The 72,089-nt window shown below is 35.7% G+C and overlaps 3 long non-coding RNA genes across 4 annotated transcripts; 1 reads left to right on the top strand and 2 right to left on the bottom strand.

Annotated features, from left to right (window-relative positions):
- The first annotated feature begins 29,578 nt into the window (after nucleotides 1-29,578).
- Nucleotides 29,579-36,908, top strand: LOC130461028 (uncharacterized). 2 transcript variants are annotated; one of them, XR_008921320.1, is made up of 5 exons: nucleotides 29,579-29,736; nucleotides 29,985-30,135; nucleotides 30,245-30,384; nucleotides 31,293-31,385; nucleotides 36,594-36,908. It is a non-coding gene; the product is annotated as an uncharacterized lncRNA (long non-coding RNA). The 2 variants fall into 2 exon arrangements; XR_008921319.1 differs by lacking the exon at nucleotides 36,594-36,908 and having other exon boundaries at nucleotides 31,293-31,678.
- Nucleotides 36,909-52,286: 15,378 nt separating this feature from the next.
- On the bottom strand, nucleotides 52,287-70,321 carry LOC130461220 (uncharacterized). The gene is made up of 2 exons (XR_008921623.1): nucleotides 69,831-70,321; nucleotides 52,287-52,613 (listed from the first exon to the last, which is right to left on the bottom strand). It is a non-coding gene; the product is annotated as an uncharacterized lncRNA (long non-coding RNA).
- On the bottom strand, nucleotides 54,908-69,807 carry LOC130461219 (uncharacterized). The gene is made up of 2 exons (XR_008921622.1): nucleotides 57,284-69,807; nucleotides 54,908-56,883 (listed from the first exon to the last, which is right to left on the bottom strand). It is a non-coding gene; the product is annotated as an uncharacterized lncRNA (long non-coding RNA).
- Nucleotides 70,322-72,089: the final 1,768 nt, after the last annotated feature.

Below are 72,089 nucleotides of genomic sequence, written 5' to 3'. Positions count from 1 at the left end.
AATTTATGGCTTGTTTATTTTATCAAACTCGATTTCAGCTCGCTCGTTCATAATCAGTGTTAAAACTCGAAATGCAAACAAGGTTGATCCTGAACAAATCTCGACCAACCCAAATTTTTAACAAGCAAAAATCAAATAAGGATTTTTCAAATTAAGCTCGTTCGATCAACCTCTAGTTAGCCCGACCAATAAGAAAAAATTTCTAGCTTAATTCAAACATACTAAAATTCGGCTCAACTGTAGTCGTTTGCAGCCTGCATAATAGACAACTGATTGTGAACATAAATTGAACCAACATAATCACTCAATCACAGTGTTCAACACGACTTCTTACCTTAATGCTTCTCCCTAAAACTCGTCTCATATCACTACAAAATTATGCATCAATTTGAGATGGGTTTTGAGACGGGTACAATAAACGTCTCAAATTTGAGACGGATTACTAAAATTTCGTCTCTAAATTAAAATTGAGATGGAATCGTATATGGAGTTTCAAAAATTTCGTCTCAAATTTGTAATGGATTTGCAAGAATTCCGTCTCGAATTTTTTTTGAGACGTCCTCGATCTATAGAGACGCCCTACTTTCGTCTCAAATCCGTCTCTAAACATCATTTTGAGACGGATTTGGACCATATAGAGACGAAATTTCTCGTCTCTATAAAACAATTATTTTGTAGTGTATCAGGTTCGTGACTGCAAGAGCGTGGTGAAATATACAAATCGGCCCAATTGTTAAGTACTTAAGTAATTAACCAGAGCTCAAACGAAAAACTTAACCGTAAAACTTTCTACTAAAATGAATACTAATAAAAATACTAAGAGGGAAAAAAAACAAGAGCAAAACTTGAAATATATATCTTGTTACAGAACTCAAATGGAATAAGGTGAGACGAGACTTTGAACAAAATTGATCACCCAGTCAACATTAACACCGGTTTTATAAGGTGCACAATATTCATTACTATTTACTAAAATGAATGTGTAAATTTTTACCTTTACCTAGACGTCCATCAACGATAAGCATATATATGCTCCATTTTTCCGCAAGTTTTTTTGCAATTCCAACCATATCTACGTAATTCTTTCTCAAAGATTAAAACTTTTCCATAACCAGTAATTCTTAGCAATTTATGATCATTTCCAACATTGCTCCATTTCACATCAAATTAATCTATATTTCTTCACAGAATTATTACTTTGATTCAACAACCACATTTCGAAAAAATCCAGCTCTAATGATGATTCCTTCCAAAATGAATATTCATGTTTAAAGTTGTATTGCTGATAAACACACACATTATTGTTTCCCATCACCCCAATTTGAGCACTTATCAAACGCCTTTCCCTATTTTCATCACTAGGGTAGGTTTGTCAAACACTTCCTTAACCAAATCAAATTTAAGTAGTATATAATATCCCTCCTTAATATAATGCATCATTCACTAAAACTGCCTCCATTTTATCTCCCTCACAAAAGAAATCTTTGTTTTCGACTCCATTGATTTTTTTGGAATGAGTAAACATGAACTCTTTTGCAAACACATTTTTCTTTGAGTTCGTAATAAGATACGAATACGATTTAATTTGTAGTCATTAATGGTGGAAGCAAAACCGAACCCCGTTACAGAATGTTGAAAAAAATCAAAATTTATAATCGAATCAGCAGAAGGAGATTCGTTAATGGTGGGATTCCATAGATATACTTTCTTCGTGCTGCAAACATAAACGCATAGTATCCCATTACACGAACCGACAATACGAATATCATACAGTTCCGTACAATTGATGAATTCAGGAGTTTTCATTCGTACGAATTTGCCTTTAAAATCTTGAGTAGGGTTATTTTGGATATCATTAAAATCGAGATGAAGCGAAAACATAGCATCATCGTCTTTTCGAAATTGAGATTTGGTAAAGCTAGGGATTTGTATTAGAGAATACCAATTTTTGGAGACGGATTTGAATCGGACAAGTGATTTTACGGGTAATCGGATTAGTATTTCAAGAGTCAAATCTTCAGGTAAGCAACCTTCGTCACCCGCCACCATCACCGAAGACATTGTTTGCTTATCCTCCTTGGTAACCACCAAGTACGGCTGCCGCTTTGGTTAGGTTTCTCTAGGGTTTTGATTTTTCTTTTTTTTTTGATAATTTCGATCTCTAGGGGTTTGATCATATAGGTTTATTGTGGGATGTGGATGGATGAAGTATTTTTCCCGAAATGGTTTTATATGAATTAATATTATATACTAGAATTAATTTTATAATCTTGCTCCCCGAGAGAATAAAGAAAGCTACAAATCCGGAAGTCTTCGTGTTTTTTTTTAATAAAAAAGCTAGAAATCCGAAAGAATTTGCGGCAAATCCTTGCTGCCCACCTATTATGAAGACAAATTCTTAAACAAAATTAAATATTGTAAGGCAAATTCCGTCTTTGACCCGTCGTAATTAGGTTGTCATTAAATATACAAAGTCTTGTAGTGACATGTAAAAAGTTATCAAAATCTGGATAAAAGTCACCCTAATGTACTATAAATTTATTGTACCAATTGTTTGTTAATTCAGTGGTGATTGAGGCTGAATTTGGTAAGGAGGACCTGTGTTCGATCTCCCGCAACAACGATTGAAAGGGGACTGAAAACTATCCACCCAGAACTCCCCCGAATTCGATTTAACCCTAAGGGTGAACCAGGTGTTAACACGAAAAAAAAAAATATTGTCACCAGGTACGTACAAGACTTATTGATTAATGATTCATTCAGAATTTCCATAACCTCGAACTTTCATTCACTATCGTTTTTTATTCATTCAGAATTTCCATAATTCTATTAATACTTCACTATCGTTTATATTGAATCTAAACCCCGGATATCAGGGGTTTAGATTCAATATAATGATCAGTTGTTCCAAAAAAAATAAAGAAAAGTATTAAGAGAATCACAAATAAGGGATCTCTTAATCCCCATATGTATGTTTATATGCATAATAGACTACTGTTTGTAACCAATTGAGGTTAACCAAGGTCTCGGGTTTGAGCCATGAGTATGGAAATTAAAAATCTCAATGGGGAGGGATGCTGCCAATCGAGGTATCCATACAAACTCCCACATGAGATTAGTCCACTCGCCGAAGACGGTGGGAACTCCTCGTAGTAGAACAAAAAAAAAAAGACTAATGGGGAAGGGCGCCCTGTACAGTGAACATTAAGGACTTGCGTGCAATAGGTCATAAGTTCGAATCCCCCTCCCTATTTATAATTTGTATTTCTATTATGGTTTACTCGCACTAATAAAAACAGTTTCCCACATGCTAATCAAAATACTAAAGCGGATGTAATTGCATATCAACCCAATTGTTAAATCTAATATATATATATAAAGGGGAGTTTTTTGGAGAGATTTTGGAGTGCCACATAGGATTGCCATGTCATTAAGTGTAATTTAAAATAAATATTAGATACAAATAAAAATGAAAAAATAACTTTTGAAATAGTTTATTATCCGTTTACAAATCTGAGTCCAACAAACAAAAAGATAAATTTTGTAAAAAGATAATATTTAAAAAATAAACAAAAGATAAAAATTTGCAAATTAAAAAAAGATAACTATAATTATCAGCTTTCAATATACGGTATTTTTTTGTTGATGATCTATATATATCTAAACCAATAAAGATTAATCAAACATGCCTTGGGAAAGAAGATGATCTGTGATTATCTCAATTGTGGAACCACACCACGCCATAAAACCACCATCACATTATGTAACTTGCTTGCTTATTATATGTACAATGATATGGCAAAACTTTTGTTGATTGATATTCTTCTTTTCGTTCCAGGTTGTTCAATACAGTACACTCCGTATCACATACAAAATACAAAGTATATATATTAGATTAGATTCGGACGATCGAGGATTATGCGAGAACTTCATAGAAAACTACAGAAGATGAGCGTGAAATTGAGATAATTGTACATAATCTGGTAAATATTTGGTATGTTTGGATATTCACTTAAAATATAATTGTATATCGACTTATTGAGTTTTTGTTTTGGAATTACAATTTTTTGAATTACCGGTTACAATCATATATGCATGTGCTATTTGCTTTTTTATCCTAATTTATTTAGGTGTGATCTCAAAATTTTCACGATGTATTATTGTCTTTTTTTTGTGGTCAAAATCATTCTTTTACTTTGGATTATTTAACACCTGCAATTAGTGGAATCATCATTTTGATGCACTGGAATTTTTTTTTTGGTTTATATATAAACTTAACTTCTCATGTAATTCGATCAAGAGTATATAGGAAGTTGGTATTGAAGGATAACGTATTTTTCGATTGATGAGAAGGATGACAACACCGAGCAAGTCATTTGCGGTGATTTTAGAGATTCCAAAAAAAAATCAGTGCATCACCACAATGATGATTTTAGAGATTCCAAAAAAATTATCAGTGCATCACAATGATGATTTGCATTTCCTTAAGCGTATTACGGGTGTATAAACACACATGCAATAGGTAACTAAGCTATACGATTGGATAATTGTTAACAATAAAACCAAAATTTACATAAAATAAAATAATATATTCAAATATAATAGACATATATGAACAAACAATTCAATATGCATTATTAAAATTATTTGTATAATAATAATAAAAAAAAAAAGACCCGATAAAAGATAATAATAAGAGAAAAAGATAATGTATCCCGTTTAAAATAATAAAATAGAATTACAAATGTTATCAAATCAATCATATGTTAAGTAGTTATGTATTGTGATAAAAAGACACACGTAATTGATTCTCATATGAATTCATCAAGGTAAAGTTAAAAAATAAATCTCACAAACAAAAATAAATATATTTAACCCGTGCATCGCACGGGCTTTAAATCTAGTTCACAAGTAATACAATGTTAAATTCTCAAATAGAATAAGGCGAGACGAGACTTTGAACAAAATTAACCACGCGGTTAACACGGACACCGGTTTTATAAGGTGCACAATATTCATTATTAACTTGAATGTGTAAATTTTTACCTTTACCTCGGCGTCCATCAACGATAAGCATATTAGCCATCTTCCAGTGTTCTTCCCTACATCGAATGAATTTTTTCTCAAAGACTAGAACTTTTCCATTACCTGTAACTTTTACCAATCTATGATCGTTTCCTATATTGCTCCATTTTCCATCAAATCGAGGAATCTTGTTCAAAGAAATGTCTGGATCCAACACCCACACTTCAAAGAAATCCGGCTTTGCTTTGGAGTATCTCGAACTGTAGCTTCTTTCACCATCGTTGTATTGCTGATAAACACACACGTTATTGTCTCCCATCAACCCGATTCGAGTCCTCAGCAAATACCTTTTTATTTAGAAAATTATGGTCAAAACAAGATAAGTAAATAGTGCCGAAAGTCAAAATGATGCATAATTTTATTTTATTTTTAAAAAGTACTCACTTATATATCCTCCGTTTATTGTCACTTGCAACATTTTGAATTTCATTGGTAAAAAGTTGTTTTAAAAAGGAAAATTTGCCAATGCAATTCTATACAGCTAAACAATCACAACTCCGGATTTCTTTCATTTCTAGAATAATGGTCGTGATGGAGCTCTCGATGGAAAACCAAGAAAATCAACGCAACCCTGAAGAACAAGATCAACTTGCGAGATCAAACAAAAAACACAAACGCAAAATCACAAACTACATCTTCGACAAGTACACGGTCCATGATGATCAAATGGTGGATGCAAGTCCAACAGAAGTAGACCACCAGAAGGATGTCCAACCAGTTATCGATACTCCCCCCATGTCCTTTCGAGATATGGTTCTTGGGACCCAACCCGCCCACCAAGTCATATCACCCTCCTTCATCGATGAGGAGGAAGACGATGACATCTCGGATGATGATGAGGCTCCTGACGAGATCGCTAACGATGAGCGCTGCCCTGCTATCCTTCTGACCAAAGACGAAAAACGAAGAATGCGCCGTCCTTGGAAAAATTCACTCATCATCAAGATGTTTGATGGAAACATCGGTTATATGGGATTAATGAGACGTCTAAAAAAGAAATGGGGGATAAAGGGTGAACTAGCTCTTACTGATATTGGGTGTAGATACTTCATTGCACGATTCACTAACTCTGCGGATTATCAGTATGTCCTCACACAGGGGCCATGGATGATAGACGACAACTACCTAACAATTCGCAAATGGGTGCCGAATTTCGTACCAGATGAATTCCCTATTCGTATCCTCACTGCATGGGTGCGCATTCCTAACATCTCTGTGGAGTATTTTGATATAAACTTCCTCAACAAAATAGGGTCGAAAATTGGTAAGGTCCTACGAGTTGATAAGAATACTGCAATGGCAGAACGAGGACAATTCACTCGACTCAGTGTTGAGATTGACCTGTCTAAACCACTCTTATCCAAATTTTGGCTAAAAGGAAGGATATGGCGTGTCCAATATGAGGGAATACGCATGGTCTGCTACAAATGTGGACGTCTAGGTCATAATGATTCAGAGTGCAATGCATCGAACGAGAATACAGAGCAGGGTGATCTCGAAGTTGGGCTACAAGGCCAACACAACGTCACGAATCCTCCCCCAAAACAGAAACCGGAAGAAATAGAAGATTTCGGCTCATGGATGCTTGTCAAAAAACCAATCCGAAAACGCAGCCCAAGACTGGAGAAGACTAATGGAGCTACTGGAAAAAACACCATTAATGGTGCTTCCAAGGCGGCGGGTTGCGTTCACCAATCGGCTTCGAATATGGCTGCTCCAAACCCTAACGCCAATTCAGGCGAAAAGGGGGGGATAGGGTCAAGATTTTCTGTCTTGATTGACAATAATTTGGAAGGAAATCCTCTAGAGAATAATGAAGCACAAAATAATGTTGAGATCCCTACAAATATGGAGGGAAGTTATTGTGAAACGGTAGAGTTAGGTATAGAATCACAACCAAATCCTAACCTTCCTAAACCACCTCCGTTTAACTTGGGAAAAGATTCTTCCAACAGCCATAATCCTAGTACGACTAAAAGTGCTTGGAAAGCTACGCAAGGAAAAAAGAAGACCATTGACCAAGCCAACAAACAAGCCCTAGCCGAAGTAAACACAAACTCCATCTCGAAGCCCAATTCAATTAGTATTCTTAATGCAAACCAAGGGAAGGAAAACACTTTATTAGGGTTTCAAGCCACGTTCTGTGCAACAAAATTCTCAATGGAAGATCATGGAGGACAATCGAGACTGTCTCATCAGGAAATCGACGTTCCAACTTCCACTCCATCCAGCGAATGTAATCAAGTTGGAAGTACCCCTGGAAAAAACCTTGTGTGTGGGGCAACCAATGGAACTCCCATACCTTATTGTGGCGACCCCCCTGACCCACGTCTTGGAGGTTCGAATGGAAACTTGGATGGCTCCAACCCCGGAGCCGCCGGAGCTGGTGGTAACAATGAAGTTACCCAATGAGATCCAACGTGCTATGCGGTTCATAAGCCAAGCTTACATGTCCTCGTTACCCTCTAATCTAAATTTAATGGTAGACAGACAACCTAATTTGGCTCCCGATCAATTTCCCATCACATGTATGGTATGGAACGTGCAAGGGGCAGGAAGTCGCACCTTTATCTCATCACTTAGGGAAACAATCCGGCATAACAGACCTGATGTTCTTGCCCTGGTTGAGACGCATATGGGGGGAGCGCAAGCAATGAAAATTGCGAATCTTCTTGGCTACTCAGGAGACACTAGGGTGGATGCTATGGGATTCAGTGGAGGTATCTGGATCTATTGGAAACAAGAGTCAGTAACTGTCGAACCCATCCTCAAACACAACCAACATATCACAATGGATATCACAAGGGTTGGAGCCACTCCATGGTATTTTACCGCCGTCTATGCAAGCCCGGCTCCTACAAAGCGGCAAGAATTATGGCAAGAACTAAAATCTTTTGCTTCTACCCATAATAAGCCCTAGCTGATTGCCGGAGATTTTAATGACACTAGATTTAGCTCAGAAAGAAATAGTTCGTGCAATGAGACAAATCGGAGATCTGCAAGATTTAATAACTGGATTGAAGAAATGCATTTGATCGAGGTTGAATTCGCGGGAGCTGCGCATACTTGGGCTAGGGGACTCACTCCGGAAACACGTCAGAGTGGACGTCTAGATAGGGTATTGTGTAATGTAGAGTGGGGATTACGCTTTGAAAACGCAAAAGTAAAGCATCTCCCAGCAATTGGTTCGGACCACTGTCCGATTTTAATCTCCCCAAATGGCTTTGCACCCCTCCAGTCAATTAATCGCCCATTCAAATTCCAAGCGGCTTGGCTCACACATGAACAATTTGATAAATTTGTGAATGATAAATGGGATTCCAATGGCCCACTAATTCCAGCTTTAGCCAAGCTATCTTCTGACTTGCAAGTTTGGAATAGAGAAAATTTTGGGAATATTTTTCACCAAAAAAAGCACCTCATGGCCCGTATAGCTGGTGTGCAACAACGCCTCTCGACGGCTACTGATCGAGGTCTTCTTAAGCTGGAATCGAAATTACGGAGAGAGCTGGATGATATATTGCAACGTGAGGAGACGTTATGGTACCAAAAATCTAGGGTGGATTGGATAAAGGATGGGGACCGAAACACTACGTTCTTTCACCTTAGTACGATAGTACGACGCTGGAAAAATAAGATAGTGGCGATTAGAGGGCCGAATGACGACTGGATCTTCGACAAAGACTTGGTTAAAGCCCACTTCGTAGATTACTTTACAAAGCTGTTCACTGAGGAAGGAGGTGGTAACTTATTTGCAGTCCCCCATGACGTATTCCAAGAACTCCCTCTTCGAGATTGGGAAACCATTCAGCGACCATATAAGACAATGGAAATTGATCAGGTAATTAAGAACATGAAAGCCCTCAAAGCTCCGGGGCCGGATGGGTTCCAAGCTTTGTTCTATAAAAATAATTGGGCCTTAGTGTCGAAGAATGTCTACACACTTGTCCTTGACGTGCTCGAAGGCAGGGGAATTCCGGAAAACTTGAACGATACTCATATTACTCTCATACCAAAGGTGGAGCATCCAGAAGCAGCTTCCCAATTTCTCCCGATCAGTCTTTGTAATGTAATATACAAGATCATCACCAAAGTTATCGTCAACAGGCTTAAACCAGTCTTACCCTTCCTCATCTCGAACACACAATCGAGCTTTGTCCCGGGTCGCCAGATTACAGATAATATAGTCATCATGCAGGAAGTTCTACATACTATGAAGAAAAAGCAAGGTACAAAGGGATATATGGCGATCAAAATTGATTTCGAAAAAGCATATGATAGACTCCGTTGGGCTTTCATTAGGGACACGTTGCTCCAAATGCAACTCCCGTATCTGCTAGTGAACGTCATTATGCAATGCATCTCCACGGCCTCCCTACAAGTCCTATGGAATGGTGAGCCGACACAGCCTTTCTATCCTAGTAGAGGGATACGCCAGGGTGATCCGCTTTCACCCTATTTGTTCGTTATGTGCATGGAAAGGTTATATCAGACTATTGAGGAGGCTATTGTAAATAATAAGTGGAGACCTATTCGAGCTAGTAGAAACGGCTCATTGCTCTCCAACTTGTTCTTTGCGGACGACATCGTTCTTTTTGCGGAGGCCGATATTGATCAAGCCAATGTCATCAATGATTGTCTCACCAGGTTTTGTCTTGCTTCGGGACAGAAAATTAGTTGCTCAAAGTCACGGGTTTATTTCTCCAGTAATGTCAGTAATGAGGAGAAGGCTGCAGTGAGTGAGGCGTTAAACATCGAGTCCACAAATGATCTTGGAATGTATCTTGGCATGCCAACGTTAACAAGTCGAGTGACGAAAGATACATTCCAACATCTCTGCGAAAAGATCGACAGAAGACTCACAGGATGGAAAACCAAGTACTTGTCGCTTGCTAGCAGAATTACGTTGGCAAAGTCCACACTCTCGACGGTATCTTACTTCTTTATGCAAACAGCAAAACTACCACGGGCTATATGTGATGAGGTAGATAAAAAAACGAAGAGATTCATTTGGGGTGGAAACGAGGACAAGCGAGGTACGCATCTGCTCTCGTGGGAGACCTTGCAACGGCCCAAAGAACAGGGTGGCATAGCCATCACTTCGACTAAACAAGCGAATGCGGCTTTCCTCACCAAACTTGGATGGAGAGTGATCACAGAACCGGATGCTCTTTGGTCCCGGGTTTTAAGGCAAAGGTACTGTAAAGGACGGTGTGACGTGGATATGTTCACGCCAAAACCAGGGAGCTCCAATGTATGGAGAGGAATCACCGAAAATGCGAAAGTTTTAGGTGAAGGTATGAGCACAGCAGTGGGCAACGGCACTCGCACCTTGTTTTGGGACCACAAATGGGCCACTTCGGAACCTCTAAGCAGGCTTGTTACAACGCCAATTCCTGTCGAACTTGAGGGAGCAACAGTTGAGGAGATGTGGGAACATTCACAAGGCTGGAAATGGGAGGTTTTTGGTCCTTATTTACCCCAAGAGACCCTCAAACTAATCCAAGCCCATGAGCTGCACAACGACCCCAATATTGGAGACTTAATCTACTGGAAAAAAGGCGCAAAGGGGAAGTTCACTATCCGATCAGCTTTGAGTATTATGAGAAATGAAAGTGACAATCTGGATGATGATTTCTGGGAACTCGTATGGACTGCTCCGGTGCAACAACGCATTCGAGCATTTCTCTGGATCATAAGCCACGACAGGTTAATGGGCAATGCGAATAGATACAAACGTCACATGACAGATGATCCTAAATGTTATATTTGTGGTTGGAATGAGGAAACTACGCTGCACATTATCCGTGACTGCCCCGCTGCGTGTTAGGTTATGATACATATGACTCTACATAGATCATGCGGAAACAACCATTAACCCAGGACAACATATTATTTACACATAATCATATAGCATAATTTAGATGCATACTCTTTGTTGCGTGCCCTCCCTAGCTGCGCCCGAACCGAACAAGAACAAGTCTTTTAGGACTCCAAGTGTCGTCCCTCCGTAGATAGTCCACAGCACGTCCGGATCCGCCTTAAGATTGACCAACTAGAATCGCCCTTAAGGTACTAGAAAATTTCGGCACTTTTGAGCAAGATGTGTGTTTTAATTTTCTCTCAAAAACTCACTTTTGAATACTTTGAAACTTGTGTATAAATTATGACCCCTAGGCCTTTATTTATAGAGTTATGGAAAAGGAATCGTAATCCTAGTAGGATGCGAATTAATTGGAATTAGAATCCTACATGAATTCTATTTAATTAATTTATCCAATTAGGAATAGAAATTTAATCATACACTGACTCTTGTAGATTCAGGAATCACGCATGAGCACAAACTCACACACACACGGCAGCCACAAGGGCTGCCCATGCGCGTGCGAGCAGCAGCCCGCGCAGCACGGCCCACGCAGCCGTGGCCCTTGGCGCGCGCTGGGCCTGCCTTGCGGTAGGCCTGGCCGCTGCCTTGGCTGGGCTTGTGGCGCGCATGCTTGCTGGGCGATTGGCCCCGGCTTCGTGCTGGGCCTTCGTCCGGCAAGCCTCGTCCGATGCTAATTCGTACGATATGCTTCCGATTAAATTTCCATTTCCGGAATCTATTTCCGATACGAACAAATATTTAATATTTCCGTTTCCGGAATTATTTTCCGATTCCGGTAATATTTCCGATTCTGACAATATTTCCGTTTCCGGCAATATTTCCGATTCTGGTAATATTTCCATTTCCAATAATATTTTCCGATACGTACCATGTTTCCGTTTCCGGCAACATCTACGACTTGGATAATATTCATATTTCCGATACGATCCATATTTCCGTTTCCGGCAATATCATCGTTTCCGGAGTATTCATTTCTTGCCTGTGACGATCTTAGCTCCCACTGAAACCAAGATCCGTCGGTTCCGAATATTCATAGATGGAGTATTTAATGCTATTAAATACTTGATCCGTTTACGTACTATTTGTGTGACCCTACGGGTTCAGTCAAGAGTAAGCTGTGGATTAATATCATTAATTCCACTTGAACTGAAGCGGCCTCTAGCTAGGCATTCAGCTCACTTGATCTCACTGAATTATTAACTTGTTAATTAATACTGAACCGCATTTATTAGACTTAACATAGAATGCATACTTGGACCAAGGGCATTATTTCCTTCAGTCTCCCACTTGTCCTTAGGGACAAGTGTGCATTTCCTAATTCCTTTGTCGCTCGATGCTTGCTCTTGAACATAAGGTAAGAGTTGTCATCCTTATTATGTCCAGAGGTGTTCCTCGGTTTCAGAGTTCAACTGATCAAATAAACAGATAATCATAGCCTATGATTCATCCGAGCACGGCCATGCATTTCACAGTTTCTAGCTCTCCGAGTGGCCTTGTACAACTTTTAAGCATCTCATCCCGATTTATGGGAGGACAATCCCAATCTTGCGATCTTGAGATTAGACTTCGTTTGATAGGTGATTACCTGAGCGTTGCCTTTATAGCCTCCTTTTACGGTGCGACGGTTGGTCAACGTCAAAGCAACCAGTTCTCAAACAAGTAATCTCAAATCACTCAGGTATTGAGGATTTAGTGTCTAATAATTTAATGAAATTTACTTATGACAGACTTTCATCTCTTACAGTAAAGTTTCATAGGTCTTGTCCGATACTAGTCTTCCCAAAGTAAGTATCTATGCAAATGATTATGACATTGCCATGTCCACATAGTTCAAGAAACAGAACTACTAGTCATCTTGCACTCTAATCGTCTAACGTTTTCTATGCGTCCAATTTTATAGAAAACTCCAATTAGGGACCATTTTCAACCTTTGACATTCAAGTTCACTTGATAGACATTTCTTAGTCACAGGACTGGTCCTGACAGTCTATCTTGAATATATTGTCAAGTTGAAGGGACTCATCATTTAATAAACCACAAATTAAATGGAAAAATGAATTTCTTTCATTTATTGTGAATGATTAACCAATAATGTTTTACAAAGATTTAAACTCTAAAACTTTAAAACATTAAACAGAGACATCAAAGCCATTCTCCAATATGCTTGATTCCCATAGCTGCAGTGTGCGAGTTGTGCTTCGCTTGCGGCAGAGGTTTAGTTAATGGATCTGATATGTTGTCATCAGTTCCAATTTTGCTTATCTCGACTTCTTTTCTTTCAACGAACTCTCGTAGAAGGTGAAATCTACGAAGTACATGCTTGACTCTCTGGTGGTGTCTAGGCTCTTTTGCCTGTGCAATAGCTCCGTTATTATCACAATACAGGGCTATTGGTCCTTTAATGGAGGGGACTACACCAAGTTCTCCTATGAACTTCCTTAGCCATATAGCTTCCTTTGCTGCTTCATGTGCAGCAATGTACTCCGCTTCAGTTGTAGAATCCGCAATGGTGCTTTGCTTAGCACTTTTCCAGCTTACTGCTCCTCCGTTGAGGCAGAAGACAAACCCAGACTGTGATCTGAAATCATCTTTGTCGGTTTGGAAACTTGCGTCCGTATAGCCTTTAACAATTAATTCATCATCTCCACCATAGACCAGGAAGTCATCTTTGTGCCTTTTCAGGTACTTCAGAATGTTCTTGGCAGCAGTCCAATGCGCCTCTCCTGGGTCTGACTGGTATCTGCTCGTAGCACTGAGTGCGTACGCAACATCCGGGCGTGTACATATCATAGCATACATTATTGAACCAATCAATGATGCATATGGAATCCCATTCATTCGTCTACGCTCATCAAGTGTTTTTGGGCACTGAGTCTTGCTTAGAGTCATTCCATGAGACATGGGTAGGTAGCCTCGCTTGGAGTCCGCCATCTTGAACCTATCAAGCACCTTATTGATATAAGTGCTTTGACTAAGTCCAATCATCTTTTTAGATCTATCTCTGTAAATCTTGATGCCCAATATGTACTGTGCTTCTCCTAGATCCTTCATCGAAAAACATTTCCCAAGCCAAATCTTGACAGAGTTCAACATAGGAATGTCATTTCCGATAAGCAATATGTCGTCGACATATAATACTAGGAAAGCAATTTTGCTCCCACTGACCTTCTTGTATACACAAGATTCGTCTGCGTTCTTGATGAAACCAAAGTCACTGACTGCTTCATCAAAACGTATATTCCAGCTCCTGGATGCCTGCTTCAATCCGTAGATTGACTTCTTTAGCTTGCATACCTTTTTAGCATTCTTTGGATCCTCAAAACCTTCAGGCTGTGTCATAAACACAGTTTCTGTTAAAACGCCGTTTAAGAAAGCAGTTTTGACATCCATCTGCCATATTTCGTAATCGTAATATGCAGCGATTGCTAACATTATTCGAATAGACTTTAGCATTGCAACTGGTGAAAAGGTTTCATCGTAATCCACACCGTGGACTTGCCTGTAACCTTTTGCAACCAATCTAGCTTTGAAAACTTCAAGTTTCCCATCCTTGTCCTTTTTCAGTTTGAAAACCCATTTGCTTCCAATGGCTTGGTAGCCATCTGGCAAATCGACCAAATCCCATACTTGGTTTTCAGACATGGAGTCTAATTCAGATTGCATGGCTTCTTGCCACTGCTTGGAGCTAGGGCTCGTCATAGCTTGCTTGTAAGTCGCAGGTTCATCACTTTCAAGTAATAGAACGTCATAGCTCTCGTTCGTTAAAATACCTAAGTACCTTTCCGGTTGAGATCTATATCTTTGCGATCTACGCGGGGTAACATTTCTAGATTGACCATGATTCTCACCAGATTCTTCTAAAGATCTCTGAGTTTCATCTTGAATGTCATCTTGAGCATTCTCTAGAGTTTGTTGTTCGACTCGAATTTCTTCGAGGTCTACTTTTCTCCCACTTGTCATTTTGGAAATGTGATCCTTCTCCAAAAAGACACCATCTCGAGCAACAAACACTTTGTTCTCAGATGTATTGTAGAAGTAATACCCCTTTGTTTCCTTTGGATAGCCCACAAGGATACATTTGTCAGATTTTGGATGAAGTTTGTCTGAAATTAATCGTTTGACGTATACTTCACATCCCCAAATCTTAAGAAAAGACACATTTGGAGGCTTTCCAAACCATAATTCGTATGGAGTCTTTTCGACAGCTTTAGACGGAGCTCTATTTATAGTGAGTGCAGCTGTATTTAGTGCATGTCCCCAAAATTCTAATGGAAGTTCGGCCTGACCCATCATTGACCTGACCATGTCTAGCAAGGTTCTGTTCCTCCGTTCTGACACACCGTTCCATTGTGGTGTTCCAGGAGGAGTCAATTCTGATAGAATTCCACATTCTTTCAGATGGTCATCAAATTCATAGCTCAGATATTCACCGCCTCTATCAGACCGCAGTGCCTTAATCTTCTTGCCTAATTGATTCTCTACTTCACTCTGAAATTCCTTGAATTTGTCAAAGGATTCAGACTTATGCTTCATTAGGTAGACATAACCATACCTACTGAAGTCATCAGTGAAAGTGATAAAGTAGCTGAAACCACCTCTAGCATTTGTACTCATTGGTCCACATACATCTGTATGGATTAAACCCAATAGTTCATTTGCTCTTTCTCCAACTTTAGAGAAAGGTTGCTTTGTCATTTTGCCAAGTAAACATGATTCGCATTTACCATAATCCTCTAAGTCAAATGGTTCTAGAATTCCTTCCCTTTGAAGTCTTTCTAAGCGTTTCAAGTTTATATGGCCTAATCGACAATGCCACAGATAGGTGAGATCTGAATCATCCTTTTTGGCCTTTTTGGTATTTATGTTATATACTTGTTTGTCGTGATCTAATAAATAAAGTCCATTGACTAATCTAGCAGATCCATAAAACATCTCTTTAAAATAAAACGAACAACTATTGTCTTTTATTATAAAGGAAAATCCCTTAGCATCTAAGCAAGAAACTGAAATGATGTTTTTAGTAAGACTTGGAACATGGAAACATTCTTCCAGTTCCAAAACTAGCCCGGAGGGCAACGACAAATAGTAAGTTCCTACGGCTAATGCAGCAATCCGTGCTCCATTTCCCACTCGTAGGTCGACTTCTCCCTTGCTTAACTTTCTACTTCTTCTTAGTCCCTGTGGATTGGAACATAAGTGTGAGTCACAACCAGTATCTAATACCCAAGAAGTTGAATTAGCAAGTATACAGTCTATAACGAAAATACCTGAAGATGGAACGACTGTTCCGTTCTTCTGATCTTCCTTTAGCTTCAAGCAATCTCTCTTCCAATGCCCCTTCTTCTTGCAGTAGAAGCATTCGGATTCAGAAGTGGGTTGACTGACCTTCCTCTTTGCAGATTTGGCGCCAGTTTGCTTAGTTGGGCTGGCCTTGTTGCCACCTTTCTTAGCATTCCTCTTCTTTCCAGATTTCTTGAACTTGCCCCCACGCACCATAAGCACATCCTGCTTATCACTTTTGAGCGTCTTTTCAGCGGTCTTCAGCATACCGTGAAGCTCAGTGAGCGTTTTGTCCAGACTATTCATACTGTAGTTCAGTTTGAACTGATCATACCCGCTATGAAGAGAATGGAGGATGGTGTCTATAGCCATTTCCTGAGAAAATTGCTGATCCAGCCGACTCATATTCTCAATGAGTCCAATCATTTTGAGAACATGTGGACTTACGGGCTCGCCTTTCTTAAGCTTGGTCTCAAGAATTTGCCTATGAGTCTCGAATCTTTCGACTCGAGCCAGATCTTGGAACATGTTCTTCAACTCACTGATGATTGTGAAAGCATCTGAGTTGATGAACGTTTTCTGCAGATCCGCACTCATGGTGGCGAGCATTAGACATTTCACATCTTTGTTGGCATCAATCCAACGATTGAGGGCAGCCTGAGTGACCCCGTCGCCAGGAGCTTCGGGCATCGCCTCATCTAGGACATACTCCTTTTCTTCCTGCATAAGAACTATTTGCAAGTTCCTTTGCCAGTCAAGGAAGTTTTTCCCGTTCAACTTCTCCTTTTCGAGAATTGATCGAATGTTGAATGAATTGTTGTTTGCCATATTAAAAACTACAATTGAAAAGAATAAACAAATAAATAACCATTCACAGTTTCTCTTAATAAACTTAAATTCTAGCATACATGCATAATTCAATGTTTATTAAGCATTTTATTCAAGTTATGTGTTCCGGCAGGTGTGAATAAAATGATTCCAAGATCCTAAAATCATTGAAGAACTAAGCACAGTTTGTCGACTTAATCCTAGAACATCTTAGGTAAGCAAAAGCCTTTTGCTAATAGTCTAGAAACTATTCTTGGTTGATAGGTACGTCTAAGAACTTATTAGGTAAACCTATCGAATTTGCCACGACATAAAAGGACTCCTTACTTATATCGTTGAGTTTCACCAAAACTAACATGTACTCACAATTATTTGTGTACCTTGCCCCTTTAGGACCAATAAGTAACACCTCGCTGAGCGAAAACTATTACTAGATTGATGTAAAGGATATCCAAGCAAGTGTATATTTTGGCATGGCACCTTTTAACTCAATTTTTAAGTTTGGAACTTAAGGCTCTTACTATGTTGGTTAGATTTTAAGTGAACTAAAATCCTTAATCATGCAACATAATCAAGCTTTTGATCTCATGCATTTTAAGACATATTTAAAGCAATAAATAACTTAAAACATGCATAAGATATTTGTGATCTAGTATGGCCCGACTTCATCTTGAAGCTTTGACTTCAAAGTCCGTCTTGAAAATCTCCGTGGGAGGCACCATTTTCTTCAAATAGGATAAGCTATAACTAATTACAACTATTTGATGGTACGCAGACCATTTTTTTTTTTGAATTGAAAAATAACTTTGGTACTTTAGACCAATTACATTCAAATTAATGGTACGCAGACCATATTTTCTATCCTATTTGGGCCATACTAGTCACTTCATAACCTGCAAAACAGTACATATACAATATATACCATTCACCCATTCATTATCATGAATGGCCCACATAGCTGGTTAGTAAAACACATTATGCATCACGTAAACATTTGCAGCAATTAATCAAGGGCACCAATAATCTACCAATTATTTAGTCCTTATTAATTCTAATCGAGTTGTTTTAACCTTAAGGATTTGTAGACCTAATCAAGAGTTTATGACTAAAAAGCGCTCCCACTCAAACCAATAAATTCATATGCTTTACTAATTTTAAACATAAAATTGTATTTCTAGTCTAACCGGAAACATACAAATTTAATTAAAATTTAAAGCTCATATAAATTTATAATTGAATCCAAAAATTTAATTTAATTTCAGTCGTATTTAAATTAATTCATGATTTTAATTTTAGTAAAATAATTAGAATAAATTCCATTTATTATAATTATAATATTCAAAATTAAAATCCAAGAAATTAATTCAAATTATTAATTTTAAAATTAATTAAAATTACGTGAACTGAAATTTTCAAATTAAACATTCAAAACGATCTAATCGTAACGCAAACACCCTACGCGTTGCACGCCCATGGGCCGCACGCACACAGCCATTGCTGGCCATGTGCGCGCAGCCCATGCGCTTGTCGCATAGCTGCTGCTGTCCTATCGCAAGCCTCCGCACAGCGCCCCATCGCACGCGAGCTATCGCTCGCAGTGCGCGCGCGCGAGATCGCTCGCTGGGCGCGCTGGCTCGCTCGCTGTGCGCGCGAGCCATCGCTCGCTGGGGCGCGACATCGCTCGCTGGGCGAGCGACATCGCGCGCTGCGCGCGCGAGCCATCGCTCGCTGGGCGAGCGACATCGCGCGCTGCGCGCGCGAGCAGTGCTGGGCGCAGCACTCGTGGCACGCGAGCTTGCGCTCGCTGCGCGCGAGGCTGCGCGCACTTGTGCGAGGCAGCGCGCGTTGTGGCGCAGCTCGCTTGCTGCCCACACGCGACTGCCTTGGCTCGCCCTTCGCCCATGCCCATTCGTTCATTGCTCGTGGCACACGACACAAGGCAGGGCTGCTGCCTTGTGCTCGTGCACTACGCCCTTGCTCATTGCATTCGTGCCGCACGGGCGACGAGCTCCCTTGCTCGTCGTCGCATGCCCGCATTATACAACACCCCTTAAGGGTAACACGAAGCGTCCATTGTTTCGTGCGTGCAAGTTATTTGAACGAATCGCATAAAAATTTAAAATTTATATTTAAAATTAATGACAAATTAATAAATATTATTAATTTCATAATTTTAGGGCGAAAAAATCGAAAATTTATTATCCAATTGATTTCCGATTGATATGGATTCAAGTCTAGGTCATAAAAATTTAAAATTTATCGTAAATTTACAATTTTTATGGTGGTTTTTAATCATAGGTTTCTAATTAAATTACAATTAATTATGAAAATCAAATTAATTCTAAATTATTCTAATTTTCAACAAATTAATCATAATTACAAATTAGATTGCATAATTAACAAGACTAGGCATTAAAACTTGTTAAACATATGCAGTAGGTCAATCAAAAATTCAAGATTTATCAACAGGAATCGCAAATATTTAATTTAACATCTTAAATTTACGAAATTTTGCATTCGAAAAACTAAAACCTTCGAAAAGTCATAGTTAGGCTTCGAATTTTAGAATTCTGGGTTCGGCAGAAAAACACTATTTTTGTCAAAATTTTAGAATGCCTTTTACATGCGGAATTGACACAAAAATCACTCAATTCGGATGAGTAATGAAGAAACTGCCGAAAAACTGCGTACATATAATTAAATAAACGCAATTTGCAATTAATTAACAATTACGAAAATTAATCACCCCTTTTAATTCTTGCAAATTTGTAATATTTAACCATGTTCATGCAATTTAGATTATGAAAATAATAAGGGGCTCGTGATACCACTGTTAGGTTATGATACATATGACTCTACATAGATCATGCGGAAACAACCATTAACCCAGGACAACATATTATTTACACATAATCATATAGCATAATTTAGATGCATACTCTTTGTTGCGTGCCCTCCCTAGCTGCGCCCGAACCGAACAAGAACAAGTCTTTTAGGACTCCAAGTGTCGTCCCTCCGTAGATAGTCCACAGCACGTCCGGATCCGCCTTAAGATTGACCAACTAGAATCGCCCTTAAGGTACTAGAAAATTTCGGCACTTTTGAGCAAGATGTGTGTTTTAATTTTCTCTCAAAAACTCACTTTTGAATACTTTGAAACTTGTGTATAAATTATGACCCCTAGGCCTTTATTTATAGAGTTATGGAAAAGGAATCGTAATCCTAGTAGGATGCGAATTAATTGGAATTAGAATCCTACATGAATTCTATTTAATTAATTTATCCAATTAGGAATAGAAATTTAATCATACACTGACTCTTGTAGATTCAGGAATCACGCATGAGCACAAACTCACACACACACGGCAGCCACAAGGGCTGCCCATGCGCGTGCGAGCAGCAGCCCGCGCAGCACGGCCCACGCAGCCGTGGCCCTTGGCGCGCGCTGGGCCTGCCTTGCGGTAGGCCTGGCCGCTGCCTTGGCTGGGCTTGTGGCGCGCATGCTTGCTGGGCGATTGGCCCCGGCTTCGTGCTGGGCCTTCGTCCGGCAAGCCTCGTCCGATGCTAATTCGTACGATATGCTTCCGATTAAATTTCCATTTCCGGAATCTATTTCCGATACGAACAAATATTTAATATTTCCGTTTCCGGAATTATTTTCCGATTCCGGTAATATTTCCGATTCTGACAATATTTCCGTTTCCGGCAATATTTCCGATTCTGGTAATATTTCCATTTCCAATAATATTTTCCGATACGTACCATGTTTCCGTTTCCGGCAACATCTACGACTTGGATAATATTCATATTTCCGATACGATCCATATTTCCGTTTCCGGCAATATCATCGTTTCCGGAGTATTCATTTCTTGCCTGTGACGATCTTAGCTCCCACTGAAACCAAGATCCGTCGGTTCCGAATATTCATAGATGGAGTATTTAATGCTATTAAATACTTGATCCGTTTACGTACTATTTGTGTGACCCTACGGGTTCAGTCAAGAGTAAGCTGTGGATTAATATCATTAATTCCACTTGAACTGAAGCGGCCTCTAGCTAGGCATTCAGCTCACTTGATCTCACTGAATTATTAACTTGTTAATTAATACTGAACCGCATTTATTAGACTTAACATAGAATGCATACTTGGACCAAGGGCATTATTTCCTTCACTGCGAAGCTAATTTGGAGAAGACTAGGGGGACCAGCTCGTAATGATCACTTTTATGATGGACACCTACGCCAGTGGCTGACAAACAATCTAAGCCATGTAAATGCAGGTAACGGACCAATATGGCCAACGTACTTTGGCATCACCCTGTGGTGGATATGGAGATGGAGAAACAATTTCGTTTTTAATCGACGAGACCAAGCTCCAGTTGATGTTGGTGCCTTCTTACAAGTGAGATACAATGAAGCTCAAAGGGGGTTCGAGGAAGGAGTAGATGGAGAAGCTAGCAACAATGCCTCAAATGAAATCCTCATAAACTGGAAGTACCCTCCCCTACATTGGTATGCGCTCAACTCGGATGGAGCTGCTAAAGGCTGCCCTGGCCCGGCTGGAGGTGGGGCAATTATTAGAGATAGTGCGGGTTTGTTCGTGTCTGCCCTTATTGCAAATTTTGGCCATTGCTCTGCTTTCAAAGCTGAGTTATTGGCCTTGTGCCGAGAACTAGAATTGGCTAAAAATCTTAGAATTACAAAGCTACTAGTCCAAATGGACAACAAAGCATGTGTACAAGCCATAACAAGGACAGATACAACAAGAGGTGAATGCACCCACCTTAGTGAGCAATGTAGAAAGCTGATCCTCGAGCAACATTGGGAGGTTGAGGTAATTCATGTCTACAGAGAAGGAAATCGCGCGGCAGATTGGTTCGCCAATGAGGGTGCCGCTCAACCGAGTCAACTAAAGGTGCTAGGCTGCGCACCAAGGGGACTGGCAAGGATTGTGGAAGAGGACAAGTTGGGGGTAGCATGGCCAAGGCTTGTTCCTCCGTAGACCCCCTTCTGGTCCTATGCTTTTATTTTTTAGTATTGGCATTTCTTTTCTCTTAGTTTGATTCCTGTTGCGTATTTTTTCTTTTATTTGGAATTTCTTTCCTCAGTTGAATCCAAAAAAAAAAAAATTCTATACAGCTAAACCATTAGCATATGATGTCATTAATATAAAAATCTAAATCAAATATTTCCAAAAAAATCTCTAAAAAGAAATTAAATAATTCCAAAAAAAAATATTAATTAGATATTATTCGTTTTTAATTTCTTTTTAGGAAAATATTTAATTGTGTTTTAAGAAGATTAGTGACATCATATTCCGATTAATTTCGCTGGAAAATGAACGGGTTGTAATTTAAAACGGAGATATAAGTTTAAGATGTAATTTATAAATTTGAAAATTTGAGTTTGTAATCGACAAAGAGACAACTTTATTGGGTAATTTTATTTGACAATTTTTTCTTTTAAAAGTATAAAAGTGTGCTTTTTAATTTGTACTCTTCCGTCCCAGAATAGTCGTTACACCTCCCTTTGCTTGCACAAAAGTGGTTGTTTGATTATCGATTGTTATTTTATTGAAAAAGTAAATGCGGTAGGAGTTAGTGGAGTACTACCTCCGTTTCAGAAAGTTCTTTACACTTTGGAAAATGTGTCCAAAGTATAAAAACTTTGACCGTAAATTCTCACCATTGTATACATTAAAACGTTACATGTAAGATCTTGTTAGATTAGTCTCGGGATGTATTTTCAGAATATCAAATTTTTATAATTTTTTCAGATACGAATTTGATATATTAGTAATTAAATATTGCATTGGAATCCGTGCAAATAGTAACTGTAAAGATCTTTTTGAAACGGAGGTAGTATTTTGTTCCCGCCATTACTGGGGTGATTTTGCTTTAGTAGCGCGACAGTGTAGAAAGCTTCATTAACCAAGTCAAACTTAAGTATATAATATCCGTCATCATCATCATCACCCCCAACCCAATATAATGCATCATTCACCAACACTGCTTCCTCCTTATCTACCTCACAAAACAGATCGTCTTTATTATATATGTCACCAACTTCCCTCCAACTATTGTTCCGGAACGAAAACACATGAACTAGTTTACATACAAATTGCTTATTGAACCCGTACCGAGTTACAGAGTTTGATCGTTTTTTCGGAATAAGAGATGGGATGATGTGAGATAATTTCTGGATAGGTGAAATTGTGATTTGGTAAAAGTAGGGTTTTTTATTAGAGAATACCAATTTTTGGAGACGGATTTGAATCGGGCAAGTGATTTTACGGGTAATCGAACGAGTATTTCAAGGATCAAATCTTCGGGTAAGCAACCTCCATCACCCGCCACCACCACCGAAGACATTGTTTGCTTATCGTCCTTGGTAACCACCATGGCTGCCGCATAGGTTATGTTTCTCTAGGGTTTTGTTTCTGCGTAGCATATACACCTTGTTTTTGGAATTCTAGTGAGTGGGTTTAGAATACCGTGATAATAAGATAAGAAATACAGAGAAATTGTACTATTAACGACGGGAATAAGTAATAATATGTAAAACTAGTTAGCTCCTACTACCTCCGTTTCACAAAGTTCTTTACAGTTACTATTTGCACGAACTCCAATGCAATATTTAACTACTAATATATCTAATTTCGTAGGTAAAAAAATTATAAAAAGTTGATATTCTGGAAATACATACCAAGACCAATCTAACAAGATCTTACGTGTAACGTTTTGATGTATATAATGGTGATTATTTACGGTCAAAGTTTCCATAATTTGGACACATATTCCAAAGAGTAAAGAACTTTTAGAAACGGAGGTAGTATATTAAAATTGATATGAATAATATATGAAATGTCACTGCAAGAAATTGTACTATTAACGACGGGAAATCCCGTCGCTAAAGGCCAATAATTGTAGATTAACGACGGGATTTTCCGTCGCGAACCCGTCATAAAATGGGGCCTTCGTTAATGGAAAATCCGTCGTTAACCCGTCGTAAAAGACATTTGCGACGGTTGTTCCCGTCTTTGTTGGGTTGTTATCCCCATCGTAAAAGTCCTTTTACGACGGGATTTTTACCCGTCGTTATTAGATTGTCATAAAATATACAAAATTTGTAGTGTGTCTCTGTATGCTATGATTGATATGAAGCTTTTCTATGGCTGTGAGCATAGATTCTTAAGTGGCTCCGATAAAATTCATCCATCTTTTTGGTAAGAAACTAATTTGGTCATTTTTCAAATCTTTTGGGACCTTGTAGCAGGATTCGATACGGGCTTGAACGTCAGACCACCATTGATTATTAACAGAGAGTTTGGGACAGGAGGAATCAAGTTTGAAGAAAGAAATGGGTGGAGAGGTGGGTTAAGACCTGGGAGGTAGAAAGTAATCTAAACTTTTGATAGTTTATGTAGTAAGAGAATTGGGACTAATTATGTGACGTTACTGAATCTTATAAACCATGCATTGCCAGATTTTTAGAACCAGAAAACTATTTGTAATGACACTTAATTTATGAAAGTGATGTTTGCGGGTCCAATATTTTGCTATATATAAATCTATGGCATTACGGGTCTTGTAGCAGAGTTTGGAATGGGTGTGACGGCATGCTACTATATATTGATGAGTAATGAAGAGTTATGGTCTAGGAGGATTGAATTCCAATGAAAGGTTGAAGGGGTAGGAAGGAATCTGAACTTCTTCTAATTGTTTATAACTTTGGAACTGATCATGCGAGATTTGTGGATTGGTTCACTGTTGATGGAGCTTGAAGGTGTGGTGGATTCTTTTGGCAATAGTCATCTTGTATTTTTTGAAATTTTATAGTTGTACATATGAAATTAGTTGTGTATGTGTTTCTTTGATTTGATTTTAACTGGACTATATTGAACTTTTGTTTCAGCAGGACTACCATAAAGATTATGATTATGGTAGATAAGTAAGCAATAAGAAACAACGCAAATGTTCCTCTTGTGAATTTAAAAGTGAAATATTATTTTGTTATCAGAATCTTTGTTCTTTGTGCAATGTTTAGATTGAAACCAGTTTATAAAAATACTGTAATTTTCAATATTTATTGAATGTGTATGATTTATTGATCATTGGTTTTGTAAAATGATATTTTGTATGTGTTCCGCTTGAAATTAGGATGAAATGTAGCTTGGGTATGAGATGTGAATGTATCTAAGTACACTTTTATATTTCATACGTAGTAAGTGTTTTTTCTCGTTAGTATAAATATAGTAACTTTAACAATTTACAATTTCACATATTATACCAATCATAATTTCACAAAAAAATTGCTACTTTCGGGGACGGCGTTCACACACATTTTGCCTTGCTATTGGGCTCCAAACAACAAGGCACCTAGAATTAACCATTGAATTGTATGCCGGTTTTTAAATAGCATATTGACGGAATATATTTCAATATCTTGGGGGACCGTCCGCGCTAGCGCATGGTCCAACAACTAGTATATTAAAAGGTAATCAAATCTAATTGAGGTTGACATGAATGATTAAGGGTCTCTTGCTCCTTAACCAAGGTCTCAAGTTCGAGGCTTGGGTATGGAAAAAATCTCAATTGGGAGGGATGCTGCCCACCGAGGTACCCATGCAAACTCTCGCGGGAGATTAGTCCACTCATCGAAGGCGGTGGAAATTCCTCGTAGTAGAACAAAAAAAAAAAAGTAATCAAAACATGTTAAACTTAGCAAACATTAATTAAACTTATCCCACTGTATAATAACTAGATTTAATTAAGCAACATCCTTTCTGTACCAGATTTCTTGTGGAGTAGTGGCTACTGGCTAGAGTGTAAACTCTAACCTCTTTATACAGGGATCAAGCCTTGGTATCACCCCTTTCTCTCTCCTCTAAAAGCAATGTCTTTAACACCAATGCCATTTCTATTACGGAGTATAAAAAAATATCCATGTTCATACTTTTGTAATCTAATAATTCCCTTTAAAAATATTAAATTTATTGTACATCGAATGTATACATCACCTTTTATACTTCGTATATACTCCCTCCGTCCCGGAATACTTGACCTGTTTTTCTTATCGGGCCGTCCCTTAATACTTGACCTGTTTTTAAAAATGGAAATATTCTAACAATATTATATTATTTCTCACTCCACCCCTATTAACCCACCTACCCCCTACTCCATACAAAAAATAATTAAAAATTCAACCCCTACTCTCTCCCAACCCCACCTCTTAACCCACCTCCCAATAACTACATTAAAATAATACCCCACTATCAACTACTACCTATTAAAATAAATAAGTCAATTCAAGTCTCTTAAACTCTGTGCCGGTCAAACCAGATCGAGTATTCCGGGACGGAGGGAGTAGTAAAGCAACGTACAATAAACAAGAGCAGAAATTGTGTCTTCATGTGAAGCACTTCACTCAGCTCCCACACAAAGAATGTTAAGACTGTCAAAAGAAGACTATAAGACCTTGCTTGATCAATTAATTAGTAAGCATATATTAAAACCATTATCCATCACTTTCACAAGAGGCTAATTTAACACTTGCTAAATTTGGGAATATAATTAAGATGATCAATTATTAGCCCGGCAAAACTGACCCGAATTTGAAAAAACGACCGGATTGAACTGATCTGTAACCGAAATTAATCCGAAATGACCATCCAAAATTAACCCGAAAACTAAATAGACCCAACTTAAAACTGAAACCGTTGTGGAAGTGATTTGACCTGAAACGACCCGATACCCGAACGACCCGAACCGAAATACCCGAACCGATCTTCACCCTAAACTGAATTAACCTGAATCGAAAATAACTATAAAATTTAAATCAACCAGAACCGATCTGAATCGAAGAGCAACTCAAAATTACCAGTTAATTTTAAATACAAGTATTGTTTTTGTTTTTCATATATTATCATTTAATTTTTTTTTATTATTATTATTGTCGTTATTGTTATTATTTATAATTATTAATGTATACTTTTTTGTATTATAGGAAAAAACTTTGATAATATTATGATAGTGACCACCAAATCTAAAGATAAATAACATAATCAAAATTTAAAACCCGAAAAATCTTATCCAACCCGAAAAACTCGATCTTAGCCGAAAAAATCAATATAACCCGAAAAATCCAATTCGATATGAAGCAATCTGATACGAACCGATCCGATATTGACACGATCCGATGTTGACCCGAAATCCTGACCCGAACCAAACCCGACCCAATTATAAAAAACCGAAGTAACCTGAAATCCGAAACCGACCCGAAAGAAAAGTAACCCGAATTATCCGACCCAAATAGACCCGATCCTCCGATCCAAACGACCCGTTTACCAGGTCTAATCAATATGGGAATTAACACTTGTTTGGATGCTTACTATCAATGGATAATAAGCTGGTTCCAGACTGTGATTACCACTTTCACAAGAGGCTCATTATTTCTCTTAATGATAATGATTCTTCATTCTTGAATCATCGATCACTCATTAAAACTTGCTAATTTTGGTAATATAATTAAGAAGAAGATCAATTTGTCATGAACAATAGAGATTAGACGAAAAGCAACATAACAAAACAAAAAAAACTAAAACTAAAATACACAGTGTAGATATCTCCGTACAAACTGTTCGGGTATGACACAATGGCCTTCGGATTGAAGGCCCTTTCATAATGTGGAAGACCTAGCTTGTTCTTGACTGTTGTGAGTCTACGAATACCTTCACACAAGTGATGTTACTAGCGTTGGGGGTGATTTCGAGGAAAACCCCTCCGATGCCTAATCACTAGGTCCGGATCTAGAGAGGGTACTCTAGAGAAATGTATGTATGAATGTAATAAATGAACGTACCTTGATATGTGCATTAGGGCGACATATTTATAGTGTTTGTGTAGTAAATGCAGTTGGATTTTACTACAATTGGGACTTGGGCTGTTTATATGAGGCGTAGAACCTTTAGGAGGGAGAGCTGATTTATGTTCTATTAGCCATACAAGTTGGGAAGCAGGCCTAATTGATAGCCAACTGGGCACCCAAACGCAAACATACGTACCTAAAATAAGTTAGGGATCCAATTAAACAAGATGAATGAAGTTATATGGGGACAGAGTGGTAGGTGGTGGGAGGTTGATCAAAGTGAAGTTGCTATGCAGCCAATTTTGGTATCAACAAGTAACTATGCCTCTATACATTTTTTTTTCTTTTTTCGAATGAATTTTAAGGGCAATATAAATTATAAATGAGGGCGGGCCTTTATATGGGAGCGTTTTGTTTTAATATCACATTATGGGAGCGTTTTGTTTTAATATGATTGTAATTTTACTATTAATTACTATGTGTATACATTATTAATCACATAAATAATGTATACAAACCGTTAACTGCGTTCATGTCCATGAAAAAGGGATAACCGGATAATTCGAGTATTCGACGTAAATCTATTCTATCAGTAGGAAGCCATGGAGATAAATTAGTGTGTTAATCCCATTAGCTAATTATTGGGGTCAGTATTATTCCAAGGACAAAGATTGATCTCGTATTAGTCTAGTCTATGTAATTTTGTTTTTTATTTAGTTGTAATAATATTTCTAACACAGGCTAGTTATGGATTAAAACTTGGAACATTTCAACATGAAAACATACTTATATATGGGAAAATCTTATCAGCCATGCATTAAAACTTGAATTTACTAATTCGGGCATGGACCTAGCTCCATCTAAGTCGCCCAAAGTAGAAGGAAAATGAAATCAAATTGTCATTATAGAAAGTAGCTAAAAACCACATTTTGTAATTAGGGCTCTAAATTATGGTAGGAGACCTAATTAAGAAGAATATTCTTTAGACCCATCATTTCTTTTTTGTTACATTCCATATTAAGAACTTATATTATGAATTTTGGGAATGGCTAGCTATTCCAAATTGTGCCATGGCCTTAGTTGTCATTTGATTAAGATCATAGCAATAAATGGAATTAGACTATACTGTGTTCTACATATCTACAATTAAAGTATTCATTTAGTCATTTTACTCTAGGTTATTCCCATCGATCCCCTTAAGTTACAGAATCAATTAATTAAACGATGGAATATCTGAAAGACAACATCAATACAAGACGTTCATGTACAACAACCAACACAAGTTAATGAAGTTAACGGATATGCTTGTATACTACTCCGTAGGAGTTCAACATACAATTATATAGGGACTCATATTTGGATTTTTTCATCGTTAAGTGATAGAAATTTGAGTACGCACACGGAAGTTTTGTTAGGCCTTAATAATATAACAAAATTGTATTTACATCATTGATTACATTAATAAAAAATTGTACAACATTGGTAGAACACTGATAGAAATTTGCTCATGTCTTTCACTTATATCTTTGGTAGAACTCAGGACCTTATAAGTTATTTTGACCTTTAAGGACCTGATACAACTTTTCCAATTGGTTAACCACACCCTTAACTCAAATAGTGGCCCCGGCCCCCTAATTTAATAAAATTAGGGCTAAAATACAAGTATCCATTATATAATAGAGTCAGTCCATAATTCTCTATCCTCTATCTGTGCTACACTCCTTTCTGCTACTCCTCTGACCTAACCGGGCGGCGGCTCTACTCCGGTGAGGTCGAAGTCCTTATCTCCGGTAAGTAATACCTTCCTTTTTTTTATTTGCTACGATCATATCGCTCCTCTAATTATAAATACCATACCTTTCTCCCTCTTTTTGTACCCTCTTCCATTATGTTGATTCTGTTTTCAACACCGCAATAGCAGCAACATCTTTTGCCTTGGGTCGTCTATTCATATTTCTACCCAAATAATTTTTTAATACATTCTGTAATGTCGCAGTTTGTGAATTCTTTTCGTAATAATCCATGTTCTTGTTAGTAGGATGGAGGATATGCTAATGCTAGGGCGTCCGGCGTCCGGGAACAAAGGCGAGCTTGAGTTTGAGTTTGAGGATAATTCAGTTAGGAGTTGCATTAGCTTCTATAGTTTTTTGTCTTGCTGCTCCAGATTTCCCCTACAGGACTGCTTACGGGTATTCTATTCTATTAATAGAGGATACCAAGGGTATATTCGTAATTGTACTACTGTATATGTTAAAATGACTTTATTATTTTTGAAAATTGTTTGTAATTTTGGTTCAGCTTTTCGGGTTCGGTGATGAGTATCCAGGCCGTATTCAGCGTCGGACTTGCTAGCATTGACGTTTATGCTGTGAAAATGAATATAGACCTTCGGAGTTCGGACCACCTGCTTTTTCACCCTAATTCTTATTATTGACTGGGTACGTATTATTATTATTTATTCTGTATTGCTACTACGGAGTACTACGTACTTACTAATATAAAATGTTAGTTGTTGTTGTGTTACAGAAATGACATCATATTCATGCATGTTCGCAATTAACTCACCTTAAGAGCAAACAAAGATGTACTCGATCGTATTCGTAATTAATTAAGCTGCAAATTAAATCAACAATACCCATAACAATACACTTTTCCTTGAAAAATGAAAAGTGTTAACGGTGGTGATTTTAAAACGTTTTTGAATTTAATTAAGGTAGTCAATTTAAAATTCTTTTTGTAATATTAATTAAGGTGGTAATAAAAAGTATCAAAATGTGATAAACAAATTAAATTAAATTAGATTGAAAGGTTCAAGGGATATGAACAGGAGAAGATTAGGGAAAATCTATTTGTACAAATAAATTAGGAGGTTACTAGGTAGATTGAAAATTTGGGGTCAACCTTAATTGAACAAGAAAGCTTTAGAAAAACAAGTTACTTGTTGAGTTGGGAAATATACTAATTAACCTTCTTTGTAATGTATATTTTTCATCTTTTATTTTCACGCGACTTCAATTCCTAAGTAATATTCGTAGATATATACTACCTCCGTTTCAGAAAGTTCTTTACGCTTTGGAAAATGTGTCCAAAGTATAAAAACTTTGACCGTAAATTCTCACCATTATATATATCAAAACGTTACATGTAAGATCTTGTTAGATTGGTCTCGGGTTGTATTTTCAGAATATCAAATTTTTATAATTTTTTCATATACGAAATTGGAAATATTAGTAGTTAAATATTGCATTGGAGTCCGTGCAAATAGTAACTGTAAAGATCTTTTTGAAACGAAGGTAGTAGGATATTCATTACTCCATACTTACTAATTTTAGAATATTAATACCAGGTGACAAGTTATTTGTCGCTAGCAGCAGCGTCTTCATCAATGGCAGCAAACATGTATGACCATGGAATTGGTACATGTAAAGGAGTTCACTACGTACGTTCCCTGTCAGATGTTTAAAATTTCTTCAATATTTGTTTTTGTTAGTTGCTTTTTGAATTTCTCGTCTGCTATTCTCGTATCTTTGGTTTGGATCACTAAATGAGTAACGTATCTCAGAAGAATTAAGGACATTAAATATATTTTTAATTGTATTTTGTATTCATTATTAATTAAGACAATTAATGCATGCACTATATATGTAGGAAGTTGGTGCAGCAGATCGAATATTATGAATCCAAATTTACACTTGTATGCCTCAATAATTCAATATGAATGTTATTTAATTATATGTCCTACGTAATTGCCAAATATGTTTTCTGGCAAACAAACATGACGTGTGTTTTGATGGTATATTTAGCTCTTTCTTTGCCTTTCTATAAGGGGCAATGTATATGCAGGCCCGGCCCAAATTTAGCTAGTTGGTACCCTAATGGTTAGCTAGTCATTTTTAATAAATAAACAAGTGGGGACCATGTCATTTTGGGGGTTGGGAGGTGGGATGAGTTTCTGAAATTATTTGTTTAATAGGATGGTGGGTCATAGGGTAAATTAGATGTACTCCATCCGTTTCTTTTTGTTTATTACGTTTGTACTTTTGCACATTTATTAACGTATAATAAAGATTCTTATTCTTTTTTATTAAAAAAATAAACTCAAGTAAAACCTCAATCCACTAATCATTACAACAACCAATAAGATTATTTTATTTATCAAAATGAACCAATAATGAAAAAACACAAAGATTGCTAACTTAACATACTTGGAAAATTGTAAAGAAATTTAATGAGTTGAAAAAATTAAACCAATTAAAATTAAAAGATGGCACAAAAAATGATAGTATAATAAGTTTATAAAAGCAAAGATTCTTCTACGTAACAAACATTGTGAAACACCCTAAAGGAATACGTAACAAACAAAAAGAAACCGAGGGAGTAGCTTGATATTAATGTAGCCATATTTGTCAATCAATATTTTAAGTATAATTTAATTTAATATTATTTCATTGGCCAATTTTTTTCAAGCTAATTTACCATTTAAACTCCAGTGATCAAGCTAGTAGCTTGGAATTTTTAAAAATTACAAGCTAGTCCCTAACTACAACCATTAGAGATGCATGCTCTAATAACAATGATAAATATAGCATCATTAGAGCATCTTTAATGGCTAGCTAATATCATTGTAGCTTGATATGCCACATCAATTTTTCAAGCAACAACATTTTCTAGCTACAACATGCTCCAATGATTAGCAAGTAGCTTGATTTTTGTTTAACTTCTTTATTATTATTTTTTATTCTATTCTTACGTTTACATTCCTAATAATTAGGAAAATAAAGTAGTTGTATTTTTTCAAGGTAATTAGCTTGGTAGAGCTAATTTGCTTTGTCTAACTAATTTAACAAAATTGCTCCAATGGTTTAGCTACTTGTTTAAAAGTTTTGGAAATTGCAAGCAAGTCCCTAAATACAACCATTGGAGTTGCTCTTAGAAATCATTAGCACGTTACTCAAAGCATAAGTTGTATTTTTCCAACATGTAAAATAGCCAAAATATTATTAGGCTTGATCCCCCCCCCCCCCCAACATGTAAAACAGCTATTAGCTAGGTTTGATAGAATTAGCTAGGTTCATGGATATTACGTATAATCTTGATAGAATTAGCTAGGTTCATGGATATTACGTATAATCTTGACCTTTTTATATATATTTTTTTGGGTGCAAATGAGCCACAAGGGCGGGGATGAGAATCGATCCCAGAATCATCTGGAACCGGGATGGAAGCTCTAACCAACTTAGCTATTCATCACTCTCATCTTGACCTTTTTATATGGATATTGGAACGCTGGTTTTTTCAAAGGTGGGTTACAATATGTGGGCTCTTATTTTTGGTAGTAAAAGTTAATGTGTCTTTAAGGTGGATTCAGAATATCCGAATATGATAGGATATTTGTCAAGGAATAGTAATTCACATTTAGAGGAATTTCAAAACACTTTAATTATCGGCATTTATCATTGAGAATTACCGTTGAAATGACGCTTGAAGAGCTAAAGCTAGAAACGGTCGAGGGTGCTATATAACATGCCCAAAGTCACACAAGCGCATAAACTTCAATTATTATTTGCACTTTCACACTTCATAATTTTGTACGAATGCAAAAGCTAGGAATACAAATTGTAAAAGATCATGTGAATGGTCAAGAAAAAGAAGATCCACAAATATATGCTTAATGAAGGTCTGGAAGATGATTTGTATGAAATTTGAAATTCTATAAAAACACACATTTGCCGATATGTTAGATCAGACATAACATGAATATGATGGTGGAGTTGATGAAATAAGATCATTATGAGGGTCTAAGTTTTACAAACAATGACCTATTGAGATCTCACTATTTTGGTCAATAATTGGGGCCTAGGGTTATATTTCTTGTAGTTTTTTTTTTTATTTTTTATGATGAACAAATTAATTCATTGATAAAAAGTCATACGACATTTACAAAAAGATTTAAATCTAACAAATACATAACAATCGAATCAAATAAAAACTTTCTTTCACCATAGCAACGGTTGTAGTATATCAAATATTCTGTATACCCTCTGTTATATCGCTGTGATTTACAGCCTTCATTGACGAGGGGGTCTATAGATCTGTTGTAGATGTGACAAATATGATTTTCATCTTATTCGTCTGATTGTAGTCGAAAGATTGACATCCTCTTCAATCCCGCATAAATCTTTACAAAAGAAACAACCTGAACTAAACTAAACACACAAAACTTAACTAAAAACAAACCCACCATAGAGGTACTTACTACACTGAAACAATCAAATCTTCCATAGGGGTACTTACTACACTAAAACTATGTAGTTTTATTGAAATCTAACGCAAAAACACAACAGAATTGAAAGAGAAGGGGCGGAAATAACCAAATTTCCGAAGAAAATTAGCTATTTCCGCCCTAGAAAACCCTAATTTTTATACTCCCTATGCCCCTTAATACTCGCTCCGTTTCGACTGGACACGATTGCCAATGCACAACTTTGACCACCAATATCTTTAACTACATATTATAAAAACTTATAAAATTATTAATATGTTGAAAATATATATAAAGATGAAGCCAACAATATATTATATACTAACATTTGTTTTCATATACTGAAATAAAATAGGGTCAAAGTGAATTATTTGAATAGTGTGAAAGTCAAAACAGGTGCGAGTATTAAGGGACAGAGGGAGTAAACCCTAAAAAGAGAGAGAAAAGAGGGGGAGAGGGGAGAAGCGGCTTATTTATATTTCTTGTAGTTTAATTCAACTTTAACTAAAGGTTGACTGTTCAAACTAATAAAATAAAACAAAAATAAATTATAAGATTTATGAGTTAAATAAACAACTTAGTATTATTTGTCAGTTTGACATTTTTTTTGGGGTTTTTTTGGGTTTATTTTATTCGTCTTTAGATTTGAGTTAATACTTAGTATTATTTGTAAGTGTTGTGATTTTTTGTGAGATTAATGATTGAAATTGGTTAATTTTGTGATGTTGTATGATATTAAAGCTGCTAAATTCTTTTTTGTTTTTTTTTTGTGTGTTGATTTCATTTGTTATGCTTGTTTGATTTTTTTTTTTGTTTTGTTTTGTTTTGTTTCCTTTGTGATGTTTATACGTTAATCACATAAGGAGAGCGAACTTTTTGCATGATTTCTAAACAGATTGAAAGTAAAATGACGTTTGACCATTGGTTCGAATGAGGATGTCTTTTAAAGGGGTGACGTGCAGTGGGAAGTACGATAGATTGATACGTAGTACATAGTATTTTTAGGTTGTGACTCGTATTCTCATTTTCTTTTATAAAAAAAATGGGTTGGGCCTGGCTGGGTTATTCTTAAGGGGCCATCACTCGACCTGACTGAATATGACTTGTTTATGACCCAAACCGACCCATTTTATTTAAGTTTGATCCCCACCCGCCCTTGACACGACCCATTTTATAAGTTAAAAATGAAATCAATTAATTAAGTACTAGAACTAATTAGTTAAGCACTAAAACTAATTATTTAAAAAATAAAATCAATTAGTTAAGTACTGGAACTAATTAGTGAAACACTGAAACCAATTAGTTAAGCAATACTCCGTATAACTAATTAGTTAAGCACTAGAACTGAATGAAACCAATTAGTTAAGCAATTAAAGTGGTTTATCGATAAGACGGTGTTACACAAAAATTGTCGAAAGAACAACACCTAACTCATAGATCATGATAAATATTCCTCCTGACACTTACTCTGTCGCGGAGGAAGTATTTTCGGATATCAGATATGTGCTTGTAAATGCATATCATAGCAAAAGATAAAATAGGAAAAATGACAAAAAAGAAATTAAATGGTACTTTTTTAAACAAAAATGGTACTTTTTTTTACATGAATAGTATTTCCTCCTTTATCTTTTAGCTATTTGTCTAGCTTGTAGCTGATATGTGTATTGCCACACATATCTGATATGCAAAAAACAACCTCCTCTGCCGCGAGGGCCATGTGCCCATGAAAATTGGGAAAAGATAATTAAACAAAGGTTCTTTTAAGTTTTAGTTCTGCATTTTACTGATTTTAGTTTAGTTTAGCTTTTACTCCGTATATTACTGTTATTAACCTCCTGTCAACTTTTGGGGGCCTTTATAACATTGGACCTGTACTACTTTGGACCAGTATAAGACCGGGCCTGTCCTACTTCGGACCAGTATAATAGGATTTTATTTGATTTCAGAATGATATAACTAATTATTCATAATGTAAATTATTTTTTGAGCCTTTTTGCTATCACGAGTCACGACTTTACGAGTCCTTTTGATTTTGATGTTGCATTAGCTAGTTTCATTGGGATTCAACTACTATATATAGGTAGGAGGTCAAATCGGCTCACCGGATAGGTTTAGGATATGGTTCGAGTCACGTCAAAATCGATTAAGATAGGATTAATGTTTTATTTGGGTCGATTCGGATCGGTTAGGATAACTTTGGTTCGGATGAAGCCGGGTCCTAAATCGTTTCAAGTTGAAATCGGTTTATGTTCGTGTAACCTCAGCTCAGGTCATTCTTGGGTTTGATTTGAACATTTTTTAACCGGTTTGTTTTGGTTCAGATTGAGTTTGGTTCGGGTGTATGTCGGATTCAGGTACAATTTAATTGGTTTACTTTGGGTACAGGTCATGTCAAGGCTGACTAAGTCCCGAAATCGAGACATGTATGGATCTGTGAGTTTCGGGTTAGGACCAAATTCGGATCAGCTGTACCTCGGATTCAAGTCAATTTGGATTGTGTTTGCGTTCAAGCGTAGATCGGAGTTAAATTTTTATTGTTAGCTTGCATGTGTTCTATTAATCAAGCGACTCTCGAATTTGCGATAAAATTCAAATCACTTTATTATTCTAAGAATCTTTAGACTAAATAATTTCTTTTAAGGCTCCTGTTACTTTTTGTCTCCAAATAATTTAATATAAAATAAATAGAATATATTTTTATATATCGAGTTGGATTAATATAATTAATAGTTTTATTCAGTTAACTAGGGTATGGTTTTACATAGTATATCGGGTGGCGTTCATATATATATCAGGTTAACTCAATTCTGTTTATTTTCGGATATCTGATTAAATCGGGTTGAATTTGGATAGGGGTAGACGTGGGTTGGGTAAAATCAGATATCGAGTTTTATCGGATCGGATTAATTACGGTTGTTATCGGGTAAAATCGATTTTCGGATGTGGGTTCGATCCAGTTAAAGTTATCGGATGCAAATCAACTTATAGGTCTCCTCAGGTTGCTAGCGGTTCAAGTACATGTCTTTGATTCACGGGTTAATGGGAGTTTGTGTCAACAACGGATCGACTTGATAGATTTTGAGATCAATATTTCTCGGATATATTTAGTTCGGATGTCGGTTAATTTCGATCGAATTAGGTCACTTTGTGATAGCCCTATATATAGAGATTGGGGACACTTGCGGGGCTTTGGTGTCCCCTTAAGGCCATGGGGTAGGGAATTTTAACGGTATGTATCTTTTACCACCCTCTCCAATCGTACGCAAAGTTTCCACCTATTGGTTAACTCTGGTTAAGTTGACTCGTAACTTACAAAGTCGGTCATTAAAAGAAAAAATAATTATTTGTATCGCCCTAGTTTAAAATTAGTTTGTGTTAATTTGATGATATTAGGATTTCAATTTAACTTATACCATTTATAATTATAATTGAAATTAAACATTTAGTCCTCGATTATTTTCCCAATTGATATTACTGGGAAGGACATGCTTTGAGGCAATCCTCTCTAATATCAAAACAATTTTCTTTACAACAAAAACAAGTCCTTTGTGGCCTGAAAAGTTTTCCGCATGTAGTTGGCTGGCAAGGTATGATTACTATGTCATTCAACACATCTTTGCTTTGCTTCATCATCTTTGAGCTTCCTTGGCTTTCACCACTCTCATAAAAATCACCTACATAGAAGCACAAACAAATTATATTCAATTTTAATTACTCCTTCCGTTTCTTTTTATTTTTGTCTTTTTAATTTTTGCGCATTTTTAATTAAAACTTTGAAACATAAATATCTACAAATACGTAATATTAAAAAAAAAAAAAAAAAACCTTATAAAAATTTGATATGAGCGACTCTACACATATATATATGATTGTTCATGTATATGTATCAAAAGAGATACAAAATATGATAATAAAGAAGAAACCGGGTGGACCACATAGAACTTACAATTTGCCATGATCAGAAGAGAGCAGATGATGAAAACAGACAAAACGGTACCGTTCGTTGCCATTAATTGCTATGAATTGATGAACTAAGTGTAGATTTTTTTAATGAGAAGAAAATATTTATGATATTTGGAAGTACATAATAGTTTTAGCTACCCTTGTATTTATACCAAAAATTTGTTTAGGTTTAGTTTTGAATGATACTTCGTATCTTTTTCAATAAAATAATAACATAAATGCAATGGATCATTGATTAGCCAACAAATTATTTCCTTCCTTCCTTCCATTTTCTTTTTGGTAAGAAATCAAAAAGAATCCTTCAAAGGAAAAAAAAAAATCACAAAGTAATAGAATTTGTTGATTTTTTTAAGAGGTGATTAAAAGATCACTGATAAAATATATATATAAAAAAAAAGGGAGCCAAATTATGTTTAAATAAAATGGGCCAAATTACGTCACTTAATCCTTTAATTCAATTATCTATTTAAAATTTTAAATGTGAACTAGTCTGTATGCGTGCATTAGCACGAAATATTTATAAAATTTAAAAGCTAATAAAAAAGCATTAATTTTAGTTTCCTTTTTTATTCGTATTATTATTTAAATTGACAAAAAAAATTAACATTTTCCTTTTTAAATAGTATTTTTTTTCCTCTTGTTGATAATTTAATTTCATATTTTGGTAGTTTCCTATTTTGTTCAGCTTAATTAATTTAAGGAAATTAAGGGTAATGACGTGGAGTAGTTGTGGTTTGAGAATTGGGGTTTTGAAGGCCTCTCATTTCTCACCACTCTACTTTAATAATATAGATATGAATATATGATAATTTGTTCAACTTAACTAAAATGAGAAAGATAACATGTGAGTTCAGACAATCTACCAATTTTAGAAGTAAATTGTTACATATGTCCACTAATGTAACTATACAATATATATGTTTAATATTTTATAATATATGTATCATATTTTTATAAAACATGTGCAATACATGTATAAAATGTACTCCGTAATATACAATATATGCGTGTAAAATACAATAAATGTCAATAAAGGTTTTCTGAATGATGGGGTGAACTTTTTCCCACCCAAGCTCTCCCCTAGATCCGCCCCTGCATTTACAGGCGAATAATATCACCCTCGCTCATACCGAAACAAGAAAAAACTAACGTCACAAGATCACAATGTCGTTTTATTATAGTCACAAGATCGTCTTTTTAAAAAGTTTATACTACATACGTAGTAGTTGATACAACTATAGATGGCAGGTAATAATTTGTTGGCTTATCTATCAGTGATTATTGCGTTACACAATGTTTTGACTATAAATACAATGTTAGATAAACCCATATATCTTCTTGTTGTACACATTTAAAAACCTACCTTTAGCAAGGGTATATGGTAGGGTAAAGGTCATAAAACAACAAAAGGGTCAATGGTCAAGTCAAGCCCAGTCAAAATATATAAGCTCAAGAGGAAGAGTAACGTAACCCAAGCAAAGGAAAGACCCAATGAAAACGCGAAGCCCAGAAAAGGCAGAATGCCAGTGCCAGTTACAAGGAAGTTAGGAAAAGCGTAATAAGTCAAGGGTGACGTGGCCACGTTTATTCAACTTCTCTCTCGCCCAAGCAGTTATGGAAGCAAATCCCACTCACCTGCAAATCGCTCTTCAACCGTTTCTCTCCAAGAGTATATATACACTCAGAAATAGCATTCATAGAACATCAACAACACACTACAAACAAATCATTTCTTAATTTCGTAGCTTTCCGTAGCTTTTAGCCCTAGCGCTTAGTGTAGTCCTAGGCTTAGAAGCCTAGCAGTAGCGTAACAATAGTTTGTAGTGTTTCCCTCATGTATTGAATCACTTCCCGCAGTTTAAGTTGTGAATTTTTCAAACATTCAACCATGGAGGTACATCCATGGTCTCAAAGAATCAAAAATTCATTATAACGAATAGCTTATCCAATTCCATAAAATAATCACAAATTTAAAATAGCATCTTACAATTAACGGAACTTGTTACACGACGAATCAAACATATATAAATGAAAAATATGAAATCCAAAGCGTGTGAATAAATTCATTTCCAAAAGAAAGAGAAAATTGAATCAAACAAGGAAAAAAAGCATAAAGTTCAATGAATTATAGTGGAGAAATGAAACGGAAACTTACGGATAATTGAAGTTGAGAGGAGAGAGATGAAGATGAAGAAGATCAACCAAAGAGAGAAGAGAGAGAGAGAGAGAGAGAGGGGCAGTCCACGAAGAAGGAGAGAGAGAGAGAGAGAGAGAGAGAGAGAGAGGGGCAGTCCACAGAGAAAGAGAGAGAGAGCATATTACCCAAACAGAGTAGAAACTGAAAAATTAGCCGAATGCAAATCAAAATACTAAAATGGGTATAATTACAAACTAGTTAGTGGTCACTAGTCCGGGCGATACCTCAGAGTGTAGTACATAGTCCTGGTTATTGGGCGGGTCGGGGCGGGTCATTAGCGGGTCGGGTCATTTACGGGTCATGAAAAATACATGCGGGTCAGGGTCGGGTTAGGGTTATAAGGGTCAGGGTCGGGTCAGGGTCATAGCCAAAAGAAAATAGGGTCTATAACGGGTCGGGTCATAGCCAAAAAAAAAAGGTTCTTCACACCTACAGAACAACAAATCTATATACAAAAATTTCATTTAAAATACACTGAAAATGAATCAGATTGTCCTCAATATAATTACACTGAAAATGAATCAAAATATTCAGAAATCAAAACCAAGGTGACATAATTTCATTTAAAATTCCAATAAAAAAAATCATTTCAAACTACTCCAATTAGGCGAAGAAATATTCAGAGGCCCAGATACATAAATGCATAAGGATGAGCTTCCACCCCACCACCACCACTACCACCAATTCCACCACCACTTTCCACCATTTGCATGGTCGTTGCAGCCATCTCTTCCACTTCAAGTTTTGCTTCAACTTTTAGAGTATTCGTTGGATTAATGGAAGAAAATGTAGGGTGATGAATTTAATTGAAAACGAAAAGCCGGTGCTTAGATTTCTTTTCCTTTCCCAAAGATCATATTTCGCTCGTGTTGTAGTCTGCTATATAGTTGCAACACTTTCCAAAAATGCAAATGTCATAATAGTTGCAACACACCTAAAATAGAAACATTTTTTACCCAAAGTTACAATTTTACACCTAAGATAAAGTAAGTAATGTGACTAAAGTGGTTGTGGCCCCACTCAAGTACCAATTTCTTAAATACCGTGTAGAGGGTATGTTGCAACAATAAAGCATCGGAGGAAGTAATATCTTTTTCTGCGAGTAAAAATCACCAAAATTAAAATAGAGAAATGGGTGATGATAAATGTCGCAAGTTGCGACAACATTTAGTTGTCACAATCTTACGTGTCGCAGTTTAATTGGTACATATAGGCGTCACGTAGACTATATGTCGTCATAATATTTTTACTATCAATTCAATATTTTTACTATAAAAATATGTAAATAAGATAGTCGATATAAAGAAGGAAACAAATTAAAATATTGAGATTTTCCTACCTTTTATGGAACATGTATAATAGATTATATAAGTTAAAAGTTTTAGTTTTCAATTTAAATCATGACACATAAGCATGACATGTCATCATTGTGACACGGCTTAAATATCACATGTTGCGACCTTTATCATTTTCGTAGAGAAATAAGTAAAATATATACATAGTGTAAAAATCAAAGTGTTTTATTTAAACCAAAGTGTGAGGAAAAGATGCCAGGGCTATTGCGAATAATTGACTTCTGGTTAATGGTTATAATCTTGTGGAAATTCAGCTTTACAGGAGAGGAAGTAATCATGGCAAATTGGTAACTAGTTATTGTATCACTTGGAAAGTCCTCATTCCACTGTTCTTTTGGGCCCTGTTTGATTTTGAATATTGCTTTGCGTCTGTCATATTCACATTTTCTCTGTGTAATCAAACATCTTATAGGGAATATTATTTATTTTATTTTATTAATTAATACTATCTCCGTTTCATAAAATTTTTTACAGTTACTATATGTACGGACTTAATAGGTCTCAGGTTCGAATCCCCCCGCCTCCATTTGTAATTTATATTGCCCTTATGGCTCATTCGTACCCAAAAAAAAAACTATTTGTACGGACTCCAATGCAATATTTAACTACTAATACATCCAATTTCGTACGTGGAAAAATTATAAAAAATTGATATTCTGAAAATACATACCGAGACCAATCTAACAAGATCTTGAATGTAACGTTTTGACGTATATAATAGTGAGAATTTATGGTCAAATTTTTCATATTTTGGACACGTATTCCAAAGCGTAAAGAACTTTCAGAAACGGAGGAAGTATAACAGAAGTTTGTTACAATTATGTTATTGCTGAGCTGGCCTTATGGTCTTGTATATAAGCAGTTTGTTCTGCTTTGTTTCATTTGTGTGAGAATAATCGAATAAAACTAATTTCTTCCCAAATTCTCTCTGTAAATATTTTTGGGTTTCTTCATGGTATCAGAGCAAGAATCTCTGATTTGAGGTTGAGGTTATCTCATATTGAGATTAATTAGATTTGTTCTTAAATCAAGAACTACGAGTGTGTGATTACTGAAAGTTTATTGCGAAACTTCTTGCGGATTACAATTGTGATTGCGAAGTTTCTTGCGTAAACTCTGGAAATTTGTTTGGTAATTGATAGAGTGATTTGCTCATCTCTTGACGACAATGGCGATTGAAGATTCTGAAAGTGATAATTCGCATAACAACATAAACAATGGAGGCAATGGTGATAATTTTGATCCCTATTTCATCGCTAATTCGGATAATCCAACTTCTTCATTAGTTGCTGTTGTGTTTTACTGGTGTGAATTTTGTTAATTTGTTGGAGTAGAAATGTTAAACGTGCTTTGATTGCTAAGAACAAAGAAGGTTTTATCAATGGTGGAATAACAAAATCAGCTGTTAATCACAAAGATTATCCGAAATGGAAACGAGCTGATTTTATGGTTGTTAGCTGGATTTGAGTTCAATGAATCATGAGTTAGCTGATGATTTTGGTTATATTGATAATGCTGCTGAACTGTGGTGTGAATTAACTGAAAGATTTGGTCAGTCCAATGGTCCATTAATCTATCAGTTAAAGAAAGAGATCGTGAATCTCACTCAACAAAACATGACTATTGTTACATATTATGGCAAACTGAAGAAGCTGTGGGATGAAATGATATAATTTTAACATGTAAAATTTATGTGAAAGTTAAGTTTGATTGCTACTTGAAAGCTTCGTTTTGCACCTTTTACTATTGAGCGACTCCAAAAGGACGACTATTAATGATGTTTTTGTAGTAGAGAAAATAGTAGAATTTGTTTTTTTATTTTGGAAGAAAATATTACTTCATTCGGCCGTTTTAATATTAGGAAAATTTGGTAATATTAATCCAACATTTGGTCGGTTTTCTTTTATTAAGCCCACCTACGACATATTTTTTAATAATCCCACCTTTATCACCCAACGACTTTTATTGGGCCCAACACGTCATAAACCTATTGTAGGCGGTAATATGTCCCTACGTGGAAGTACTCTCTCTTGGTATATTCAGTCATCATCATCAATTCATCACCATCTCGATGATTTTTCACCGGTTATCGCTCCCTTCAGCCCAATAAAAGTAGTTGGGTAGTAAATGTGGGATTATTAAAAAATATGTCGTAGGTGGGATTAATAAAAGAAAACCGTCCAAAGATTGGATTAATATTACCAAATTTTCCTTAATATTATTGCACTATATATGTATTGCAAAATATTTTTGGTATGGGAAAAGGAAGATAAAGAAAGATAAAATTACAAACATGTTCATGTGATTACAAGTATTAAATAATTCAACACGTGTTAATATGTACTCTCTCCGCCCCGTAATACTTGTCCCGATTTGACCGGTACATAGTTTTAGGCAAAAATTAAACCGTATAATTAATTTCTAAATGAGCGCACTTTATGTGATTGCTACTTAAAAGCTTCGTTTTGCACCTTTTACTATTGAGCGACTCCAAAAGGACGACTACTAATGATGTTTTTGTATTATTGAAAATAGTAGAATTTGTTTTTTTTTGGAAGAAAATATTACTTCATCCGTTTTAATAATATTGCACTATATATGTATCGCAAAATAATTGTGGTATGGGTAAGAGGAAGAGAAATTAAGAAAGATAAAGTTACAAATGTCCATGTGATTACAAGTATCAAATAATCCAACACGTGTTAAGATGTACTCCCTTCGTTCCTTAATATTTGTATCTGTTTGACCGACAAAAAATTTTAGCCAATTTAGTTGACTTACTCTTTCCGTCTTGGAATATTCATATCGGTTTGACTAACACATAGTTTAAGACAATTTAAATGACTTATTATTTAATTACATGGTATATGATATTTGATATTTTTTTTTAATATAGTTAGTGAGAAATGTGTTAACTTTTTGAGGGTGGTGGGGGGTGGGGGTGATTTTTTTAATATTTTTTTAGATGTTAGGAATATAAGTGGGACTTTAGTTAAGTGAGAAAAACAATATAAAATTAGAAAAAAAAAATGTCATTTATACAAACAGTGCAAGTATTCCGGGATGGATGAAATATTAATTTATTAGGTGGAGTAGCTGATAGTGGAATTGTAATACCCCGAAGTTTTAAATTCGATTTATTAAAATTGAAAATATTTATTAACTTAATTTCGTTTTAATTAAATTATGAATAATCGAATTTCGTTAATTTTAATCGTTTTTACGATTTATTTTAAACGATAAATTTATAAACTGAAATTATTTATTTTCGTTAACGATAATTTATTTATTTTTAAGAAATTATTTTAATTAAACATTTTATTACAAATTCTGAATTTTTGCCAAATATTGTGAATTTATTATAAAAAAAAAAAAAAAAAAGATGAAAATGTCAGCTTTATTTTCTTGCTCCCCACGCTCAAACCAGGAAGTCAAAAACTTCCTTCCTTCCCACATTTCAGTCCAAATGCAAATGCTTGGACCCCAAGCACAATTCCTAGCTTGTTCAACACAACTCTCATGTACAAATTCAGAATTTTGGATGGAATTTCAACAACAAAAAACACCATTTCAATCTCAATCTCAACTCTTGTTTTTCTGTGATTCAATCCAACCAACCACCAACAACAACCACCTCAACCACCGTGCACCACCATCCTCACCACCACTCCACCACCCCGCATCTCCCGACCACCCAGAACCACCGAACACCACGACCCCACCACAACTCCCTGCTCTCTCTCCTCCTCTCGCATCCCCTGCCTCCTTCTTTCTTCCTCCTCTTTCGCCCCACGCCACCACCACAACCACCGCACCACCATCACCACCTTATCCCTCCGATAACCACCAGCAACCGCGCCAAACCACCGAGCCACCCAGCCACCTCCCTCCTCTTTCTCCTCCTCCTCGTTCGTTCCCTTCCCCCTCCCCTGTTCGCGCAACTCACCAACCCCCCTTCACTGCCCCGCCGCCGCAAACCACCCACCATCACCGTGACATTAACCCGAGTTGGCCAGCCGCCACTTTCCTTCCTCCCTCTTCTCTTCTTCTCCTCTTCGAGCATCCCCTGCTCGTGCCTCCCTGTTCCAGACCAAACCAAAAATCAAAGTTTTATGTTAAAACTTTGATTCCCTTCCAACCCATATTAAAATTGGGCCATATTTCATTTGGGCTTTTTGCGTGAGTTACAAACTTAATTGTATTTTCAGATTTCTAATTATTAATTTGCATGCTTTAATAAATTTTGATAGTATAGTTATTTACTAATAAAAATTGTTTAATATTTTCCAGGTTTAATTATCGATTTTACGAAAATAAAATTTCTAGCTTTACTTAACCAAAAACGGAATTTATAAATATTTTCATGAAAATCGGTTTATGAATATAAATATATATATTTCGATTGAAATTCGATTAATAATATTTTCAGTAAATTTCGAAATTATATTTTATTAAAATTCGTTATTTATAAATTCATCACTTATAAAATTTATTATTTATAAAATATCGATTTAATTTAGATTATTTATCGTTTTAATACTAATTCAATAATTTATTATTTTGAAAGAAATTGGACTCGGAGCTCAGGACGAACGAACCAACGAAAATCCCTTAGCAAAGTCGCGGAATTAAGGTAACGGCTATTGCTAGTACCCGCAATTCCCTTATAAATGTGATTATGAAATTACAACGTATGATTGATTTATTAAATGAATGTTTTGACATGTTTTATGAATTGCGGGAAATGAAATATGATTTTATTGAATAATTTATTATAATATGATTTGATGGAATTATTCCTTATTTTATGATTGATTATAAAATGCTATGATGATTGATTGAATTTCTTATAAAATGCTGTTTATAAGAAACCACGAAAGAAAGGATGCTTGATCTTATGATCCAAAGGAATTATGTTACTTCAACTGAAGTAAAAAGACTAAAATGTAAAATTAAACGAAACATGATAAATGAAAGTGAAATTCCTAGTCCATTTGGCAGTATATGTTCACAGGTTACGATTCTCGGTCATGCATGTACCCATGGGGCATCCGCCCATTGAGCCAAGGCTCTCATGTTTTCGGGCCAAGGCCCCATGTTTATGGACAGCGGTCCATCGTGGAAGACGTTCCATCATGTCATACTTGCCACGACTAGCATGTGCACCCTAAAGTTGATAATGAATTAAATAAAGAACTTTATAAAATGTTTTACATTATTCTATTCTCCCTGTGTTATTAAATAAAATGTATTGAAATGAATTTACGTTGCTAGAATAGTTCGTTACTGAGTCTTCGGCTCACCGTTATTTTGTTTTCTGTTTTAGGTACCGCTGGGATCGATGGGAACGAGTAGTGGCGAGGATTTCACTTTAATAATTCCCACCTAGTTTATGCCTTAAGTTTTAATAGTTTAATTAAAGACTTTTAGTAATTTATGTACCTTTATTTTGGTAATATAAAAGATTATTATATTGATTTTTGGGATTTAATATCTTGTGATTGAAGGTTGCCTTGTAATTCCCAAGAGGGAGTTACGGTAGGTAATGCCCCGACCAATTAGGTTAATTCCGCTGCTAATTATGCTTTAATGATGTAATTAGAGGTCGGGTGTTACAGGAGTATTTTTGTAATATAGTTATTGGGAAATGTGTAGGGGTGAGGTGTGAAAATGTGTTTTTAGGATGTAGAAATATATGCAGGTCAATGGTTAAGTGAGAGAAATGATATAATTTTAGTAAAAATATGTCCTTTACAAAACCAGACGGGTATTAAAAGATTCTTTATAAGGAAAGCGGGGCAAACGTCAAGGAACCAAGTGAGTAATACTATTTGGTATTGGTAGTGTGAAAGCAACTACAAATATTTTATTTCTTCAAATAAAAATGATGTAATATTTGTGAAACATCAAGGTAAAAGGTGCAATAATATTGAACGGGAAGAATTAGAACTTTTAGAATTAAAAAAAAAAAGGAAACATAACATGAGCCGATTAATTAGAATTGAGTGTGATTAGACCTGTCAAACGGGTCGGTCGGGTCGGGTTGTAAAAAAGTATTTTCGGGTTCGGGTTAGATCGGGTCGGTCACTTTCGGGTTCGGGTTTACAAATGCTTGTTCAAGACCCAGAACTTTCGGGTTCGGGTTGACCCAACGGGTTGAGAGATTTTAAAACGCGCATTATATTTTCATTAATTTAGGTGATAAATATACAAAATATGGGCACAAATTAACAAATTTTCCTACATAAGTTTATATTTAGTCAAATTCAACCGTAAAATGGCGTATAATTCAAATTAAAATCATATTACACACAATAATAGTAAAAAACAGCGTGTTTATTATGCTTAAATTTTCTCATAATCGCATTTATTACTATAAATACAACGATTTTCAATCGGTCGGGTCCAAAACGGGTTCGGTCGGGTTTTGACCCATTACTTTTCGGGTTGCTCGGGTTCGGAAAAAATCGGGTTACGGGTCGCAAAATCTTGTTCAGGACCCAGTATTTTCGGGTCGGGTTCGGGTCGGTTTTCGGGTCGGGTCGGTTTTTGACAGGTCTAAGTGTGATCGAACATGAGCGGATTAGAACCCGCGACAGTTGACCAAATAAGTTGCCATTATTATAACATGTGATAGGTAGATTCATGGGGGGTGGGGCCCCCAGCTCCTTGGATCCACAAATATAACTCTTGCTTTTGCTGGTGGTGGTGGTGGTGGTTGAGGTGGCAATGGTGGTGGTTGTGGAGGTGTTTGTAATGTTGGGATCCTTGGAGTGTGATAAGGAGTAGACCTAAAACCCGACTGCGGTGATGGCGGAGCTCCCCATGTCCTTCTCTCTCTTACTGTTTTCTCATCTTTTATGTTGCTGATACCATTACTTACCTTGTAATTGGTGGACGTGAACCATGAAGATGCTTCTTGCAAGCCAACTTTTCAAGATAGATAGAAGATTAGATAACTAATTAGTATGTGAAACAAAGATAGTTTTACAATGGCTATCCTAAATTGGTAGCCATTGAAATCTTTTGATCATGGCGGTACATATTATATTTAGAATAAAATCGGGACCATTGATTTAATTAATTAAATATATAATTAATACAAAATAATACTCCCTCTGTCCCTTAATACTCGCACGGGTTTGACCGGTGCGGAGTTTAAGACATTTGAATTGACTTATTAATTTAATTGGTGATTGTTGATAGTGGGGTATTTTTTTTAATATAGTTAGTGGGAAATGTGTAAGGGGTGGTGAGTGGTGAGTGAGGGGTGTTGATTTTTAAATGATATTTTTGTAGGTAATAGGATGTAGGTGGGGTAGTAGGTAAGTGTGAGAAAGAATATAATATTGGTAAAGATTTCCATTTATAGAAGCGGTGCAAGTATTAAGGGACGACCCAAAAAGAAAAGCGGTGCAAGTATTAAGGAACGGAGGGAGTATTATTTTTTTTTTTAAAATCCTTGGCAGAGTACAGAACTACAGGACCATTTCCATGGAACTTTTTTGGCAAGTTACTTAGAAAATGTAGACAATGAATTATCGACGCTTCACTTCATGGTTGTCCACAATAATTATCAATTCTCAATTTCTTTAACTTTATATCAACATTCATCGGCTCACAAGATACAATCGTAGAATAATCAATATGTACATTATCACAAAACAATTATGATAATGTTTTTAATTTTTTGGGTGACTTGAAGCACGTATTATGATGATTTGGGCGGAAGAAAGATGAAAATATCTTAATTTTGATTTTTGATACTCCTCCTTTAATTAATCTAGTTTTGATATTATTGGTTTAATTTGATTGTTTGTTTGACGGAGAATATGGGTTTGAATACTTGATAAATCAGTTTTTTTTTTTTTTTTTTTTTCTGGCGATAATTATATACATAAGAAGAAAATTATTTGCTCCAATAAATGAACGAATAAGATTGCTCCTTGAAATTAAAGGGTTGAGATTGATTATAATGGTAGTGGCAACCATTTTTTGATAGCCATTGAAAAACCTTCCGTGAAACAAAAGCATGCATGACAATTTATGTGAATCTCGAATGAATTAAAATAAAAAGATTACAGAAAAAAAGGAATGTACCGTTGGTAGCTAGTGTAAATTCTTGTGAAAAGCTAGCTAGTAGGAATAAGATTATTACTAAAGCTTTTGCTGTCAAACTTGCTTCTAATTTCTGCATCTTTACAAATATCACTATTACAAGCTAGCTAGACTGGAGATCTAAATATAATGAGATTCAAAACTTATAATTATAAATGGAGTGTACCTTAATTTAAGTATTGTCAAGGTCAAGTCAAAATAAGAACGTAACGCAGCGATGTGCTGGACTTTAATTTTTTTGGTCAGAATATTAAAACAACTGCAATTTGTTTCGCAAAATGTCTAAAAATATGAGTTAATCCCTCTCTATAACATTGTTAAGTTTACCAACTGGACCATTGGGTAGATAACTCACCGTTAATAAAACATTATAAAATAATTAATAAAGTCAAAGTACATTCTACTACATATGCTCTCTATTACCAATTGAGGTCGGCATGAGTGGTTAAGGGTCTCTTGCTCCTTAACCAAGGTCTCGGGTTCGAGCCTTAGGAATGGAAAAAAATTTCAACTGGGAGGGATGCTGCCCACTGAGGTACCCATGCAAACTCCCGCGGGAGATTAATCCACTCGCCGAAAGCGGTGGGAACTCCTTGTAGTAGAACAAAAAAAAAAAAAAAACATATGCTCTCTATTAATGGCGGGTAGACAAAGTTATTTCTTTATGGAACTTGAGTTTGGGAGGAAAGTTCTATTATCCAAAGTCAAACCCACTTATTAACACATCATTGCATGTGAAACGATGATTACGAACTTAATTAATTAATAAAGAGTGCATGCATTGATGCGCAATGAGTTAATTAAAATATTACTTTTTGAGTTTTGTGCATATTAAGAAGCGTGTTGGAAAAACCGATAAGATCTTGATTTAGTGGTTAAAATTAAAGTTCTGTGTAGTTATGTATGATAGGTCTCATGACCTATTCCACCCTGGCACCCGTACCAATTTGTAATTTACATCGTCGTATGTGGCTAATTTGCACACAAACAAAAAGAAGCGCATAGGGAGATCTCAAACAGTTGAAACTTGAAACCATGCATACTTCTAGTGGATTAGGTAGAGTAATTGATTATAACTTTTTGAATCACTAAGGCACTGTTAATTTGTTTGGGCCGAAACATTTTCAATTTCTTAAACACAACTTTTCTTTTAAAAAGAAGTGGGGATGTCACATTTTCCTCTTTAATTACTCCCTTACATTTCTTAATCTCTCCTAGGCATCTCTTAATTACTTCGCATCTATTTTCATTTCTTACACTGAACAGAAATGGACTGGAGTAATTTCAATAGATAGAGAAAACATCAATGTGAAAGCTAATAGTCACACCAATTAGAGAAAATCCTGGGTACTCGAGGCAAATTACTGCTCGTCATATCAGTTTGAGTATGATAGATGCTCACCCCGTTGTGGCCCCACATGGTTGGTCTTTCAACTGTACTATACCAAAAGAGAAAGATGAAGAATGGCTCGAAAGAGACGGGGACTGGAATTCAAACTCGATTAGCTGCCCCGAGGTTCAATTTTTGGAGTGTATTACAAGGAAGAAGAAGCAAGTAGGATGGAAATTGAATAGGCAATTCGAATTTTTCAACTCCAAAGCCATTTTAGTCTTCTTATTTGTTTTATCGGGTAAATTTAGATTGGTCATAAAGCTAATTCCTTTTGTATTTATATAATACTAGTCTACTACGTACTTACGTAGTACTACATGTCTTATATAGTACTTCCTCCGTCTTTTAATACTCGCAACGTTTTGACTTTTGCCACTATTCATATAATATACTTTGACTATTCTTAGTGCTTTTTATATAAGATAAAACATAGTCATGTGGGATCTTGTTAGATTCGTCTCAATGTGTATTTTCAAAATATCAACTTTTTATAATTTTTGCATAAAGAGAATTTAAGATATAAATGATCAAAGTTGTGCATTGGCATGCGTAAAACTAACAAACGTTGCGAGTATTAAAAGACGGAGGAAGTAACATTTTGTGACACGGTTTGGTTATTCATTTAGTTAACTCATTTAGTCACTGCCCAATATTGGAATCATGTAGTTAATGCCCAACAGGTACTCTCTACTCCTATATTTTGGCATTTTGCCATATCCATAAACTTTTTATCATTGAATTCACGTCTTCGTGTATCTTAGAGCGAAAATTCCCGGGTTTTAGGCAGAATTTTTCCTGCCCAGTTTTTGGGCACGGCCCGAACTTTTTAAAAAATGTATGACTTTAGTTATAAATTTAACCCGGTCCGAATGGCCCAAAAAACCCGCTACTTTTAGCCCGATTAACGGATTTGGGCAACAAAATTGACCCGACCTGACACAATAGACATATTTTATGCCCTCGACCCAGCCCGGCCCGTATTTTGACCAGGTCTAGAGTATCTATATGCGTAATTGAGTATCCGTTTTGGTGCACTATAAACAGAAAGTCAATAACAACAAACTGCGAAATTCATTCTTTTGCTGCTGCATGCACCTACAAATAATACTCACAGTCACACTTCTTAGTATTTCAGGAGCCACATAAAGTTCAGCTACAACATCTTAACAAAAAACATCTCATAGAATTGCTACACTATAGAAGGTCAACAAAGTTCATATGAAGCATTTATATACAGTCTAGAAGTATATACTTCGTATGAAGCACGTGAATGTAGGCAACAATACTCAAGCTATATACGGAATTACGGAGTAACAAGCAACTGTATTTCCCAATGTTCTTTTAAGAACTTTGTTCCCGAGATGAATTTCTGGCTTTTTCTGCAAAATCCATAAATCAAATACGAAAAAGGCATCCATGAGAATATGAGATAGCATACAACTGAACATACCAAATCCCCTTTGATTCTTCTTCCAACTTGTGCATTTTCCCACACTAGGTGATTCCCTCATTTCCCACCAACTCACCTCGAGCGAGTAATAGGTATAGGTACATATATGACTACAATATATGTTGATAATCTATTCTAAACACAGACTTCCACCCCTGAATTAACAGCCCTCAACAATTAGACTACAAAATACATCGCAATAATTAAATCAATACATGTGGAATTAACCAATAGCAAAATTACAAAATTACAAGGGTGGTGAAAAATAACATCCCCTATGAAACAATAGAAAAGTCAATATTAACATCACAACAATATTATAATCAACCTGATTTGTGAACCCACCTTAAAAAAATTTTTATTTTAAATATGCACTATATTACGGAGTAACAAAATGAAACCAAAAGTATTTACAAGGGGGAAAAACACACATAAACCAACAACAAACAACCCTAACAACCTACCAAAAAAAAAACCGAGCAAACACACGGTCCCAAAAAAAAGACCCTCAAAACAAAGAGCAAAAGTCAACCATGGACAACTTTAACCAGGAATTGCGAAAAACACAGCCGCACTACAGCAGCAAGACTTCTGATACCGTACCACTACACATGAACTAACTGCAACCAAACCTGAAGCTGTACCACCACACCAACAAAGCAGCACTGGCCTAGCCAACAGCCGTGCAGCCACAGCAACAAGGCAGCACTACCAATGCAGCTACTGCAAACAAGGCAAACTGCAGTTATGAGCCCTCTCTTCAAACTCACTACAGACCACCAGAAACACACCAAGTCCTACTTCCTGCACCTAGGCTGACCACCTGACTTCCATCCGACAGACTCAACAGCAGCCTCAAACACCACCGCAAACAACCAACAGACTCAGCAGCAGAGCCTCAAACACTACTGTAGACCTCCCAAGCTCTTTTCCAGCCGAAACCCAGAAGCAACCTCAAACACCACCACAAACCATCATCAACCCAACATCAGCTCTGCAGTCACTGCAGACCACCCAAACTACTTGCCAACCGAAACAGTCCATAACTGCGGAATTACTAAAATATCTTAGACGCAATCACATCTAAGATCATCATCCATACATAATGACTCAGGACACCCTAAGGACCACTGCAATACCCAGACTCATCGATCTTGTCCACTTTACAAAGCGAAACCCATATCCAGAACTTCCAATTCATATGGGGGCCATGGGGCTAAAATATTGATCGTTTCTACACAATAGAACTTCCACAAAGGAAAACACGTACTAACGAACCACAACCTTGTACATCCATAGAAAATATACACTTTCACACGAGCTCATTGATGCAAGTAAAGAATGGAGAAACAAAGCTTTGAAAGTAAAATCCAACAAAAAGCCAGCTATTAAAAAGCATTCCAACCCATTAAATTGCAAGTAACGAAAGCAGTTATTTCATAATAAAAAAACTTCGTCTGGGCTAAGTCGTCACATTACTAGTTCAAATTACACTATCAACCTGAATATTAATTTCCGACAGCGGGGGAGACATAAAATAGCTCATTAACCAAAAACATCAATTAAAATGAACCAAAAACAACTCAAAATTCAAGGAAAACAACTCAAAATTTAGAAAATGAAAACCATCGCACCTCTCCTCATTTAGACCCATAAATCACACACAATGAACAGCTAGAAGACAATCATCATCATACCCATTGCCTTCTAAAAGGATCCACCAACAAGTGGGGTAAGGGGATCATACGTACACAACCTTACACTTGCAATTACAGAGAGGTTGATTCCAATTAACACCTAAGAGATAACACGACGACAGTCTTCTACTTCAATGAAAGGAAGAAAAATGTTTTGAGAGCCATTTTGATTTAGTCTACTATATCCCAAAGCCAAAAGAACAAAACTACCTCCAGCTCCATGAGAAATATGAAAAAAAAACAACTGAAAGACAATGATAAATAATTTGTATATGAAAGGTATGCTGCAAAATCTTTTCCATTCTTGTAAACAAATCAACCTACGATAATGAAAAAAATTGGAAATAAAAGCATCAATTATAATTTGAATCCTTCGTTTCCTCCTATAACTATATGGAAGTTATGGAACAAAAGGAATTTCTCTTACTTCTGTCATCCAATTTACTACACCCGGCGTCAATTAGACTATCATACGCCATATACAACCATTTCTAAGGTCGGCATAACAAGAAGCAGACTTCAAAACTCATTCACACAAGAATTAGCGAGTCTAAATAAGAGCAATTTGAGCCCAATAAGTAATGTTTTCGGCACCAATATTCCACACATTTGGTTACAACATTCACCTCTTTGATAACTACTACATGACCTATTACAAGTACCTATCATAATCTTCTCATGATGAAACCAACTGACCAGCATACCCTCTAGCGACAACCTTTTCCACTCATAACACACATAGTCTATCAACCAAGATTTCCTCTATAAAATCCAGTCGAGCCTTTAAAATGAATCATTACTTGGTGTTCCTGTAAGAATTGGAAACGGTTGGAGAGGTCTTGCTGATCGTGTATTGTTGTTATCCTGATGATATCCTGCGCAGATAACAAAGATGAACTAGCCTCGAGGGTGATTCGAGGATCCCCCTCCGATGCTAAAGTCAGGTATGGTAAGTAATAAGTATTTTAGGTTTGGTGAATGATTGTGATTGCGTACCTTTTGTAATAAATGAAGCTCATATATATAGGCGCGGGTCGGGCGTACGGACAAATGGGTCCTACCCGATTGATAGTGACCCGTTGACTTCTTGATTGATCACGTGCTGCCTCCCTACCGGCTTTCAAGAGATGCTGGTAGGGAATAATAGCTGTCGTTAAGGATTATTGGCTATTATCCTTAACTGGTTGGGGATGCTACCAGCCAGCTGGTAGCACACCCGTACACTTGGCATAAAAAATTAAATCGTCAACTAACTATATAACTTTCAACTCTAGCACCTATAATATGAATGTACGTAGATGTAGTCCCTCATTTCAATCATAGGTTTCCATTCAAAGATCTCATAGATGTTAAGGTATTACAAAATCCCCCATTTTGTTCTCAACATAACATTAACACCTATTATGAAACCTACAAATCAAACAAAATAACAATCATCAATACATGATGAATTTGCCTTCCCATATTTTTCTCAAATGTTGCTAATATTAATGAAGTCTTCACAAGAATTTTCGGAGTATGCCTTCAATAGGAACTAGCAAACCACATAAAACACAACCAGTAGAATGATAAACTCTCATGGATCCATCTGTTCTCACAACATAGAATTGTTCTTGAAACCTACAAATCAATATAAGAGCCGACACTTCAAAAGAATCTGATTGGAACTGAGCTTCTCATCAAAGTTGAGTTTTTCACAAAAATTGACATCCTAAGTGATTTTATGAACACCGCACTGTCTGCTACAAAAACAATTAGCACAAAATAATGCAGCTCAGACCACTTAATCTGGAAAAGCCTTTTCCACTCCCAAATTTATAGCACAATACTTGGTATAAATAACATGATAACTGCACAATAACAACAGTCAACCCATAATGCACTTGGCTTCCCATATCCCTCTCAAAAGTTGCCTAATATAAAGGATGTCTTCACATGATTACCCCAAGTTTGCTTCCAAAGAAGAACTTCCCATAAAAAAAAAATACTCCCTCTGTCCCTTAATACTTTCACCGTTTTGACTTTTTGCACTATTCATATTTATATAAATTTTTATAATATGTAGTTAAAGATATTGGTGGTCAAAATTGTGTATTGGCAAGCGTGTCCAGTCAAAACGGTGCGAGTATTAAGGGACAAAGGGAGTAACAAACAAGCCTCACGAACCTCAAAAGCCATAAATTGATGGAAGTATAAACGAATACTCCAACTTCCAACTTGTGAACCTATATTATCAATTAATACGATCCGTCACTCCTCCCTAAAGATCTCAAAGATTGAGGTACCACAAAATCTTGCATTACGAAGTGTTCTAAACGAAATTTTGATCCCCCCAAAAGAAATACACCACCACCATTAAAAAAATGTACTTGACATTCCTCTAAGAATTTATGTGACAGAAAAGATGTCTTCAGAGGATGATTAAAATTCTCACTACAAAACTTTCCGTTAACCACAAAATTAGGACAACCCCTAGAAACACAAATCCCCATCTACTCTCACCTAGACCTGGTAATCGGGCGGGGCGGGTCAGGGTCGGTGCGGGTCAAAAGAGGGTCGGGTATTGAAAGGGTCATTTTTAGCGGGTCGATAATGGGCGGGTCAAAAGCGGGTCGTGGGTCAATAGCGGATCATTAGTGGGCGGGTCAATAAACGAGGAATGAAAAATGAAAAACAAAAGAGCCATGTGCAAGTACAAGTAAATACGAAGCTATACACGTAATTTTTTGTATCATTACTATTTTAATTTTCAAAATAATTGTAGTATAAGTTTGACCCTATAATGACCCTGTCCAATAAAGGCCTTGTCCAATAAGAGCCCTGCCTAATAAAAGCCCTATTAACTTGACCCTAACCCTATATCCATTGGACTACCCTGTCCAATAACCAGGTCTACTCTCACCACATAAAAGCATCCTCAAAAGCTATAGATCAATAATATAACTGTTCACACCAAATACATCAAAACCGAAAACCCTTCTCTTGGAACTGTAATTTTTATCCAATTTGAGTTTTCTTATGGGGAATGGTGGGGCATAAAGTTGGATATCCCAATAAGTAAGTTAATGAATCCTGCACATCAGGCTATGATAAAATTTATAGCTAAAAATTTAACTTGACCTCAAAACAAAACCTGATATTCCTGTCAAACTGAAAATTTAAACCAAATACACCAACACGCACACCTACCTTAACTTAGAAATCCAGATTCACGTCATTAGCAAAAAGCTTTTGATCTCATACCTTCAGATCACACAAAACTTAACAACGCAGATTCCCTTAATCTACAAAAAGCTTTTCCACTCATACTTCCTAACAAAAGATAATACACACTAAGACCTTCTTAATAGCACCTACATGTCATAATAACTATATCATACACTATAACTAAAGCACTTGATACATATAAATACTTCCAGAATAAAATCCTCGACTTACCTAAGAACTTCCAATTTGTGCACATTCAATCTATTAATATAGTTGCCCATTTCATTCATTCCATTCAAAAGACCTCAACTACTCCTCAATTACATTATGTTCGCATTTAACATTCCCTCCTTAAGTCCATAACTCTCGCCATTTTGATCCACAACACACACACAACAAACACCATCAATTCATAATAAACTGAACTTGCCATATTCCTCTCGGGTGGATAAAGATAGACGAAGTCCCACAATATATACTCAGAGTATGATTTCAATCATCAACTTAGAATTTTCCAATACCACAAAATGAACACAGTCCTAAAAGGCCCATCACACCATATATGTATCCTCAAATAAATAAATCAATCAAATGTAGGTGGACCCACTCCAATTAACTGCCTTCAATCTGAAACCTCAAAATCATATATATAAACCCAAAGATCATAACACAACTACTGCCCCCACTTTCAGAACAGAAAAAGCATACCAATCTGAATCCCTTTAAACTACAAAAAGGTTTCCCATTCATACTTCACAACACATAAAACCAGACTAGCGTAAATTTCCTTTCGGAGTTGGTTAATCTACAAGAAACTTCTTCCACTCAAACTGTTAAAATATCACACTTCTTGAAAAACGTATCAAGTCATACACTATAAACCCAACTTAGGCACCTTATACATTGATATAGTCACAAACTAAGATCCCATAGCTTAGCATATCACAAATTTCTCCCTTCAATTGTGCATTTTATAGCCTCCATCTTTAAGTCAACACCTCTTATCATTTTGAATAAAAAAAATGCAAACAAGAGAAACCATCAAATTATAATTACCTTAACTTCCCATATTCATTTTACATTTCTATTCAAAAGATCTCATAACGTAACGACGACTCATAGGATTTTCTCCAAACATGATTTCAATTATAGTAGTAGTAACTTTCATAAACCACAAAATAAACATTGCCACATTTAATGTATCCTCAAAAAAAAAATTACTCGTAACTCTGATACCTCTAATGAAATAAGCTCAAAAAAGATCATAATGCCAACTACTCCCACAACCTTCAGAACATACAAAATTTAATTCAGATTTTCTTACTCTGCAAAAAGGTTTTCCACTCCTACTTCTAGAACACACACACACAAACACACACACACACAAACACACACACAAACCTGCTGGCTTTCTTTCAGAAGTTGGTTAATCTACAACAAGAATTTTTCTCCCTCAAACTTTTACGGAAGCATATTACTCGGAACACTTATCAAGTAATAATACATAAAACAACAGCTAGTTATGACCTCTAAATACTTCCAGAATATTTCTCAGCTTGTTCAACCTATATTATCCATTAATATAGTCACCAATTTCGTTTATTCCATTCAAAATATCTCAAAGATTAAGGTATCACCAAATCCTTCATTAAGTTGTGTTCTCAAAGAAACAATTCCTCCTCAAGTCAACACCTCTCATCATTTAGACCCAAAAATCAACACAACCATCACCAGAACAAATGTACTTAACAAATGTAATGTAGTTCCCTTCCCATATTTCTTTTAAAAGTTTCCTGCCATTAAGGTGTCTCATAAGATTACTCCAAGTATGATTTCAGTTTCCATGAACCACAATATTAACACATCCCCTAAATCCTCAAAAGTTCATCTACTCTTGCAACATAAATGCAACCTCCAAAGCTACAACTTAATAGAAATGGAAGTGGGTAGCTCCAAAAGAATTCTCAACTTGAAACCGAAAAATTTATCGAAACTGAGTTTAGGGAAGGGAAGTATAAAGTTGGGTATCCCAATAAGTAAATTATACACCCCACACATTAGGCTACGAAAACATTTAGCATTTAGCACAACTTTTGTTCCTTTATCTCTCTATCGAATAATCGTATTTCATGTGAAACTAAAATCAGATTAACCCTCAGATCCAACACAACTATACCCACCTTCGGAACAAAAAAAATCTTAGCAAACTCAAATTCCCATATCAGCAAAAAGCTTTTCCACTCATACCTTTAGAACATACCAAACTTAGCACCTTAGATTCCACAAAAGATAATTATTTCATAGCCTTCTTTTTCCACTAAGACCTTGTTAATATCACCTTACTTGTTCCTACTTGTTCACCTATATTATCCATTTACATAGTCTCCATTCAAAAGATCTCATCTACTCCTCAATCATGTTTCCATTCGCAATATAACATTCCCTCCTTAAGACAACAACAATCATCATTTTGATCAAAAAACATACTACAAAAACAATCAATACATATTGAACTTCACTTCTGTTATTCCTCTCAAAATTGGATAAGATAAACGTCTCACAAGAGTTACCTCAAGATTTCACTCATCAAAATAGATTTTCCCATAAACCACCAAATAAACAAAGACCATAGAATCTCAAACGCCATATCTTATCTCACCGCATCATTAATGTATCCACGAAAGGCAAAAACCACTGTTATAAGTGGTCACTCCAATAATGTTACACACTACACCCTTCCAGAATATAACACTCCTATTCAAAAGTTACATAGCTTCAGGTATCACAAACTCCTTCATTAAATTGTGTTCACTATAGTAACATCCAATTGCTCCATACGCGAGCACCCTTCATACATAAAAACCATCAAAACATAATGAACTTGACTTTCCGTATTCCTCTCCATAGTTTCTAAAATAAACAATGTTACACAAGATTAACTCCACAGTCCACACAAATTCATGTCAAACTGAAACCTCTAACCAAATAAATCCAAACACCATAACAACACAACTTCCATCCACCTTCATTAACATGCAAAACGTAGCAATCCAGATTCCCTAAATCTTCAAAACTCTTTTCCACACATAACTTTAACACATAAGATCAACAACCCAGATACACTAAACCTTTCAGATTTCACATCACTCGACATAATCAAGTAACACATTGACTAAAACATACTAGACCTATAAATCATCCCAAAATATACTCTCGACTTTACTAATGTTACTACCCAACTTCCAGCTTGTGCACCTATATATTATCAATTATATGGTCACGGTTTCTCAAAGATGGTATCATAAAATCCTCAATTGTGTTCACAACAGAAATTCCCACCTTAAGTCAACACTTATCCTCATTTAGGCACACAAATCACACGATAAAAACTACCAAAACAAATGAATTTTGGCTTCTCATGTTCTCCTCAAAAGTTGCCTCACATGTTTTACTCCCAAGTATGGTTTTAGTTTTGAAAACAGAACATTTCTTTAACCATAAAATTAATACAACCCCAAGGAACCTCAAAATCCCCATCTACTTCCAAAACATAAAAGTGTCCTCAAAAAGTACAAATCAATAAAAATGTAAGTGGCAACTCCAAAGTAATCCTCCACTTGTAACTGAAACTTTCACCCCGTTAGTTTGTCTATGGAAGAGTGTGGTATAACTTGGGCATCCCAATAAGTATTTTTTTAATCCCATGGTCAGTCTAAGACAACATTTAGCAAAAGAAACAACTTTTTGATATCTAAAACAAACCATCATATTCATGTCAAACAGAAACCTCTAATTAATACAACCTAATGATCTAAACACAACTACTGCTCCCACCGCCTTCATAACATGCAAAATATAGCAGCATTGGATTCCATTAATCTTCAAAAAGATTGCCCCATTCTTACCTTTACAACAAAAAAAACTCAGCAACCCACATACTCGTTAAAAGTCAGTTAATCCACGACTAGCTTTATCCACTAAGGTAGGGACATAACTTGACGGAATAATCAAGATATACACATTACCTAAAACACTTGAGACCCGCAAGTTCTTCAGGAACAAATCCTCGACTAAATTTACAACATCCAGTTTGTGCCCTAAATTATCAATTAATATGGTCACTAATTCCATTCAACAGATCGCAAAGATGGAAACACAAAATCCTCTATTACACTGTGTCCCGACCCAACGTCCCCTCGTACGGTCAAAACACTCCTCATTTTGACCCAAAAACCACACAAAATAAAAACCTTTAAAACATAGATACCTTCCTAAAAATTAACTAAAATAAATCTTCTTTATAAGATCTACCTCCAACTCTCCAAGGTATGATTTCAATCTTGAGAAGAAAAAGTAAATCCCGTAGGACACAAACTAAATAGCCCCTAGAACCTCAAAAACGCCTTCTACTATAAATCAATATAAATGAAAGTAGCCGATCCAATATGTCTCCCGTCAAACTAATACCTCAAATCAAATAAATGCAAGAATCTTAAAACAATTACTAGCCACCACCTTCGAACATAGAAAACTTAGCAACCCAAATACCCTTAATCTTCAAAAGCTTTTCCACTCCTACCTTTTGAATACACAAAACAACAACCTAGATTCTTTTGAAACAACAGTTAATCTTTGGCAAGCTTTCTCAAGCTTTATAAAAGCCTTCACGAATAAGATCATCAACTTACTAACTTCTAACTTGTGCATGTATACTATCGATTAATAAGCTCTGATTCATACCCAAAAGAAATTATGAGAAATTATACAGACCTGTAATACTAGTTCTTCGATGAAGAGACACCTGTTTAGTTCATTCCATTCAGAAGATCTCATCTACTTCTCCATTCAACTTTATTCTATAACATTCTCTACTTAAGTCAACACCTCTCACAATTTTGACCCAAAAATTACGTTCAATATAAATTATTAAAACTTAATGAACTTAATTAGAGTAGTCTAAAACAAACGAAGTCCCAAAGACATACACCAAGTATGATTTTATCATTCGAAAACGCTCCTAAAAACCTCCAAAGAGCCATTTACTTCCACAACAATATTTTGAAAATAATATAAAATAATGAAGTATATAAATTTAAGTAGTCACTCGAAGTTCTTGTCAGTCCGCAGCCTGTAATAAAATAAACCCAAAGATCTTAGAAGAAACTACTAAACACCACCTTCATACATAAAATTTAGCAACAGCCCTAGAACCTCAAAGCCCCATCTACTCTCGTAACGTACATGTATACTCCAAAAATATAAATCAACATAAATGTTAGCCGTCAGATTGTCACACCAGAATATTTCTTGTCAAGCTGCTGCCTCGAATCAATAATCCCAAAGACCTTAACACAACTTCGCACACCTTCATAACACACAAAACTAAGCAACCCAAGTTTTATGATCTGCGAAAAGGTTATCCACTAATACCAGTAAGTTATGAGTTTGTCACTCCAAAATATTTTATGTCAAATTGATGCCTCAAATCAGTAATTCCAAAGAGATCTTAACACGGTTACTTCCCACCCCTTTAAAACATTCAAAACTAAGCAACCCAAAATTCTTATTATCTGCAAAGAAAATGTCTTCCTTGTCTTCCCACTCGTGCATTTAGAACATACAAAACTCTGTAACCTAGATTCCCTTTAGAAGTCAATCTGCAAAAAGATCTTCCACTCAGAGTATCACACCATTAGAACACTCAAAAGACAGCTACCTAGATTTCCTTGAGAAGTCCGTGAATTTACAACAAGATCTTTCCATCAAACCTCGTAAAATAAATAGCCCATGCCAAAATTATCTGGACATGGTGTTGTACAATATAATTATTAACACTGAAGACCCATAAATCCTTCCAGAATATTTCTCAGTTTACCAAGCAATAATAGCACTACGTAAAAGATTTCATCCAGTCCAATAAAAAAAAATCCTCGAATACGGAGTGTTCTCCACATAACTATCCTTTCTTAAGCCCACACCTCTGAATCATTTGGACCCAAAATCACACACAAAAACTGCCAAAACATAAGTACTTGCCTTCCCATACTAAAATGAATTCTGGCTTCCCATGTTCTCCTCAAAAGTTGCCTGTTACAAAAGATGCCTCACATCTTTTACTCCAAATATGGTTTCAGTTTTGAAAACAGAACATTTCTTTAACCATAAAATTAATACAACCCCTAGAACCTCAAACCCCATCTACTCCCCAACATAAAAGCATCCTCAAAAGTACAAATCAACAAAAATGTAAGTGGTCACTCCAAAATAATCCTCCTCTTGTAACCGAAACTTTCATCCTACAAGAGTTTGTTTGTGGAAGAGCGTGGTATAAGTTGGACATCCCAATAAGTAATTTTTTAATCTGACGGTTAGTCTAAGGCAAGATTTAGCAAAAGAAACAATTTTTTGATATCTCAAACAAACCATCATATTCCTGTCAAACAGAAACCCCCAATTAATACAGCCTAATGATCTAAGCACAACTATTGCGCTCCTACTGCTCCCACCACCTTCATAACATGCAAAACATAACAGCCTTGGATTCCATTTATCTTCAATGAACTTTCTGGATTCTTACCTTAACAACAGACAAAACTCGGCAACCATATTCTTGTTAAAAGTGAGTTAATCTACGACTAGCTTTTTCCACTAAAACCTTTAAGGTACGACATTACTTGTAATAATCAAGATACACACGTTACCTAAATACACTTAAGACCCATAAATCCTTCAGGAACAAATCCTTGACTTACTTTACAACATCCAGTTTGTGCACCTATGTTATCAATTAACATGGTCACTGATTCCATTTCAAAGATCTCAAAGATGGTAGCACAAAATCCTCCATTACACTATGTTCCCGACCCAACATCCCCTCGTACAATCAACACACTCGTCATTTTGACCCAAAAAGCACACAAAAATAACAAACTAGAATAAATCCAAAAAAGTTAACTTCCAATATTCTACCAAAAAAGTTAACTAAAATAAATCCTCTTCATAAGATCTAGAACCTCAAAGCCCTTTTTACAATCACAACATAAATATGTACTCCAAATATATAAATTAATTCAAAAGTAAGTAGTCAATCCAATATATATCCATAATACCTCAAATCAAATAAACGTAAAAATCATAAAACAATTACTAGCCATCACCTTCAGAACATAAAAAAGTAGTAACCCAAATTCCCTTCATCTTCAAAAACTTTTACACTCATTCCTTTCCAACACACAAAACAACAAACTAGATTCCTCTGACAGATGATCTTTAGCAAGCTTTCTCGACCTTTATAATAGCCTCTAACCTGGCACCCTTAACATATTATATACTATATCTAAAACACTAAGTGTTAAAACTCCTTCTGGAATAAGATCGTCAATTTACTAAGTTCTAACTTGTGCATATATACTATCCATTAATAAGGTTCGATTCTTACCCAAAAGGAATTCTGAGAAATAATAGAGAGACCTGTGATATTAGTTCTTTGATAAAGAGACACCAGTTTAGTTCATTACATTCAGAAAATCTCATCTTTAACATTCTCTCTTTAAGTCAACACCTCCCATAATTTTATTCTTTAACATTCTCTCTTTAAGTCAACACCTCCCATAATTTTGACCCAAAAATTATGTTCAATAAAAACCATTAGAACTTAATGAAGTTAACTTCCAAAATTCCACTCGGAGGTAGTCTAAAACAAACGACGTCTCAAAGAGATACACCAAGTATGATTTCATCTTTTGTAAACAGCGGTCCTAAGAACCTCCAATGCGCCATTTACTTCCACAACATAAATATATCTTGAAAATAACATAAATTTAAGTAGTCACTCCAAGTTCCCGTCAGTCCAAAGCCTGTAATAAATAAACCCGAAGATCTTTAAAAAACTACTAAACACCACCTTAAAAACACACAGAACTTAGGAAATGCCCCTAGAACCTCAAAGCCCCATTACTCTCGTAACTTAGATGTATACTCCAAAAATATAAATCAACATAAATGTAACTGTCAGTTTGTCACTCCAGAATATTTCTTGTCAAGCTGAGGACTCAAATCAATAATCCCAAAGATCCTAACACAACTTCCCACACCTTCATAGCACATAGAACTGAACAACCCACATTCTTATAATCTGCCAAAAAGTTATCCACTCATACCTGTAAGTTGTGAGTTTGTTACTCCAAAATATTTCATGTCAAATTGATGCCTCAAATCAATATCCCTACGATCTTAACACAGTTACTTTCCACACCTTCAGAACATTAAAAAATAAGCATTCTTATAATTTGCAACAGAATGTTTTTCCACTCGTGCCTTAAGAACATACAAAACTCTGTAACCTCGATTCCCTTTAGAAGTCCTGGATTCCCTTTAGAAGTCCATGACTTTACAACATGATCATTCCCCTCAAACCTTATAAAATATATAGCACATGCCAAAATTATCTGCCTATGGTGTTGTATAGTATAACTATAACACTTAAGACCCATAAATCCTTCCTGCATATTTCTCAATTTACCGGGCAATAATAGTTACGTAACAGTTTCATACACCCCGTTAAAAGATCTCAAAGATTAAGGTATCAAAGATCCTCAAATACGGTGTGTTCTCTACATAACTATCCTTTCTTAAGCCAACACCTCTAATCATTTGAACCCAAAATCACACTCAAAAACAACCAAAACAAATGTACTTGCCTTCCCATATTTCTAACAAAAGTTTCCTACGCCATAAAAGTTGTCTTCATACTCTCCAAGTATGACTTCAGTTTTCTAAACAGAACTTTCCATCAACCACAAAATCTTAATGCAGCCCATAGACCTTCAAAATCCCATCTACTCTCAATGCAAATGCATTCTTGAATATTACGAATCAATAAAAATGTAAGGTCACTTCAAAAGATATCCCAGCTTGAAAATGACATTTTATCCAATTTGTTTACTGAAAAATAAATATCCCAACTAGTAGATTTGTGAACCCCGCCCTCGCGCACATAGGGTACGACAAAATTTAGCACAACTTTGTTCTTTCATCTCTCAAAACAATCATCATATTCCGGTAAAACCGGAACTTAAAATCAAATAAACCCAAAGTTAACACAACTACTACACCACCTTAATCATCATATTCCTGTAAAACCGGAACTTAAAATCAAATAAACCCAAAGACCATAATACAACTACTACACCACCTTAAACACACAAACTTAGCAACCCGGATTCCCCTTACTGCAAAAGGCTTTTCCACTTATACCTCAGGAACATCAGAAACTAAGCAGAATAGGTTCTCCTCAAAAGACGGTTAATATAATCCAAAGAAGTTCATAGCAGCACCTTACTACTCTGTATTGTCCTTTCAGAGCAAAATCCTGACTAAGCATACAACTTTTAACTTGTTCACCTATTATTATCTAATATAGCCACTCATTTCATTCATTCCACTCAAAATATCTCATCTACTCGTGTTATATTATAACATTCCCTCCTATAGTCAACACCCCTCATCATTTTGAGTCAAAGATCTCAGAAGGAATTTTACATAAACTACAAAATGAACACAACCCTAGAACCTCAAAAGACCCATCTAATAAATGTATTACTGAATATACAAATCAATGTAAAAGTAAAACTCACTTTCGTACTATAATCTTCCAACTTGTCCACCTATATTATCCATTATTTTAGTCAGTCACAAGTTTCATTTATTCCATTCAAAATATCACATTCCTCCAGTCACAATATAACACTCTCTCCTTAAGTCAAATACTTGAATATTCTTAACCCAATCCTATAAAACACAAAATTATCAAAACTTAATGAAATAAATTTCCAATGAACTTATAAAAAATGGTCTAAAATAAACGACGTGCTCACTCCCCAGTATGCTTTGAATTTTCAAAATAGAACTTTCCATAAGCCAGAAACAATAGAACCTCAAGAGCCATATCTACGCTCGTCACATAAATGAATACTCCAAAAAAAAAAAAAATCAATGTAACCGTAAGTAGTTACTCCAATAATCTCTTGTCAAAGTGATACCACAAATCAAATAACCTAAAGATTTTAAAACAAACAACAACCCACCACCTCCAAAACATACAAAACTTATCAACCTCGATTTCGTTAATCTGCAAAACATTTCCACTCATACCTTTAGAACAGACATAACACATCAACCTATACCCCTTAAGAGACAGCTCATGAGAAATATTTTTTCATCATCGCCTTTATAACAACACCTTACTCTGCATAAATGACAAATTATATACTACAGGTAATTCAACTCCTAGAACTCCTTCCAGGGTAAAATCCTTAACTTATTGTACAACTTCCAACTTGTGGACTATCCTATCCATCAATGCACTCACTTCACTCATTCCATTTATAATGATCACATCTACTCCTCCATTTAACTTTGTTCACAATATAACAATCCCTCCTTAAGTCAACACCTCTCATAATTTTGCCCTAAAAATCATGTACAACAACACCATCAGAACTTAATGTACTTATCTTCCGACATTGCTATCAAAAGTGGTCTAAAATAAAAGACCTCCCAAAGATTTTCTCCAAGTATGCTTTCATCTTTCAAAATAGACTTTCTGTAAACCATGCACAAAATAAACAGAGCTCCTAGAACCTCAAACCATCTTTTCTCCAAGTATGATTTCAACTTTCGAAATAGACTTTCTATAAACCACAAAATAAATAAAGCTCTTGGAACCTCCAAAGCACCATCTTCTCTCACAACATAAATAAATCCCTTAAAAATATAAATTAATATAAATGTCACTTGTCACTCCAATATAATTCCGGACAGAAGGAAACCTATAATCAAATTAAACCAAAAATCGTAACCTACTGAACACTACCTTAACAACAAACATAACTTAACAATTCGGATTCTCTTAATATGCAAAAAGATCTTCTACTCATACCGTTAGAATACGCAAAACACAACCACCTAGTTCCTTCATACGACAGTTGATCTACATAAGCCTTTTCCAATAGACCGTTGCACATTTCCGTGCAGAATTGTCGAGTCTATAACTTAGCTATTTCGATTCTCTTAATATGCAAAAAAAGGTCCTCCACTCATAGCTTTAGAATACGCAAAGCACAACAACCTAGAACCTTTAAAAGACAATCTACATAAGTCTTTTCCAATAGACCGTTGCACATTTCCTGGCAGAGTTATCGAGTTATACACTATAATTCATACAGTAAAAAATCCCTCAAACTTATTATACAACTTCCAACTTTGTGCATCTTATCCACTAATGTAATCTCGATTTCCATTCAAAAGATCCCATAGGCTTAAGGTATCACAAAGTCCCCAACTACACAGGGTTCTCACCATAAACTCACTCCTTCAGTCAACACCTCTCATCATTTTGACCCAAAAAATCAGAGAGAACAAAAACAATAAAACATAATAAACTTAAATTCTCTTACTTCTCTCCAAATTTAACATAAACAACGCTTCACAAGAATTACTTCAAGCATTATTTGAACTTTCAAAATATAACTTTCCATGAACCAGAAAATAAGCAGATGCCCTAGAACCTCAAAAGCCCTAACTACTCTAGTCACATAAATGTATACTCCTCCAAGAATGTAAATCAACAAAACTGTAAGTAGTCACTTCAATATATTTCCTGTCACACTAATACATCAAATCAAATTAACCCAAAGATGTTGACACCACTACCTTCACACCACCTTCGGAACACACAAAACTCAGGAACCTTTCTTCTCAACAAGAGTCAGCTGATAAAAGAAATAAGCTATTTCACCCAAACCTTTCTTCTCAGCACAATTTAGTAATCTACCATCCTCAAATCAACCCCTCTCTGGCTCTCTTCCATAACATACATGGATCCAATACACAAAAACCATCAACATACGTAAAGCTCAGATTTCCTAATTCCCGAAAATAACTACAGAGTGCAACCTGCCATTGTGTCCAAGCAACCTGCCATTATGCTCCATAACAAAGTCTCAATCATCGAATCCACTCCAAAATCTATCTACAGACTAAATCAAAAGCTTCCTACTTCACTACTCCCAAAAGACCACGTTTTTCACAAAGTATCAAGAAAAATTGTGAACAGGATACGAATCATGACAGACTACAATAAATAAATAACACTCATATGTAATTCAGACAGTACAGCAAAAGGTACTCTATTCATAATCCTAATCCAGAATTGCAAAAGATGAAGTACAAATTTCGCTTACCGAACTCCTCGTATTTCTTCTTCGTCGTCGTCTTCTTATCCGCGAAATTCTTCTTCTGCTACTAATTATTCGTCATCTTAATCAACGCCATAAAAGAAACTTCGATAAAAACCTAATTTTTCCCGAAGTGAAGACTTTGATCAACATCTTCACTTAGGGAAAAAGTAGTTTCTAAGAGAAATACCACCAGATATGCTCCGATGAAAAACGTTGTCGTCCTTTGGAAGATTATATCAACACTATTCTGGTGGCTCAAACCAGTGAATGGATGAATCATCCCCAAATTGAAGAATCATCATCTAGGGTTAGGTTTTGGGTTTAGATCGAATTGTTAGAATTTGATCGGAGATTCTAGGGTTAGAGGTAGGGAAATTGAAACGAGAGAGAAAATTGACAGATTAGGGTTCTGTACACAAAACTTAACCGGTGAGAGTGTTTTATGTAGATTTTAAGGCGGTGGTTTCGCGGAATATGGCGGTGGGTTGGAGGTTTATAACGGTCTTTTTATCGGGCGTTCTTTTTTTACAGCTCATATACGCGCCTATCTTTCATTATTTTTACTGTACAAGTTGGTTTCTTACCGAGTTACAGTTGTGCTTGATTTAATTAGGTCGGTTTCAAAAAAGATGTGCTTGATTTAATTAGGTTGGTTTCATAAAAATAAAAAATAAAAATAAAAAGTTGGGATTTTCTAAAATAAAATATTTTTTTCAAATTATTTTATTTTAGGTTTGGGATAATTGGAAAGTGGTTTTGTGACGCTAACTCGTAGCGGAACTATCATCGTGTGAAAATTATTAGGTGCACCCTATCATGCTCTCACTTTTTTTTTAAGATAAGTACGCGTAATTTTCTTTCCTGATAAAAAAAAATATTAAAATTACATTGGTGATTTTATTTTATCCACTTTTTAAACTCCAAATGGTGGGGCATGATGGTAATTTGAGGGGTTTGGTTCGGCCAACTATAAGCACAACAAGTCTGTATCTTTTCATTTTATCTCAAAAAATAAAATTGTATTTGTCCATTGCACAAATAAGTCAATAACATGTTTTCATAAAGTTATCAAATTATTTGAATTAATTGAGAATAACACAAAAATTTCCTAAGATAATTTACTCAATTATTGTAAGGATATGAGATAATGACCCTATTTTATCAATAAAATTACTTTTCAAATATCTCACTCTATATACAATTGTGGTAATCAATTTGCATTAAAAACAAAACAAATTCTAGTAAAGAAAACATTTATTCCTATGATATATTACATATCAATATCTCAGGATCTTTTCAACAATTAAGGACATTGATGAATATTAGAACAAGGATATTTGATGCCTGGATTGAATAAAACTATTCCGTTGAAACAGGATAAGGATGGGATAACCTACTAAATAATCTCCCGATTTGATGAATCCAAAAGGGGATGACAAATGGAGGGAGGATTTACATCCTCAATCATAAACATTATGATTATGCACATACTAAAGTAGAATGTAATATGGCCAAAGGTAGTATCTTACAACATAAAAATTTTATAAGGTAGTTTATTACAACATTTTTTTTTTATAAGGTAGTTTTTCGCAAAAATCATATTTTATAAGGTAGTTTTTGACAAATTTACCTTATAAAAAAATCATATTTTTGACAAAAATCATATTTTATAAGGTAGTTTTTGACAAATTTACCTTATAAAAAAATCATATTTTTGACAAAAATCATATTTTATAAGGTAGTTTTTGACAAAGCTTTTGCAGCCGAATTTGCTTGTAATTTCTGCATCTTTAATTACAAGCCTGAGTAGCGACCCATTGGTATAGAGAAGTAGACTATAAATTGACCTCAAAATTATCATGCTCCAAGAAAATTATTGGCGACATTTAGATTTTGTGTTCAAATTGTTGAAAAGGGTGTCATGCCATACATGTTGTCATGTTTACTCGCTTGCAAATTTGTCCAATTGTCCTTTTCAACATTTTTTCTCTTTAACTATACCTTTTTCCAAATAAAAAAACATAATTAACTCCTACTCTTATTAAGTTATTGATTTTATCATCACTAACTATATTTCATTTGCAAAAAATAACATGTAGCATGACATAACCAAGTGGATAAGGCGTTTGCATTTTAATCAAGTGTTCATGGGTTCGAATCTTGTATAAACTATACATGTGTTACTAATTTGATTTTGGAATAATAGATGACAGAGAATGACACGTGTCAAATAAAAAAAACATAATTAACTTCTACTCTTAT

This window comes from Spinacia oleracea, chromosome 5 (assembly GCF_020520425.1).
Source record: "Spinacia oleracea cultivar Varoflay chromosome 5, BTI_SOV_V1, whole genome shotgun sequence".
Taxonomy (NCBI): Eukaryota; Viridiplantae; Streptophyta; class Magnoliopsida; order Caryophyllales; family Amaranthaceae; genus Spinacia; species Spinacia oleracea.
The sequence above is the reverse complement of the archived record's forward strand: the minus strand, read 5'-3'. Positions and strand labels throughout refer to the sequence as shown.